This window comes from Durio zibethinus, chromosome 19, assembly GCF_047325235.1.
Source record: "Durio zibethinus cultivar Kanyao isolate XHJ-2024 chromosome 19, ASM4732523v1, whole genome shotgun sequence".
In the NCBI taxonomy this organism is placed as follows: Eukaryota; Viridiplantae; Streptophyta; class Magnoliopsida; order Malvales; family Malvaceae; genus Durio; species Durio zibethinus.
This window is the reverse complement of record NC_143180.1, coordinates 9,314,567-9,386,655: the sequence shown is the minus strand read 5'-3', so window position 1 is coordinate 9,386,655 and position 72,089 is coordinate 9,314,567. Positions and strand designations below refer to the sequence as shown.

Below are 72,089 nucleotides of genomic sequence, written 5' to 3'. Positions count from 1 at the left end.
GTTTTATGCTATTTTGAGTAGATCTTGATTTGCTAGTTTGTTGAGTTATTCTTCCTTTATTTTGTTGTGAATTTTTTATTGAATTTTGTAGTAAAACTTGTTGAGATATGATATATTAGCTCAATTCAAGTTCATTTTAATTATAAACATCTAGAATTAATTTTTTCCTCTCATCAACTCAATGAGTTTATGTTGGATTTTGAAATTTTGTTATGGTTTTTTTCAGCTAGTTACATTTTATTTCACTCTTTTCTTGTTAATTCAGTTTTCTTTTCAGTTGCTTAAATGATCCTTCTAATTCCAAGTCATGATCATTTTTTTTAGTAGTGCTTAGATCTAGAATAACTAATGCAATTTAAGGTTACTAGTTAGTCACTACTTTCAATTTTGTTGTTCTTTTATTAGTTTGTGCAATTTTTCTTCATCCTTTCAAATTCATTTCTCATGATGTTCTTAGATTGATATTTGAACTTCCAACCTGTTTCCATTTGGTCATATAGTTCATTTTTTATTTAAAAATAGTAACTTAAATTCATAGTTCCAAGTTTACAAGGTCATTTTTGTTTTAGCTTCTTACTTAAGTTTTTACAGTTTTTTATTTTCATTTGAATTTCAAACGTGTTTTTAATCAAGTTCCTTGTGAGATTTTGTATCTTTGAGCTTTAGTTCATTATCTTGTTGCTATTTAGATTCCATATTGTGTTGCAAATTACAATTTAGTCTAGGTTAGTTGAGAATTTTTGGTTTTGCAATGTTATTTGTATCTTGCATTTTTATCACTTCAATTTTATTTCAAATTTGTTTTTACATTGATTTACCTACAACATTTTACATTTTATAGTATACATTTACTTTTTTTTCTTATACCTACAACATTTCTCATTTTATAGCTTTATATTTTTTATGCTTTATTGTCTTTTATTTTTGTAGTTAGTTTGTAAGTTCCATTTGTGATAAAGCCAACTATAGAAGGGTAGGATAATAATAGATACTTAGTTTAGGAGTTTCTTTACCTAATCTTTGTGGGATCAATATTCTAACCGAAAGGTTACTATTATTACTTGTACGGCATATGCACTTGCAGATTTGTCTAATCATGTTTTTGACACCATTATCGATTATTAGGATTTAAAAATCCTAGGTAATATCAATCTTCACCACACTATTCTATAGATTGGTTCCCTCTAGTATTATACCATAGGCTAGATCTTAGGTTTGCTTTGGTTTTAGGTATCATATTCTAGGTTCCCTTGTTGTTCATTTTCTTCTTTAGCTATATATACTTAGGTTTCCATTTATAGGTTGTTCTTTTGCTCTAGTGTTCTTGTATGCGCAATATTAGGAATTGTAAGTTGATCCTTTTAGATTTTGAACTTAAGGCTACCTGTAGAAAGATTAAGATGGAAAGACAAATCAATCCAACTAATAGCATGGCTGAGTAGGACATTAAAGCCCTTACAAATTATGTTATGCCTAGTTTTCATGGTTTTTAACCTAGTATTAGGAGGCCAGCTTACAAGCCAATAATTTTGAGATTAAACCTACAATAATCCAGATGATATAATAGTCAGTGCAATTTAATGGTCATTCGAGTGAGGATCCTAATGCTTATTTTTGATATTTCTTAGAGATATGTGATACATTTAAACATAATGGTGTTTTTAATGATGCCATTAAGTTTAGGTTATTTTCATTTTCCCTTAGAGGTAGAGCCAAGAGTTGGTTACCCTCGATGCCACTAGATTCCATCACCATTTGGGATGATTTAGTACAGAAGTTCATGGCTAAGTTTTTTCCTCCGGCCAATATGGCCAAGCTTAGGAATGAGATCACTACGTTTTTTAAGCATGACTCAAAAATCTTGTATGAGGCATGGGAGAGATACAAAGAACTCCTAAGGCAATGTCCATATCATAGACTACCAAAATGGTTGGAGATCTAGATTTTTTATAATTGGTTGGTGTCTAACATTAGGACTATCTTAGATGCTGCATTGAGAGGTGTTTTGATGAGTAAGACTTCTGACATAGCTTATGAGCTTATTAATGATATGACGACTAATAATTGTCAGTGGTCTAATGAGAGACAGCATCTTAAAAAGACTTTGAGGGTGTATGAGCTTAATGAACTGACAGTGTTTAATACTAAAGTAGATTCCCTAGCCAAATCTATAGAATCTTTACATTGTAAGGTCACATCTTTTGAGCCTAGTTCTAGTCACTCTAGGTTTATTCATACCCATAGTTATGTGAGTCTAGTTCTAGTCACTCTAGGTTTAGCTATGCATGAGATATGAGAGGTAGGTCACTTAGGAAAGTCATATTCTACTCACCACCCAAAGAGTGTCCATTATTTAAGATAGAACCCTAAGCAACCCAATAACCCTTGTGCTTTCACATAAAGCCCAGGTTGGAGGAATAACCTTGTTTCAATCTAGTTTAGTTAGGCACCATAATAGCTATTTCAGTCTAGTTTAGTCAGGCACCATAATAGCCTTAATACACTAGACCACATTTCCCTTTAGTTTCTAACAGCCATCAAATTAGCAGCACTTACAGTAATTCACTCCTTAATATCCATTTAGGTTACCCTCTAAGAAAAAACCCTCAATAAAAGATCTTGTAAGTTTCATGATTAAAACCCAAGCTTCTTTCATTCAAACCTAGAATGCTATGTTTTAGATTCAGACTACATCCATTAGGGACTTAGAGACATGATAGGGTAATCTACTTAGTAACATAAAAGTTAACCTTAGGAATGAGGGGAAAAAGTAGTGCAAATCCATTATCCTTAGGGGTGTAAGATAGTTAACTATTGATATGGTCCATATAGGTTTTTAGGATACAACAGTGAAAGAGTTTGATGAGGATAAACCAGAACGAAATCTAGTTTAAAAAGGGAGATAAGGGTAAAAAGGTGGATGAAAATATCAAACTTACCCAATTATCCTAGACACTTATACATAGTGCTATACCAAGTTCATTTAAGCCTACTCCTCCTATAGTCGAGCCACTTAGACCTTATATTTCTTTTTCTCAAAGGTTTGAAAAGTAGAGGGAGAAGAAGCAATTCTTCAAATTTTTAGAAGTGTTTAAGAAGCTGCTCATCAACATCCATTTTGTAGATGCATTAGAGTAAATGCCTACTTGTACGAAATTCATGAAAGACATTATCTCTTAGAATATGAGACTTGAAGATTATAAGACAATTGCACTTACTAGTGAGTACACATCTTCGATTCAGAGAGGACTACCTATAAAGTTGAAGAATCCAAGTAGTTTTGCTACCTCATGCACTATAAGTAGTATGTCCTTCAATAGAGCTTTCTATGATTTAGACGCTAGTATCAATTTGATGCCTTGGATCGTTTTTAAGAAATTAGGCCTAGAAGAGGCCAAGCCCACCTCAGTTACTTTACATTTAGCTAACAGGTCACTAAAATACCGTCAAGAAATTATGGAAGATGTCTTGGTAAAAGTAGAAATTTTCATTTTATTTGCTGATTTTGAGGTTCTAACTATAGAAGTAGATAATGAGATCCTCATTATTCTACAAAGATCTTTTTTAATGATTGTTAAGACTTTGATTGATGTGCAAAAAAGGGAATTGACTATGTGAGTTCAGGATCAGGGTTTCAATTTAATGTTTTCAAAGTTTTGCCATTCCCTAATGATTCTAATAAATGCATAAAGATAGAGGTAGCTAACGGATTGGTTGATGACATTTTTAACCTAGAGCACCCTATCTTGTATTTTAAAGAGCTCCTTTAGTCGATGATGTAAATGACATGGATTTGAGTGAGGATGATGATGAGATAATAGTTTTTACTTGTTGATTTGTACCACCTTCCAATGCTAAGCCCTTAGTTGAATCTAATACTCTCCCTAGAGTGATTAGACCTTCAGTTCTAGATTCACCAAGCTTTGAGACATTTCAATTTGATCATACTGATCATAATTCTTTTATGATGAAGGATGATGGTTAAATTGATATTGATAGGATATCTTTTTTGATTAATTCATTGATCTTTGAAAAATTTCAATTAACCATGCTTATCATAATCCTTCTAGGAGAAATAGTGTGGATATAATGTAAGAAGGATATGATATAGTTAATGTTGAGGAAAGACCAATTGATTGGATTCCAAAATCGAAACCCACTTACCTTAGTCATTCTAAGTGTGAGGTTGAAGGTTTTGTTGAGAAATTCACTATCACTCATACTTGCCCACATAATCCACCATTAGACCTTATTTTAGATGAGGTAGTTAATAGAGAGGTCATTAAATGGTTGGATTTAAGAATTAAGTGTAGAGAGATTACTATGAACATATAGTTGTGAGCTTATTTTTATAATCTAGCTTTTGACTTTAAAATAAAATGCTTATTGAGATGCAACCCAAGCTTCACATTTCATGTTTTGTTCATTTGCTTGTTTAGATATTTTCATGTTTTGCTTATCTTTTTCTTTTTACATAGTGATGTAGTTTCTTTGTGTAGTTGTTTTCTATGTCTTGTAGGTTGAATAACAACTTAAAAAAGGATGCATTAGTTTCGACCAAAACATTGATGGAGATTTGGCCATCATGCCTCTATGATGATAGGGGAGTCTCCTTGTTTTTCTCTTTTTTATTTTATTTCTCTTTACTTGCATATTGAAGACAATGAGTTAATTAAGTTTGGGGTTATGAAAAAATTTTTAAATTTTCCTTGAGTTTTGCCTTGAAATTGAGCTCAACATGTGGTAGCTTGAATCATTAGTATGCCTTTTCTTTATTAGTTCTTCATGAAGCCAATGATACATAGAGATTAAGAATGACTATAACTTTAGGAAAAGATTGGATATTGTGTGAAAATATGAGATGATGGATAGGTTAGGTGAATTCTTGAAAATGGTTTTTATTTGTGAGTTGATACTTTGAACATTGAATTGTATTTTTTTATTTAGTGATTGATAATGTAAGCATGAGATAGTTTTTTTCATTGGTCTTTGAAGTTGTGTTTCATGTTCTAAAATTTGATTTGATTGTCTCTCAAGACGAAATCCTAGAGGACACATGATTAAGAAAACGATATAGGCCATCTTTGGATTGTTTGAGCCTTTTCATGCTAGCCTTGATACAATTCTTCCATAGTCACCCCATTTGAGCCTTATGATGCCTTTTCTTTGTTTTGAAACCACATTACAAGCCTAAGCCTTTGTTTTGATATTTTCTTTACCCTCTATGTATTGGAACATTCATGCACCATTTGTGAGCTATGCCTAATTAGGGTAGAAGGGTGGAGCTTGAAAAAAAAAAGAAAAAAATTACAAAAAATAAAGGAAAAGGAAAAGGAAAAACAAAAATATAAAGTGGTGAAAAAAAAAAAGAAAAGAAAGAAAAATGGGCATAATCAAAGTTTGGGGGGGTGATTCTTTAGTCAAACTTACCTTTCTTAACTTAAAGCTCAATTATGGATGATCTTAGCAAAGTAATGCATTGTTAGGGTATTTGAGCGTAAATGACTTTTCGTATACCTTAAACCGAGCCTTACATTATAAGCTTATGAAAGTACTAGATGATCTTTGGTCATGTGTTTATCGACATTAGTGGAAAGTGATGTGATAAGCAAACTTATGAAATTTGAGCACACTTTATTGATCTTTGTTAATGAAGTTTCATGTTTTGCACAACATTATCAGATTTCGTGCAAAGATATGTGAGAAGTATTTGTTGCTTGTGGAACCATAGTTACAAATAATCTTAACTCAAGTAGATTCTTTTATATTAGCATTTGTTTGTGATTTTATTTTAGTTATATTCATCGATCAATCCATGAAGCATTAAGAGTATATGATGATTCTTGCTCAATCTTGTTTTGCATGAGGACAAACAAAAGCTTAAGTTTGGAGGTTTAATTGCATTAAAATTTTAGCTTTTTCATACTCATTTTTAGTGCAATTTTACTTATATTTTAGCTTGTTCCTTAGGATTTTTGGCAAAATTACTCCTAAATGCACATTTGTGTAGATGCAAATAAAGAAAATGAGGAATTTTGGATAATTTTTTATACAATTTGGAGGATATTTGGGGCCATTTGTGCAAATGGACTAAACTAATGTCAATAAACTACATTTATTTTGAGGGAGTTTTTCTTGATCTTTCTTTCATGATTTTTTTAGCATTATTTCCATAGTGTTTCTAGTTAATTGTATGTTAAATTTGTTCATGTAATGACTTGCATTTTGTAGTAAAAATGAAGAACACAATTCATGCAAGAAATAGCAACAAGAAAAGGAAAGAAAGCTACTTGCCGCATGCATGGAATAAAGCTTCAAGTGAGTAAGAAATTGGAGCCACAAGATGGGATTCAAAGGAGAACCAAAAGAGAAGCTGAGCTGGCATTTTAGAGAGCTGTGATTGGCCATTAAGTTGACTTCTTGGATCAGCGCATACACGTGAAATGAAGCTTGCAAACCTGTTAAGAACTTAGGCACCAACCAACCATGCAACCAAAGGATGAAGAAGGCTCTAGAAACTCAATAATTTGTAGATATTTTTTCGAGATTTTTTAGGACTGGAGGCCTCTTCCATATGCCTATAAATAAGGGGAGAAGACAGGCCAAAAGGAGAACTTTTAGCTTAGTTTTTACATTTTTTTTAGGTTTTTTGCACTTTCATTTACTGTATTTTATATTTTCTCAGCATCCAAATGGTTTTATTTCCAATTCTTTTCATCGATTCTTATTTCAATTTTACATTTCCTAAAGTATTTTTCAGTTTTCTTTATGATTTTGGTAATGAAATTCACAATTTTTATTGATTTCCAACTTAAATCTTCAAGTTTTTTTACTGATCTCAAATCTCATTTTGCATTTTTTGCACTTGACCTAGCTGTAATGTTTTAATCAGAACTCAATCATTTCGTACTTGCTTTTGCTCCAATTTTTTTTTTTACAATTTGGTAACTCATTAGGCTTCAATATAGTAGAATTTCAGCTTCAAATTTGTTCCCAATCAATACAGTTAATTCTTGCAATTTGCAGCTGGAATCAGGTGGCAGTGCAATTCCAGACGTGATATCTACCAGTTTGAGCATGTCTATTCTCTCCTCTTAGTGAATTATTTAATTCCTTCAACCTTTGAACTCTTAGATTTACTTCTTATCTTGCTTATTTTCATTTTGTTGCAATTTATTTCATGATTTTGATAGCTGTTTGGATGATTTGTTCATTTACTGCTCTATTTTTCTTTATTTAGAGTAGATCTTGATTTACTAGTTTGTTGAGTTGCTCTTCCTTTATTTTGCTGCAAATTTTTTTGTTGAATTTTGTAGTAAACTTGTTGAGGAATGATTTATTAGCTCAGATCAAGTTCATTTTCATTATAAACTTCTAGATCTAATTTTTTTCTCATCAACTCAATGAGTTTATGTTGGATTTTGAAATTCTGTTGTGGTTTTCTTTAGCTAGTTCTTGTGTTTTTCTTGCACGTTTTTCTTGTTAATTCAGTTTTCCTCTCAGTTCCTTAAGTGATCCTTCTAATTCCAAGTCATAATCATTTGTTCTAGTAGTATTTAGATCTAGAATAGCTAGTGCAATTTTAGGTTACAAGTTAGTCACTACTTTCGGTTTTATTGTTCTCTTGTTAGTTTTTGCAATTTTTCTTCATCCTTTCATATTCATTTCTCATAATCTTTTAAGATAGATCTTTGAATTTCCAACTTGTTTCCATTGGATTGTAGTTCATTTTTTATTTAAAAATAGTAGCTTAAATTCATAGTTTCAAGTTTACAAGGTAGTTTCAGTTTTAGCTTCTTACTTAAGTTTTTGCAATTTTTTATTGTCATTTGAATTTCAAACATGTTTTTAATGAAGTTCTTTATGTGATTTTGTATCTTTGAGCTTTAGTTCATTACCTTGTGGCCATTTAGATTCCATATTACCTTGCAAGTTACAATTTAGTCTAGGTTTGTTGAGAATTTTGGTTTTGCAATATTATTTGTATCTTGCATTTTTATCACTCCAATTTTACTTCAAATTTGTTTTTACTTTGATTTAGCTATTGCATTTTACATTTTATAGCATTCATTTACTTTTGGTGTTCGTTCATTTTCTCATTTACTTAGCTTTATTTTTTTTATGCTTTGTTCACTTTTATTTTCGTAGTTAGTTCGTATGTTCCATTTGTGACCAAGCCAACTATATAAGGGTCAGATGATAATAGATAATTAGTCTAGGAATTTTTTTACCTAATCTCTTTGGGATCGACATTTTGATTGAAAAGTCACTATTATTACTTATACAATCTATACACTTGTTGATTTGTCCAATCAATAAACTTCATATTCATTTGATTGGTTTTATTAAAAAGATAAATTTTTAGGTGGCTAATCATACCTAACAAGAAAGATTGGTGACGACTCGCTGTATTTCTTGATTTTCAAAATTTTTACATCTTGCAGTCAAGTTCACGATCTACACATGATGACAATTATCAGATTTGTATGTCAACTTGACAAGTCCTTTCCCTTCATTTTCTGTCAATGTCTTAGTGTTAGCCTTGAAACTTGTTTTGGCAATACATTCTCAAATCCTTCCTTATCATCTTTCTTATTGCTTGCAGCTTTATAAACCTAATATACTTATTTTAGAAAAAGTAATGCGTGCTAGAAAGCTATTAAGGTGATCAAGCACAAAAATTTTTTCAGTTGAAGTAATTATTTTAGGGATGCTAGATGAATTTTAAAAAAGCAAAGAGTCATCACTAATATTTTTTAGTTAGGTTCAATTGGCACCTATTAAAACTTACTTAGTTAGGTTCAATTGGCACCTATTAAAACTTACTTTTTTAATAAAATTTTAAAATTAATTAAAATTTATTAAAAAACCTAATTTTTGGGTTTGCAAAAAACAAAACTGAGTTTGGGAGTATAGTTACATTGTAGAAGGATTAGTACCTCCACAGTGTCCATTCTTAAAATGATATCAATTAATCATGTATTATCAATTAATCTTGACAAAAGTGATTTTCATTTTGGTATTTAAAATTAATTTCCTTGACTTTCTTTATTTATCACAATTTTAGCTTTTTTTTTCTTTTTTCATACATTTCATTTTCTTCACAAAATTTTCTTTTCTTTTTTTATTTAAAAAATTTATTATTTAATTTTTATTTGAAATGTAAATTAAAGCTTTGTTATTAAAGAATTCTCAAAATATTCTAGTACGTTGATAACATTAGGTGATATTTTTTCACTTAAGAATTTTTTCAAAATCATTATTCAGATTTCTTTAGAATTTTATCTTCAGAGACTCATATTTTTAATTTATTAATGCTATTAATATTCATAAATTATTATATCTAACATTATTTTTAAAAATTTTTTATTTTATTATTTATTTTAAAAAAAGTAAATGAAAACTTTTTTATATTAAATATATTTTTAAACACTCTAGTACTTTAGTAGCACTTTTTAAAAAATTCTTACTTGGAGATTTTTAAAGAATTACTGCTTGAAATTCTATAATATCTCATCATTAGAAGGTTTCCATTTTAGACATTTAGTAGTAGAAATTTTCAAAACAAAAAATATATAATAATTATTATCTATGAATATTTATTTATGTAAGAATTAGCATTAAATTCAAATTGCATTTTATTTATAAAGATATTATTGACATGAATAATATAAAACATGTAATTAAAAGAAAAAAAAGCATGGAAATTATACCCAACAAAACCTTGTTGTTGAATCCCAAAGTCGCATATCCACTAAGCCTAAGTTTGGAGCCTAATTACCACTAAAAAATAGACTTATGCAGATTAGGCTGTTGGAACGAGTCATGGGCAATACGTTTAGGTTGGCCGGTTAGGTCAAGTCAATTTTTACCCGATTAACCTCTTTTTTTTTTCATTACACTATAAATATCAAAAAAAAATTTCTAACCTCATTTTATTTTTCTTCTTTAAAAAAAGAAAAAAAAAACTTCATATTTCTTCAAAGATAGATCATAACCCTTTCTTAAATCCCTGTTTCAATGACTAGCAGTAGGTCGAGTTGTTGCTCGCAGTTGTTGGCCGTTCCCGTCTGATATCTGTTTTCTCCCAAAAATATCATTGTATGCTTTCCTTAGCTTCCTCATCACCAATCCGAACTCAAATTTCTTAAAATAAGCTTATAAAATCTCAAATCTAAACCAAAAGCCTAAAACTTCAAACCACTGAAAATCTCTCCCCCATTGTTTAATCTCATTGCATTTTTAGTATGTTGTTGCCTTTTCCTTGTCTTCGTTTCCACCATTTTCGATCTCCAAAAACTCGCACTATTGTCGACCACTTTCATACTGCCATCGTTCGCACCACCAATAGAGGCTCTTTTTTGGTCTTTCCTTGTTCCTCTTTTCTTTCTTCTTTACAAATCCAAACCAAGTCCACCTAAAAACCTCTTTAAACCCATGAAACTACTTCTTTCTAAAACCATGGCTATTACTTTTTTTTATGAGTTGGCCCTACTTCTCCTCTTTTCATGGGATGTGTTTGATTTTTCTACTATATTTTTTTTTTGTTTTTTATTGTTTTTTGGGTAGGGGATGTTTGGCTAAGGTTTTTTTTTGGGTTGGTTTGGTGGTGTTGAGCGGTGTTTTTTATGGTGGTCTAGTGTTTTGGTTCGGTGGGAATAGTAGTGTAGTGATGAAGATAGTGGCTTATTTGATTTTGTGTTGAAGCTTTTAAAAGGGTTTTAGTTGTGGATGTTGGTGAAATGGGTCTCTTATTGCACTTAAATTTTAGCTTTTTCATACTTATTTTTAGTGCAATTTAATTCATATTTTCGTTTGTTCCCTAAATTTTTGGCAAAAATACTCTTAAATGTACATTTATCCCATGTGTAGGTACAAATATTGGAGTTGAAGAATTTTAGATAGTTTTATACAAATTTGAAGGATTTTTGGTGCAAATTATGCAAATGGCCTAAACTAATGTCAATAGGTCACATTAGCATTAAAGGAGTTTTTCTTGACTTTTCTTGCATTATTTTTTAGTATTAATTTCATATTTTTTTTAATGAATTGTCTAACAAAAATGTTCATGAAATGTTTGGAATTTCTTGCAACAAAAAGAAAAGAAAAAAAATATGAAGCAAGCAAAAAGGACATTGGTGCATGGTGCATGAGAGGAGCACCAAAGTTGTTCGCCATTTCAAGCTGGTTCAAATGCACCAAGAAGAGTTGATGATGTGGCACCTAAAAGGGCTGTGATTGGTCTTTATTTTAACTTTGTGACTCATTAAATATAAGTGAAATCAGTTTGCAATTTTGTGTAAAGAATAGGTGCCAAACAACCAATCAACCAGACCAAGCACCAGTGCACCAGTGCACCAAGGAAAGAGGAAGGCTCTACAAGCCCTCTGCTATGAGACTTTTTTGGATTCTTCTTATACCTTAAGCTCCTCCCCTTTTCCTATAAATAAAGGGGAAAGGGCTGGCAATTAGGAGAGTTAGTTTAGGATTTAGATTTTTAGTTCTTGACTTTCTAGCATTTATTTTTTGTACTTTTTATTTTCTTAGTTGCCAAATACTTTATTTTCAGTCTTTTTCATTTGAATTTCATTACAATCTTACTATTTCTTAAGTTTTTTTACGTTTTGTTTCATATTTTTTCAATAAAATTTGCATTTATATTCGTTTTCTAGTTCAAATCTATTGATTTCTTACTGATACTCAAATCTATTTTTAAATTTATCTACACTAACATACTTGTGGTTTTCAAATTATATCTCATTCAAATCTTATTTGTGTTTGCTCAAATTTTTTTCCCAGTTTCCTAATTCATTTAGTTACAACATAGTAAAACTTCAACCTCAACCTCTTACCACAGCATTCTAGATCAAGCTTTTGAAGATTCAGCTAGATGCAGTGATAGTGCACTCTAAGTTTTGATCTATCAAGTTTGGCATGGACTTTTCTCTATTTTGGCAATTTTTTTGCATTCTTTTCTTCTTTACATCTTTTTTTCTACTTGTTAACTTAGTTTAATTTTGTGCAATTTATTTCATGCTTTTCATTGATGTTTGGTTAATTTCTTTGATGAAATATTGTTTTTTCAAATTCTGCACTATTTTTGAATTGAGTTTGTTGAGCATAGTTCTTTGTTAATTCACACTATTTTCTTGTTGATTTAGGTAAATAACTCATAGATCTAGGTTGTTTTAGCTCATTTTTACTTCATTCCCTCTAGAGGATTGTTGATCTAATTTTGCTTCCATGAATTGTTAGTTTCCAGCTTTCAAATGCAGTTTCTGTTTTGCACTTGTTGATTCATGTAATTCCTTCAAATTTTTGTTTTCTAATCTAGTTTCTCATGTTGTTCCTTCAATGTACTGTCAATTTTCAGTTCATATTTATTTGATTTTACATGAATTAAATCCAAATTTTTGGTTTGAAATTCTACTTTTCAAATTTTGCTATACTTTCGGCTTTTGTGTTCTAACTTAACCTCCAATTGTTTCGCAGAAAATAACTTTCAAAAAATTATTATTGAAAAATGTTTATATTTTTTAATTGAAAAAGATTTTTTGTTGTTTGGATAAGTTAATGAAAAATATTTTCCATTGTTTGGTTAGTTTTTAGAAAATCTATTTTTTTCAAATAATATTAATATAACTATTAAACTATTAAAAGTTATTTATTATTAAAATATATTGAAATTATTTATTATTAAAAATATTAATATTAAAAAATAATTATATTTTAATAATAATATTCAATATTACAATATTATGTTAATATAAAAAATACTTAAAATAAAACTATTTATTATTCTTTATATAATTTATTAATATACTATAATATTATTTATTAATATATTATATTAATAGTATATTATTTATTAATTAAATTAATAATATTTTTTATTATATTTTTAATAATATATTATAATATTATTTCTTAATATTATTTATTAATATAATATTACTTATTAATATTAAAATATTAGTATAGTATTAGTATAATATTTATTAATATACTATTTATTAATATAATATTATTTATTAATTTATTAAAATATTATTTATTCATATAATATTATTTTTTATTAATATAATATTATTTATAAGTAAAATTATGTTCAAAAGTATTAATAAATAATTTTACTCATAAACAACTATTTTCCAAAAAATATCTTCTTTTTTTCAAATCTATAAGACAATTTCCAAAAAAATGATCTTATTTTTCATTGAATAGTAAGTCATTTTCCATTGACCCACTAGTTTTCTGTCAAACAAACACATGAAAATGTGAAAATAATTTTTCAAAAGTCATTTTTTGTGAAACAAATAGAGCATTAGATTTTGCAAATTATCTTTCATTGTTTGCATTTCAAATCTGTTTTTACTTTCGATCTTTACTTGGTTTTGCAATTAAAATTTTGATTGTATTTAATTGGATGCAATTCAGCTTTTGTTTTACTTGTTAAACTGATGGTTTTTATGATTTTCCTTCTAGTTTAGGTTTACGCTAGTTAATTGAATTTTGTGATTTTAGTTGTTAATGCTCATTTCAAATATAATTTCATTTAGAATAGGCAACTTTATTTTCTTTTTTGTATTTAGTTTTTTTTTTTTTGTATTTTACCTAGTTTCCATTTTGATGCTTTTTTAATTTTATTTTTGTTGTTAGTTTAACTTCATGTTCAATATTTGATTAAATCAACTTTAGAAGGGTACAGGAATAAAAGGTATTTAGTTTAGGAACCTCTTTAGCTAATCCTTATGGGATCGACATCTAGACTTTTATAGTCTCTATTTTTATTTGAACAGCCTATGCATTTACAGAGTTTTCCTAATCAATCTTGGCTAACAAGGAAGGTCATATGAGTTTTTGAAAGAGTTGAGGAGTGGGTTTTCAACTGGATGGGTTTTATTGCCTAAGGTTATTTGGGTGATTCAAAAGGAGTTTTGGTTGGGATGTAAGCTGTGGGTGGTTTTTTTTTTTTTTCTTGTGCTAAGGTGGTGATTTTGTGTTAATAGAGGTGGGTGTTGGCAGTGTTTTGACTGGTTGATAGGGTTTTAAGGCTATGATGGTGATTTGGGTTGCCTAGTAGAGAAGCTCATGGAGCTTTTTTTTTGCTATATTTCCCCATTTCTTGTTGCCATGTCCCCCCTCTTTTCTTCTTATTGTAGAATTTTTTGGAATCCCTCAGAGAACCCCTACCGCATTCTAGTAGGTTCAAAGATTAGGAATAGTTTTTTAACACCTTGTTATAGCCATGGTGCTACATCGTTAAAATGTCCAATACTACCTCTAGATAGACGATAAAGTGATGATTTTGGGTGAAAACCATGTTGACTTTTGGGATGGTGCAATGCTGAGTTTCTTGGGTGTCAATTCTTTCACCAATTGTGTTAATGTCAAATGGGTAAAACATGGGGAAAAATATAGAGCTGAAAATGGTGGTTATAAAGTGGAGAGAAGAGAAATTGATGCATAGCAGTCAAACTTTTTTTATTTCAATTAATTAAATTAATTAATCCTAACAAAATGAAATGGGCCCTTAAAATTAAATTTGGGCTCACAATTACATTTTGGACCTTTATTGGGCTTCCATGCAAAGTAGTTCGAAAATGAATAATTCAAAATGAAATCCACACGAACCCGATTAAGTAAATCCAATTAAAGTGATCAAATTGGCTCAAATCAAGATAACCAAATCAATTACAAAAATCAAACAAACTCGAATCAACCTAGATAAAAATAGATATTTATAATTGCCCCTCTTTACACATTACTAAGAATCAAGAATAGGGTAAAGATGTAGACAACAATTTTTTACAGAGTCAACGATCCAAGGGTTTTTCAAAAGTTTTTTTGAAAATTTCTGAAGTTTGGTTTTCTTAATTTTTTGGACTTTTTAAAATTTTTAAAAAAATTTTAATATTTTGGATTTTTTTTTAATTTTGATTTTTTTGAATTCTCGAAAAGCTCATCTCATTAGAGGTTGCATAACTTTTGAAAATATATCTAAAGCTCCTTTCATTAAATGCTCTATAACTTTTGAAAATAAATATAAAAGCTCATTTTATTAGAGGCTTCATAACTTTTGAAAATAAATCTAAAACCTTTACTCATTAGAGACTCCATAACTTTTGAAAATAAACCTAAAAGCTACTTTTGAAAATAAATCTAAAAGCTTCTCTCATTAGAAACTCCACAACTATTGAAAATAAATATAAAAGTTCCTTTCATTAGAGGGCCCATAACTTTTAAAGATAAATCTAAATGCTTATCTCTTTAAAGGCTTCACAACTTTTGAAAAAATAAAAAAATAACTTGGAAATTATGCCTAAAGGTCATTAAAATTTTTTTTTCTTGGAAATCTTAAAAATTCTTAACATTTTCTTTTTAAAAAAATGCTTCTAACTAATACCATATCTGTTTTCCATTTTCTTTGGTAAGTTTCTTAGGATTAAGCTCGGAGGAGTTACAATTCGCAATGGTTTTGCTTGACAGACTTACAAATCTTACCTAGAAAATTTAGAGATTACACCTAGACGTCTTATAAATCTTGACATTAAAATAAATTTAGCTCAAAAGACTTACAAATCTTACCCCGGGGACTTAGAGATCACGTCCGAAGGTTTTACAAATCTCGATATTTAAACAAATTCAACTTAAAAGACTTAGAAATCTTACCCAGATGACTTAGGGATTATGCTCGAAGGTATTACAAATCTCGACACCCATGAATGCTTCTCCAATTAGAGGCTCCATAACTTTAAAAATTTAAAACATTCTACCCATAGGACTTAGAGATTACATTCAAAGGTCTTATAAATCTCAACACTAAAATAAATTCAGCTCAAATGACTTACAAATCTTGCCCAGTAGACTTAGAGATTACTCTCGAAGGTTTTGCAAATCTTGACACCTGTGCATGCTCATTTCATTAAAGGTCCTATGAGTTTAAATATTTTAAAACATTCTACTTGGAAGACTTAAGGATTACACCTAGAGGTCTTACAAATCTTGACATTAAAATAGATTCAACTCAAAAGGCTTACAAATTTTACCTAGATGTCTTACAAATCTCGATACCCATGAATGCTTATCTCATTAGAGGTTTCATGACTTTAGAAATTTAAAAGATTTCACTTGGAGGACTATGAATCTTTCTCATCTTTGCCTAGAGGTCTTAGGGATAAATTTTTCATCTTGACACTTAGAGGTTGTTAAAATTTTCTCATCTTGAATATTTTAAAAATTCTCAACATTTTCTTTTCTTAAAAATGTTACTAATCTTACCAAGAGAACTTGGAGATTGTGCCCGAAATGCTTATAAATCTCAACATAAAATAAATATAGCTAGAAAGACTTAGGAATCTTGCCCAAAGGTCTTAGAGATTATACTCGAAAGACTTACAAAATCTCAACACTATGAATGTTTCTCTAAATAGAGGCTCAACAACTTTATAAAACTCATCATTTTCTATTTGCCAAACAATTTCATCATTAAGGTCAAAGTCATTTTTCAAAATAGTTCCCTTTTAAGTTTGAAACTCTTTCCACTTCAAAATTTCTAAACTTCTTATTTTAAAAGCTTATCACTTTTTATCCCAAGAAATTTTCTTTCAAATATTTTAATCATCTCAATATTCCATTCCTTAAATTTCATTTTCATTTTTCTTTTTAATCCCTTTTTTCAAAAATTTCTATTTCATGAACACTTTAAATTCTAAAAAGACATTTTTTTTTTCATTTTTTCACAAAGTTTGCAAATTGACGAATGTGGTGATTGATTGCAATGATATGCAAATTTGCAAATGCCTATTTCAATTATGTAAATGCAAATGAACTTACCAAGATACAAATGCAAATACACTATACAAAAATGTAAATCTAACCTTTAAATTTTATGCAAATGCTTAATAGATGATGCAAATACATGAACATAAGAAAATACAAATGCCTTCTTAATGATACAAGCACAAATATTCTTACTAATGATGAAATTGTTATGCCCCTTGTGAATGCAAATGCAAAATTCCTTACCTTGTATGCAAATGCTTTTAAAAAAATCTTTCTTTTTTGTTTGCAGTTTTTTTTTTCTTTTCAATTCCAAATCGTTTGATAATTCTTCATTTTAAATCAGTCTTCAATTTTTTTCCAAAACATTTTCCTTTCTATTCCATCCCATCTTTTTCTTTGTTCTCTTTTCACTTTTACTTTTTATTCATATTTTCAAATCCAATCATGCAACATGCATGTGATTAGTGCAACTTTATTCCCATGATGAATTTAAGGAAACAAACCACTATGTTCTTGCTAACGAATCAATCAAATACATTTTTCATACCACAAACAAATATGCCTCTTTAAATGTTTTCTTGGCCCTGTATCATATGCATTTATTCATCCTTCCATTGGAAAATTATCTCATTTATTCTCACCAAGATTAATTTCTCTTTTTTTAAGAAGAAAAAATACATATATTTTTTAAAAAATGGTTTTTCAGTAAAAATACATTTGATTTTATAAATCAAAACTCATTTTGCATTGATGAGATTCTCATTAAGAATAACTTTTCCCTTACACCAAAATTGATCTCCTTATTATTTACAAAAAAAGCCTAACAAATAACACAAAATTGACTAACAAAATTGCCTTACATAACTAAATTTCATGATGAAACATTCCAAAACATGACTTTCAAGTCCCTTGAGAATTGGTGTTCACAATTACGAATGAAAAAAGTGATCCTTTTCAAACAGATTGAGAAATCTATCATGTCAAGGTTTTGTCCATCCAGGAATGCCTTACAACTTGATAAGAAAAATGAATGATACTTCATCTTGACTCATTAATGAAATATGAGTTTTTCTAGAAAGCATGAATTTTTTGACAACCAAACATGTTTGATACTATCTTTAGTCTTCAAACATGACACTTTTATTGATGTTAAGACTAGTTGTGAGGGGCTTAAGATTTCAAAAGGACATTTAAGAATGGAAGAATAATGCTCAAATTTTTAAAATTAATCCCTTTAATGGATTTCAAACTTTTAGAGCATTGATATTCTTGGATTTTTTAAAAGTCTAGGTTGTTTCATCATGGCTTCTCTTACTTCCTATACTTAGGATTGGTTTCATAATTTTCAAATTTGCTCTAAATTGCCCCTTTTGGAGTTTTCACCTTAAAGCCACATGCTTCCTTTATTTTTTGCTTTTTTTTATTAATTATTTTATTATGCTCTTAATAATTCAAGTTTCATCCAACATGGGTTAATGGTTCAAACAGGTATTCAGATAGTGAAAGAAGATAAAAGTTTTATATGTTATATGATGATTGCATGAAAGAAGCTCTTTAATTAAGCATTCATATTTGATCAAAATAGACTTTTTAAAGCACGTAACTTAAGCCAAGGTTTAGGGTTCTGAAGGAAAGGATAAAAAGGCCTAAAATGTATTTAAGGTTAATCAGTCCAAGGATCTTTTAATATCATATGAACTTGGGACATTTATCTTTTCATTTTTCACATTTGCCATTCAATTATTCTTTTACTTTTTTGCTTACTTTTTTTCCTTTGTCTTCTCTTTTTCTTTTCTTTTTCTTGTATTCATTTGTCTTTGCACATATCCACTTCTAATTTAATAAGTTCAAAAATTTTTTGAAACTCATTTTATCAGACATTTATCTTTCAATATACAGGCTCTTTCTTTATACTTAGAGTAAGACTTCGTCGTGATTGATTATTGAATATGTCCATCTTTGCCCCTCAATGTGAATGGTGATCTTTAGTCAAGGTTTGTCTAAAAAGAATTCATTAGGCTTAAAAGGGTAGCAAGGGAATAATTTTCATGTTTATAAAGAGATAATAAAATATGGCCATTTGTCATTTTAAGGACAACCACTTAATATGAAAATAATTTCTTTTAAGAGAATGAATTTAAAGTAATTTTTTATTTTCTCATTTTCTTAACCTTCTCTTTTATTTTTTTCCCTTATTTTAGGCTTCCTAATTTCCTTCATAAAATTTTTGGTTTCTCTTTTCCTTTTTCAGGTTTTTCAAGTTTTTGTTTAGACTTATTCAAATTTCTCAAGTGCATGATGTCACAATCATTTTTTCTATCTTTTTTTCTTTTTCCCCTTTTATACATGCCTCAAATAGCTCATACATTAATCTGCATCACCAAAATCACAATGCATGGAGATGCCTAATTGCACCAAAATTTTAGTCTTTTTCTTACCTATTTTTAGTGCAATTTCTTTATAATTTTATCTTGATCCTTAGGAATTTTGGCAAAAATACTCTTAAATGTATTAATGTTCAATGTTACATTTTATTTTGAAAATATGAAAAATGAGGAATTTTAGAGATTTTGGATTCATTTTGGGAGATTTTTTGTGTAAAAGTTAGAAAATGCCAAAACTAGTGTGCTTATGCTGCATTGGCATCGATGGAAGTTTTTCTTGACTCTTTCTTTTATGATTTCTTTAGCTCAATTGAACTTTATGAAAATTTATTTCAAGTCTTAATTCCCATGTTTTTCATTTAGTAATGTTTTTCTTAGCTCATTAGTGCATTGTTACTTTTGTAGTATTTTCACAAATGCTAGAAAGGTAATATGTGCATTAGTGTAGATGGAAGTTAATTTTGAATTTGTAATTTCTAGAATTTTTCCAAGGCTTGTAATGCACAATTTGTACACTTAATGGCTTGAAATTTTGGTAGCAAAATGAAGAAACCAATTGCTATAATTGGCACCAAAAGTACAATACAAATTCTCAATCTTGGCCATTGGAAGCATTACCATATCATCAAGGCATTATGGCACAAATTGTAGAGATTCAAATAGGATCAATTGGAGCTATTGAGCTGACCATTTTAAATGATCTAATTGGTCATATTGTTGACTTCTTGGAGCTAATTGAACTATAGGAATAAGGCTGAAGTAAAAGGGTAGCTAAAGGAAGAAATCAAACAAGTAAATAAGTCAAAGAAGAGAGAAAGAAAGATCTAGAATGATGGAAATTTCTTGCAATTTTTCTCTGCATTTTTTAGGGCTAAAGCACCTTATATTTTCCTATAAATAGAGGAGAGTGGCCAGCCATAATGAGCTTTTAGATAGACTTTTAGATTTTTAGTTTTAAATTTTAGCGCTTTTATTTTCTTACCTTCCAAATAAGGCTATTTAGTAGCCAATTTGCTTAATTTTTCATGAAAAATTAACTTCTTGCTTTAGCTTTCAATTTTTTCAGATTTTCTCAATGAAATTTCAAGGATCTTATGTTTTTACCTTTAATTTGCATTGATTTCATGTGATCATCAATGGTATTTGGCAGTTTTAGTTTTTTACCTCATTGTAATGTTTTGATCAGATCTTGATGAATCTAGCTTATTTTAAGCCAAAATCTTTTTTCTTAGATTTCTAACTCATAGATATTTAAATCTAGAAAAAAATCTTATTTAAATTCCATCTATAAAATTCCAAAAAAATCTTCAAAATTTTAGCTAAACTTAATTCGCAGAGTTAGATCTTGAATGAATGATAGCATATCAAGGTACTTATGTCCATCTTGGCATTTGGTTTGCAACTCATGCACTTTACACTCATCAATTCATGTTTTACTTGTTAATTCTCGTTTGATTGTATTTAATTTCATGTTTTTACATGTTCTTTGGTTTAATTTCTTTGATATTACTCTGTTTTTCAGATTTGCTCTTAGTTTGAATTTGTAGTTCAATGAGTTGAAATTTTAGTTGTTTTATGCAATTTCTTTGTTGAATCATGTAGTAAACTTGTTTGTTTAGTGTGCCTTAGCTTAGTTCCAATCATTTTCTCTAGAAATTTTTTATCTAATTTTTTACTTTCCTTAAATCGGTAGTTTCCATTTTAAACTTAGTTTCAGTTTTGACTTTCCTTTGTTAGAACTTCCACTTTCTTTTTAGTTATTGTTCTTCATTTGAGTATCTTTTATAGATCCTTTCATGTTCTTGTAATTTTTAATTCATATTCATGCAATTTTACACAAGTTAGATCTAGATTTCCATTTGATCAATCGGTTTCTATAATTTCATACAACTTTTAGTTTTTACACTTTTGTTTAAATTTGGCAATTTTGATTCATCAATTGCACTTCAAATATGTTCTTATTTTAGATCATTAACCATTTTTGTGTTTTACAATTTAATTTCATACAATTAAATCTCATTAGATCTAGTTTTTTTTTTTTTTTTTGCTTTATTTTTGGTTTTCCTTGTTTTGCACATTATTTTCAGTTTTCCTTGATGTCACGTCTAATTTTATCTTTCTAGTTAGTTTAATTTCATGCTTACTTTTGATTGATTAAGCCAACTTTAGATATGGAGTGGGGATAATAGGTACTTAGGTTAGAAATTTCTTTAACTAATCCTCATGGGATCGATATTTAGGCTTTTTAGCCTCTATTATTACTTAAATGATCTGTGTGCTTGCAGAATATCCGAATCAATGTCCCATTTCAACATGCCACTTTAAATGAAACACCATATGATAATGATGATCGCATTGGTAGACTCATTTTGGGTCTTAAATTGCTTGTGTCATTCAATCAAAAGGAATGGTTATGGACAAATTAATCAAGTAAGGGCAATGAGCTAACTATCTTTTTAGATCAATGTACCTCAAGACAGGAAATAAGGTAGGGTAAGAATTAGGGCCTTCATGTATTTGAAGTTATTTGATAAAATTTGGGTGATCTTGGTTCTGGCAAATTTGAGACATAGGATAATCTTAACACATCAAATTACCAACACTTGAATTTTAAAAAAAAAAACGTCATGTTTGCATGATCTTTTAAAATCCAAAAAAGCTTTTTTTTTTTAAATTGACTATTTTTCTGCTTATTGCCTAAGAAAAGATTAGCACCATTTTATATCATAATATTATCAAGCAAAGACAAGATTTACAAATTCAAATTCATGCTTCTTAAAGGGTTATAGCTAATGAGAAAAATTATACGAGTGGTTCAAAATTGAAAAATGTTCAGAAAAAGGTGTGAAGGTATTGGATAAGTGTATTTCTAATAGTAATCACTAATTACTTCAAAACTCTTGTCATTTTTTATATAAAAACATATATTTCTCTTTTCTTTTTGAAAAGGTCCATTGTTACAAAAGTTTTGCTCTCTCTTTATCCTAGTTTTCCTTTATGACCTTAAAAATTGCTTATATGGGGCTTTATTCTCAAATAATTGCAAATCAATTTTTATTTTTTCTTTTTTGAATTTTTCTCAAACATGAGTAAGAAAATATATAAAAATATTATTTACAAATACAATCGAAACAAGTAACATGTTATCATTTACAAAGTCCAAAAATTAAAAACCATTCCCATTTTAAGAAACAACAATATGTTTTCAAGAATTTCCAACACAAAATTATGTACAAAGTTAGAAAACTAGAATTGTTTGTGATCAACTACACTTTTCATGTCCACAATGTTATTTTTCTTCATGCACTCATTCACCTCGAAGTGCTCAATCTTCTCCAATATTCAACTTTTTGAAACTCTTACCAAACTCAGATGCAAAGGAAGTAAGCTAAAAGACAATCGATTTCATCAAACTTTCCATGATCATAATCTTTTCTTGTAAGAATTTTTTTTCTTTGTTTTCACCAACGAGGAGCACTCTTTATTCATCAAATGATGGGATGTCACAAATGTATGAATGGCACGATATCCCATGATGAATTTATGAACATATGTGCAATAAAAATGTGCATATTTCCTTAAAATGCAATGCATGTACCATTCAAGATTAACAAAAATCATATTACTTATCCACGTATACCAAAATAACATGACATATGTACAAGAAATGAAGTGTATCTACAATGAGAGTGTGATGGAAATTGCATTATTTTTATGTTCAATAAAAACCACATGAATATATTTGCATGGAATGCAATGTCCTTTTACAGATGGTGGTGACATGTGTTCATATGAAATGAAACTCATACAATGCAAGTTTTATCATAATCATATTATTTATGAATCCATATTTATGAAACATAATGATATACTACATGAAATGTATGTATTTGACTGATGAAACATACTTATATAAAATGCAATGATATATTATATGCAAAGAGAGATATGTTTACAAGAAATATTATGCATGTACTATACAAATTTAATGAAATTGGCTAAAATTGGCACTACCATTCAAATATGCATAAAATAAAGTTTATGTACAACCTTATTATTTTTAAGTACGAAAAATGATAAAAATAAACGTAAAAAGAATCAAATAAAATGCGAAAAGTACAAAAAATTCCAAATCAAAATTTTTTCTTTCATTTTTCCTTTTCTGTTGTATATAGAAATAAAAATTCAAGAAAACATTTCTTAAAAAAAAAACACATAAATGACTAAAATTCAAAATTTTTTATATTTTATATTTTAGTTTTTAGCCAATAATAAAGAAATAAAAAATTTCCTTTCTTGAATTTTTTTTTTGTTTCTCTATTTTTTAGAAAATTCAAAAAATCCTTCTAAAAATATTTTTTAAAATGTGAATCTTGGACAAACAATAGATAAACCAAATGGTATGTTAAAAGAAAATTTTATTGGATGAATTTTTTTTCATATTTTCTTTCTTTTTCAAATCTTTAATTTTCTTTGCATTATTATTACTCCTTAAATGCAGATTGTATCAGAGTGTTCCTTATGTGTCCTAATGTGGGTACTTTTTACAAAAAAGATTGGCATGACCCTACCTAAAGCTGGTCTCCTAAGACTCCTTATATGCTGAGTTGGAATTTATATATAAAAAAACTCTCAAATTGCTCCTCACGTCATTGTCCATCATAGATTAGTAAGGTACCTCAATCCTTACCCATGATAGGCTATAAATGAAAAGGATTCCTTCTGAATGTGAGTATTTCGCTTGCCATTGCGAAAGTTATTACCTCATGAAAGCATAACTATTTTACTCTCTCCTTAAATGATAAAGCCCTAGTAGAGAGTTCATGTATAAGATTAACACATTGTGTGTGATAGGAAGCATAACATCGCAACCTTTATCCTTAATGCTTCATAATTTATTAAGAATAATAACACAAAAAATAATGAATGAATGAATGACAAAATTAAAATGAAATGCAAGTAATTGTTCTTTTTTTATTATTGTTAAAAAAAAAACAAAATCAAAGAAATTAAAGTTAAATATTGATTCAGACCATTAAATTAAAAGTAAGGATAACACATTATTAATTTTGGTATGATTCTAAAAAAAATTGCATCTCAGTGGAGTCACCAAACTGGCATAATAGTTTTGGGGACCAATAAACAAATTTTGAAAAAGCAAAGAGTTAGCACCGATATTTTCTAACTAGGTGCAATTGGCTATCTATTAAAACTTACATTTTTAATAAAATCTTAAAATTAATTAAAGTTCAATAAAAAAATCATTTTTGAGTTTGTGAAAAACAAAACTAGTTTTGAGAGTATGATTATGTGTAAGGAAGGATTAGCATCCTTATAGCGTTCGTTCTAAAAACGTTACCAATCAATCATTTTTTATCCTTTAATCTTGACAAAAGTGATTTTAATTTTGATATTTAAAATTTATTTCCTTAACTCTCTTTATTTGTTACAATTTTAGCTTTTTTTTTTTTTCATTTTTCTCACATTTCGTTTTCTTCACAAAATCTTCTTTTCTTTTTTTTTTTATTTAAAAAATTATTATTTCATTTTTATTTTAAAAGTAAATCAAAGCCTTTTAGATTTTTTTAGATTTTAAGAATCCTATCTTTAGAGGCTTGTATTTTTAATTAATTAATGCTATTAATAGTCATACTTTATTATATGTAACTTTATTTTTTTAAAATATTTTATTTTATTATTTTTTAAAAATAAGTAAATGAAAACTTTTTCGTATTAAATATAGTTCTAAACACTCAAGTACTTTGGTAATATTTAAAAAAAAAATTTCACTTAAATATTTTTAAAGAATCACTACTCGAAATTCTTTAACATCTCATTATCAAAAAGTTTCCATTTTTTTAAACATTTAATAGTAGAAAATTTCAAAAAGAAAAATATATATAATAATTATTATCTATGAATATTTATTTATATAAGCATTATTATTAATTTTAAATAGCTTTTTTATAAAAAAAAATATTATTGACATGAATAATATAAAACATGCAAATAAGAAAATTATACTCAAACAAAACCTTGATGTTGAAGCCCAAAGTCACGTATCCACTAAGCCCAAGTTTGAAGCCTAGCTACCACCAATAAATAGACCCCAGCTACCACCAAGAAATGGACCTAGGCATATTAGGCTATTTGAGCGAGTCATGGCTAGGGATGGCATCGAGTCGGATTCGGGGCGGATTTTGCTCACCCCGAACCTAACCAAATTTTATGCTTTATCAAACCCGACCCGATCCGACTCGAATTTTTTTAATACCCGAACTCGACCCGACCCGATAATATGTAAATCGTATCCGACCCGAAATTAATAAAATATTATTTTTTAAAATATAAAATATTATTTTTTAAATATAAATATTTAAAAATATCATTATATAAATATATATATATAATTAATTAATTAATTAAAAAATAATTTTTTAATAATGTCGGGTCGGGTTTTAGGCATACCCGACCCGACCCTGATTGTTACATAATTTTACCCGACCCAACCTCGACCTGAAACCCGAAATTAAAAAAAAAAACCAGACCCTATAGGGTCGAGTTGGGCCGAAATCCGTCGGGGACGGGCTTGATTACCGTCCCTAGTCATGGCCAGCAGGTTTGGTTTGGATGGTCGGTCGGGTTAGGTTGGTTCTAACTAGTGATGGCAACAAGTCAGGTCGGGACGGGTTTTTGCTCGCCTCGAACCCGACCTGATTTTAAATAAATAATACCCGAACTGATAAATTTTTTTATTTTTAATATCTGAATCCGACCCTAACTCGACTCGAAATTAATAAAATATTATTTTAAATATAAATATAAAATTATATAAAATTAAAAAAATAATTAAAAAATAATTTTTTATATATATCGGGTTAAGTAGAGTCGAGTTTGCCTAAAACCCGACCCGATTTGAACCTAAAAATTTTTTATCCTACTCGATTCGATACCCGATTTTTAAAAAAAAAAATCGACCTTAAAAGAACGAATCGAATCGAAATCCGACGATTTCGGATGTTTTTACCTTAATTCTAACCAGGCTCGCCTGCCTTTTTTTCTTCAGACTATAAATATCAAACTTCTTTTCTCCAACCTTATTTCATCCTTCTCCTTAAAAAAAGGCTTCACCTTTCTTCAGAGATAGACCAAAACCCTCTCCGAAATCCCAACTTCTGAAGACTGGCAGCCGATCAGGCTGTTGCTCGTCGCTACCAACCATCGTTGTTCGACGTCCTTTTCTCTTTCAAAATTTCATTGTATGCTTTCCTTAACGTCCTCGTCATGGATTCGAGCTCAGATTTCTCAAAATGAGCCTCTAAAACCCTAGATCTAAACCGAAAGCCTGAAAATTCCAACCATCAAAATCTCTTCCCCACTATCTGATCTCCCTGTATTTTTAGTATGTTGTTGCTCTCTTCCTTCTCTCTGTTTTCACTGTTTCCAATCTCCAAAAACTCATGCCGTTGTTGACCGCCCCTATATTGTCATCGCTTTCATCGTTAGCGATGGGCTCCTTTTTTGTCTTTCCTTGTTCTTCCTTCCTTCCTTCTCTACAAATCCAAAACAAGCCCACCTAAGAACACCTCTAAACCCATTAAACTACCTCTTTCTAAAACCACAGCTACTTCCTTTTTTATGAGTTGGAGCTGCTTCTCCCCTTTTTAGGAGATGTGTTATATTTTCCTACTGTATTCTTTTGTTTCAATTGTTGCTTGGGTAAGGAGTGTTCAACTAGGGTTCTTTTTGAATCGTTTTGGTGGTGTCGACCAGTGCTGGTCTGGGGTGTTTTGGTTCGGTGGGAATAGTAGTGTGGTGATGAAGATGGTGGCTTATTTAAATCTATGTTGAAGTTTTTTAGAAGGGTTCTGGTGGTGGAATTTGGTGAAATGGGTCTCAATTGGTAAGGGAGGCCAAATGAGTTTTTGAAGGAGTTGGGGAGTGGGTTTTCGGCCGAATAAGTGTTATGGGTTGAAGTTCTTTTATTGATTTAAAGGGAGTTTTCGATTGGAGGAGTTAGCTGCAAGTTGTTTTCTTTTTCTTTTATGGGCTACAATGGTGATTTTGTGTTGATGGAGGTGGGCGTTGATGGTGGTTTGACATGTTGATGGGGTTTTGAGGTTTTGATGGTGGTTTGGGTCGCTTGGGTAGAGAAGCTCATGGAGCTTTTTTTCTGGCTGTGTATCCTTCCTCTTGTTGCTGTGTCCCCTCTTTTCTCTCTTCCTTGTAGAATTTCTTGGAGTCTTTCATAGAAACTTCCCACGACGTTTTGGTAGAGTCAGAGCTTAGGAAATAGTTTTTTGGCATTTTGTTGTAGCCATGTGTTGCATCGTTGAGATGTCCAATGCTACCTCTAGGGAAACAATAAAGTGATGATTTTTGGGGAAGTGCATGCTGACATTTGGGATGGTGCAATGTTGAGTTTTTTGTGTGTAGGGTCTTTCATCAATTGTGTTAAAGTCAGAGAGGGTAAAACATGGGGAAAAATACGGAGCTGAAAGTAGTGGTTATGGAGTCGGGGGAAGAGAAAGCTGAACCATGGTAGTCAAACTTTTTTTTATATTTCAATTAATTAAATTAATTAATCCTAATAAAATGAAATGGGCCCTTAAAATTATATTTGGGCGCACAATTTCACTTTGGGTCTTGATTGGGCGTTCATACAAAATGATTCAAAACTGAATAATTCAAAACGAAATCCAAACGAATGTAAATTCAATTAAAGTGCTCAAATCAGATCAATTCGAGATGTCCAAATAAAATAAAAAATGTGAAACAAAAATAAGTGTCTATACCAATGACTTGTTCAACCACTTAAATTCTTCCGGTACTTGCAACATGAATAAGCATCAATTTGCTATTTGCATACCAGCTTCCATTAATATTTGAAAATTGGCATTAGCATTGATATGGCCAAGTTTATGCAATCTAACCTTTAGCTCATCAACATCAATATTGCCTTTATTGTCAATATTAATCAACTAAAATCCTTCTTTCATGCCTACAACTACCTCTGGGTCATAATTTCTTCTCAACATCTTAGGAGCCATGTAGTATGGACTATCTTAATGATTCTTTCATCTACTTTAAAAAACAATGTCAACCTAAAATAAAATCACCTTCAAAGCTGATTCTCCTTATCTGCAAACAAAAATTTTTCAATTTTGATATCTCTATGCACCACTATGTTTTTAGTACACTTGAGCAACTTCAACAATGGTCCTGGTGATAGCAACTGCAGCTCTTTTCAGTGTAATCACCTCTTGCAACAATCTTATCACACAACTCACCATTTTTACACAGCTTCATAATCAACTATACTGCTTTGTCATCCTCCTCGCATTTTCAATATCCACAGCTATCTTTAACCCTTTTTTTAATATTAATTTGTATGCAAATGTGTTACATGTTACTTTGTCAATACAAAAGTATATGATACCAAATTCACCACGGCTACACTCTTTTGAAACATTGAGTTTATGGCCTCCGTTGCTTTGGTGATGACAATTACATTATAACCACTCATAATGTGAAAAAGTCTTTGTTCTAACATCAAGAAACAACCATTACTTGTCCTTCCCCGTCTCCCTATTACCAACAGCTTAAACTCATAAGGAACAATGATAGCAAGCCTACCTTCAATAACAAACATCATTAAGTGACCCCTTTCAATTGTCCTATAAACATCAACAATCCTCCCAAAGAAAGGTTTAACACAATATCTGTTGTCTACGACCTCAACAAATTTGAACCTATTCTTTTCAATAAAAGGTTACTTATTCTTTAATATCAGAGAACTAGCAATTGAATAACTATCAAGCTCAACACCCTATTTGCTACTTACTTCTTCACCTTAGAGTCATTAAACATTTTAGGTCTAGCATGTCAAAACATGGTAATTTTGCAAAGACTTCCAAAGGTAAGATCATTAAAACAAAGAAAGATGGTCTCTAATGGTTAGTTTAGGAAGAATTAATGAAGAATACCAAGGAGAAGGATTGGCAGGAGTTACCATGGAAATGTTCTATTTAGCTTGTTGGCTTTCCTCTGAATCACTAGCCTCTTCATCATCGATTCCTTCATTGATTATTGTATTTTCTCAATTGATGGCTTCTGTAAATTAGTGTTAAAACCTTTCATGTTAGATCGAATCCCTTTCTAAAATCGCTCAAAGCCACGGTATAAGAACTTCATTAGATGTCGCAGTAGAGTCTTGTCCTCCTCCTAAAATCTGGTCTTCACCCCTTCATCCATGGCCAAATCGAAGCTCTAATACCAATGTTGTAGCCTAAATCAAAGTACAAATAGAAAATATAACAAAGGAAAACAAGGAGAAAAAAGAAGAAAGGAAACATAAAGAGATAGAGAGAAGAAGAAACTTAGAGAGGAAAGACCATTTTTAATTTCATAACTGAATGAATTACAATAACATTAGACCCCTTTTTATGCTGAACTAACAATTTAACCAGTTGCATTCTGAGATTCTCGATAGCAACAGCATGCATTCCAGCAATGGCAAACATCAGACAAAATAAAAATGAATTAAAAGTCCAATGCTTACAGAATACAAAGAAAATGAATTAAAAGTCCAATGTTTAAGCCCAAATTACAATCAATAGATTTAGCTTGTATCAATAACATTTTTAATTTCATAACTGAATGAATTACAATAACATTAGACCCCTTTTTATGCTGAACTAACAATTTAACCAGTTGCATTCTGAGATTCTCGATAGCAACAGCATGCATTCCAGCAATGGCAAACATCAGACAAAATAAAAATGAATTAAAAGTCCAATGCTTACAGAATACAAAGAAAATGAATTAAAAGTCCAATGCTTACAGAATACAAAGAAAATGAATTAAAAGTCCAATGTTTAAGCCCAAATTACAATCAATAGATTTAGCTTGTATCAATAACATTTTTAATTTCATAACTGAATGAATTACAATAACATTAGACCCCTTTTTATGCTGAACTAACAATTTAACCAGTTGCATTCTGAGATTCTCGATAGCAACAGCATGCATTCCAGCAATGGCAAACATCAGACAAAATAAAAATGAATTAAAAGTCCAATGCTTACAGAATACAAAGAAAATGAATTAAAAGTCCAATGTTTAAGCCCAAATTACAATCAATAGATTTAGCTTGTATCAATAACATTTTTAATTTCATAACTGAATGAATTACAATAACATTAGACCCCTTTTTATGCTGAACTAACAATTTAACCAGTTGCATTCTGAGATTCTCGATAGCAACAGCATGCATTCCAGCAATGGCAAACATCAGACAAAATAAAAATGAATTAAAAGTCCAATGCTTACAGAATACAAAGAAAATGAATTAAAAGTCCAATGTTTAAGCCCAAATTACAATCAATAGATTTAGCTTGTATCAATGTTCTCCCTAGAATCTCAAAAAATCTCATTGAGATAAGAGTTTTTAATTCTCCCATAGTTTCCTGTTTTGGCATTATTGAAAATGTAAGATTCTTGACGTGAAAAAAGTTTCCTAAACAAAATAAAAAATAGAATTATAAAATCTTATTTTTCTTCGAACCAAATATCCTCTTAAAGTCCAATCTTTCAAATATATAATAAAACTCAAAGAAAAGTTAAACATATCTGTGTCAGATAGCAATAGTAACATTGGTTACCTTCCTAATGAGTTTTGAGTTGGCCCCTTAAAATCCAAGATGATGATCTAACAATATCTTTCTCCATAAGGCTTTGCTTAGTAAAAATGAAGGAAATTATTAACATGAAATAATATTTAATTCAACTAGTTTTATGCACATGCATCATGTTGAATGTTGGGTGAAATACTAATAAATAATTTCCTATTAAGAAAAAAAGTTTAAAAGAAAAGAAAAAATTATAAAAAAATACTTATTCAAAGATAAAAGGAAAAACAAATAGTCACTTTACTTAGAAGTGGGACAGACAAGGACTGCAATAAATTTAAGAGTATCTGAACCAAATTTCTAATTTTTTAAGAGAATTAAAAGTCTAAAATGCTCTAAAAATATACTTTTATTTTATTATGTGATTTTTGAGTATGTTTTCAAACAGAGTTGATGTTTTAATTTTGTGATGCTAAACTCAGTCAGAAATTTTGTTATTAGTAGACTATTAAACTAGAAAAAAAAACAAACTTTATTATTATATTAAATTTATTTATTTATTTTATCTCTTTTATTTCTTACCAAACTAAAGTGGAAAGGCTTGCCTTTTGCTTTCTAAGGGGCGAGGTGATAGAGGAGACGCAGCCCCAACCTATATCTACCCAATAGATGCCTCGGTTTATACTTAATTACTTAAAAGAATAGAACATCTGCCTGCATGTTAAGTCACCCATTAATTTGATTAGCAATTCAGAAGGGTTTTTATTTTATTTTATTTTTATGCTTTTAAATGGTTTTAACATTTATTTTTTTATACAAATAAATTATAATTTACGAATAAGATAATAGATTAGAAATGTTAGAATTCGAATTTTAAATATTTTTAAATATTATTATTTTAAAAATTATTATATAAATTAATTAAAATAAATTTTAAATAATTTTTTTAACTGCAAGTTTTATCATGTCGGAAAATAGGAGGAAGGAGAAAATTTTTCTTTATCTTCTCATCTTTTGCTATTACAAGCCCTTCATTTTGCAAAACAGCTATGGTACATTGCAATAGTAACTTTAAAAAAAAAAATACATGTACCTATATTTTGGAATTTATTATTTATGTCCTTATTATGAGTTAATATTGAATTTAGTAATTGTATTTCAATTTCTTTAAAATTTTCATTAAAATTCTCATTGTACTTCAAATTTTATTGGTTTTAGACATAAAGAATGATCAATAATTATCATTTGCATTAATATAATATTTCCTGAAATATTTGAATTTTTTTAAAAAAAATAATAAAATTGAAAGTATAATAGGTAAAATTTACCATTTACATTAACAAAATATTTTGTAAAAAATTTTAATTTCGTTATATACTTTTTTCAAATTAATGAAATAAAAATACAATAATAAAATTCAATAAAATTAAAATATAATTTTAAAATTTAATATTGAGTCATAATATAGAGGTAAAACTTTCTCCTTAATTCTCGATCTTTATAATGGTAAATTTCTTCTTACTCATTTATTCAAACTACAATCTTCTTTTTTTTTTTTTTTAGAATTTTTTACTAGATATTTTTTAAATAAATAATATTTTGACTATATGTTTTATTCTATTTTAATATTTGGCTAAGATTGCTACACATTTTTAAGTCTAGTTCAAATTAGCTTTGAAAATCTAAAAGAGAGAGGTTGAAAAGATGAGAAACCTTTTAACTAAAAAGTAAAAATAACCCTTACGAAGAAAGAGACAACTTTTACAGTATCAACCTGAGATTTTGGAAAGTTTTAATTTGATATAGATAGACCCAAACTTATTTTTGAAAGACCAAGAGATCTACAACTCTCGGTTGTTGTTCTAGATTTGTTGTTTCAACTTTGAAGTGTTTTTTTTTCAAATTCGAGTAGGTTATCAGTTTGTTCAAACTTATACCTCCAGCTTTGTTCAAACTTCAAAAACAGAAAAAATGCAACAATCATTTTGCAGTATTGCTGTACGAGTTCTAAGATATTAACATGCTTATTTAACAGCAGTTTGCAGTTTTGGTCTATCACTGTATGGCATATTTATTCCTATATTCATATTACATACGCAAGAAAAATTGTCTTTCATTTGAGACGCAAATCTTTAATTTGATTTTGCTGCTATATTAGTTATCAACCATTCACGTGTATGCTGTTACACACATTTGTTGTCATATATGTGTTTTTTAAACAGAAGCAATGGCATTTAAAGCTGAAAATTCTTTATACATTATCCAAAAAATATATATATATAGCAGCATATAATTTATAAATATCACAAGAAATCATTATAACGTTATTTACTATAATTTTATGTACATGATATATAAAGAAAAAATAGGAAAAGTAAATTTGCAACTTGAATCTTAACTTTTCTAAATATGGATAACGACCTTGAATCATAAAAGAATACAACAAGAGGAAGAATGATATGTTTTGTTTCTTTTATGCTCACAAGAAATGAATATTAAAGATGACATTGGTAGACAAATTCACGGTTTATTTAAGTTAATTCATATAGTTATCTTTAAAGTGATATTCAACTTAGTTAGAGTTTCTTTATCATATTTTCAAACTATAATCCCTTATATATATATATATATATAAAAGACATGGCAGACAATAATAATAGAAAAGCTTTTCAATGAAATGCAAATCAAGGAATAACAAATTACAAATGTAGGATATGAGTACCCCAACTAATGTTCAAAGATATACAAATTTTTTTATTAAAATTAAAGGAGAGACAATTAATATTCTCCTCTTGACACAATTATTCATCCAGAATCACGTAAACAAAGAAAACGTTGGGGCATTTTCTCATCTCCTTTGGAAGTTAAGGAATTTGATTCCATAGGCAAAAACAAATAAGAAAAGAAGGACCCAACCAATATGGGCAGCAATAACAGCCGGAAGGAAATCATGCTTAAAGCCTAGGTGTTTCTCAAGGAAACCTTTCACGGTCATTGGCAATTCTCCTGTTATTTTAACCATATCAAGTTTGTCACCCAATTGGGAAGTCACAAGTCCATAGATTGTCCATGACACTGGAGAAGCCCAATAGTACCATCTCCACCAAATTGGAATTTCCTGAAAATATTCAAATGATATAAGATAAGAAAATAGAAAATATGAAAAGCTTAGCATTAGAATTTAAATGATTGTTTTCATCTTTTCATACAAACCGTTCTAGGGATGAGGAAACCAGAAAAGAGGTTCCAAAAGCTTAGAAAGAAGGACATGACAATGGCAGCAAATTGATGGTTAGGAGTAAGAGCTACAAGCATCATGCCATACAGTGTGAAGTACATGAAGCACATGGATATGAAGTAGTAGAACAAGAAGAACTTTCCAACATCCTTGTGGAATCCAATCATTAAGAAAAGTAGTAGACTATATACGAATGTTTGGATTGAAACATATATTGCCTCTATTGCTACCTGCAAGGTATAAAACAATGTTGGTTATATCAGCTACATATGCCCTTATGTCTTGATTTTCTCTATATGTACATACATGCATACATACATCTATCTTATGCTAAGATTTCAGCTTTTTTACCTGAGCAAATGCATAAGGCAATGGTGAATACATTCCTGCTGCTCGCTCACGATAAAAGACTGTCCTTTCAACTGCCACAACAGATTGCACTGCTGTAGTGTTGGTTGCTCCAAGGAAAAGGACAGCAGAGTACATAGCTCCCAGCAGATTCAATAGATCTTGTTGCTTGTGTCTGTTAAAATAACAGCTTTCAAAATTATCCTAAATGAAATCCAATAAGCTAGACATAAAAATATACTCCTAATAAGAAATGCCGTTTATAATTCCATTTGCCAAAATATATGGTACTGGTCTCCCAATGAACAAGAAAACAGGACATTGTTAAGACAATATATGATTACATAAAACGACCATTTGATATCGAATTTGCTAATTTTTTAGAGCAGCTTTTTATAATTTCAAGCCTTTCTAGAAAACAAGTAGAAGTGTAGGAAAAAGCATGCCCACTTGTCCGGTATGTTTAACTACAATGCATCGTAGGACCTACAACCATTTAATCCGCATGTGTATGGAGTTTTAGCTTAAGGAATAGAAGAACAAATGTTTTGGAAAACAGTACTGCACATGAATGCTGGATCCTTTAATGGTGAAGTTCAAAGAAAGTCATTTTCAAAGTACTGGGCAAGGATTGAAGACCCTCAATATCTATAGTATTTTTAATGTTGCACTGTAGGTTGTTTATCACCACAATGATAACAAAGTAAGAATTTTTTTACTTACATCTTATCTCCTTTGCCCCAGAAAATCAATCCAAATATGATTCCAACAACAAATGTCATGAAGAATCGGACGGCATTGTATTGTGGATTCCTCCAATACGAGTGGTACTGCTTCCAGAAGCAGGCTTTGCATTGAGTAAAGAAGTCTTGAGAGTATGTAGTGGGGAAGTGAAGATCCTTAGTTCCAGGCACTGGGGTGCTTAGATCTTTGATAAGTTCCTCATTCTTCCTGATAAATTACAACCTTATTTCAGCCCCAGAAGAGGGGAAAATGGGGGTGAATAATGGCAGAAAAGGCAGGAGTCAATGAGATAGTAGTTTCGATTTCAGTTACCTATAAAGTTCAGATTTAGCATAAATTTCAGCAAAATCTATATCAAGTTGAGCCTCGACAGCAGTGGAACTAATTTCCAGCATCCATGTGGCAGGATTGTAACCTTCTTTGATTTTGGGAACCCCTGGGACGGCCTATAGAAAGTTGTTAGACATAAGTTGTGACCAAGATCTCAAAGAGTTCTAACACCAATGTTAACATGTATGCAATGTGATCAGAGAATTGATTCTCACTTCAAAGTATTCTATAAGTTTGTGAGAATGGCGACCAAGAGATCCAGCGTAAATGACTTGTCCTCCTCTCTTCATCAAGAATAGCTGCAGTCAAAAAGGAAATCTCTTAAGTAAATGCAATGGAACTTTAAAAAACAGATGAATGAAAGGTTTCCAACACTGAAAATTTCAGAATACCTCATCAAAAGCTTCAAAAATGTCTATGCTTGGCTGGTGAATTGTGCAGACCACAGTTCTTCCTGTATCCACTGTATTTCTCACCGTACGCATGACAATTGCAGCTGCTCTAGCATCCAGGCCTGATGTTGGTTCGTCCATGAAGATGATTGATGGATTAGCAACCAATTCTACAGCTATTGTCAGCCTCTTTCTCTGTTCAGTTGACAGTCCATCAACTCCAGGAAGGCCAACTAGAGAATTCTTGAGAGGATTTAGCTCAACCAGCTCCATTACTTCTTCAACAAACATCTGTTGCACAAATGAATAGAACATGAACTTTGTAAATTTCTTGAACTTCAAGCTGTAGCTTGACATAGTATGCATTTTCAATTGAAACACAAAAATCAAGAGGATTAAAGGATTCTATGCATTTCATGATGAGTAGACTGAGCTAGTTGTGAGAAGATACAATGCAGTACTTAAGATCTGGGTTAAAAGAAAAACGTGCCTTTCGTGTTTCTGCATTAACCTCCTTCGCTAGACGGAGCCAGGCAGAGTAAACAAGAGATTCATAGACAGTAACATGTGGCGAATGGATATCATTTTGTTCACAATAACCACTAACTCGAGCAAAAGTTTCTTGGTTCTTTGGGTAACCAGAAATGCTAATAGTTCCTTCAATATATCCTCCGGTTTTTCTTCCAGCTAGCACATCCATCAAGGTGGTCTTGCCCGCTCCACTAACACCAACTAATGCTGTTAGGACACCGGGCCTGAAAGCACCACTTACATGTCGTAGTAATTGAAGACGAGTCTCTTCAATTCCCTGGCTCTTCATTTCCTGAAGATCAATACTTTCCTTAGGTAGATATCAATGGAATATAGCAATTTCCTCTTTTCGAAATACAATTGCAAAAAAAAAAAAAAGAAAATCACTATGAAGGAACATGGAACTATTGAAAAAGATTACACTGCAGCCATAAGACATATGCGGGAGGTTGAACTTGTTTCATTGCCAATAGTTCTGATTTAACCAATATTTAGATCAAATTTATTAAATGATATTCATCTTTTTCATCTTAAGGTAAAATTGCTAGAAATATGGAGAAGGGACTCACAGCAGGCATGTCAACATAGTAATTCACATGGTCAAATGCAAGTGACAAGGGTTGGAAGGGTAACACCATTCCTCTCTTTGTAGATGCTTGGTCTGCAGCACTATCAATTGAGTTGTCTGGCGTATTCTTTACTACCATATCTGTTCCTGCAATCGTTCACTTAAGCCTTTAACCATAATCTCCAATGTTCTTTTCCGATATACAAATTTCAGGTTATGGACATCACAAAGCAATCAGACATCTTTAAATTATGATAAAAACAATAGCTCTAAGGTGTATGAGTATTCTGATAAAATTAAACAATCATTATTTTAACTTACCAAAGTGGAGCTCATACAAAAGGCTATATTACTCAAAAGGAAGAAAGAATTTTTCTTTCTTCAGAACCAATAGTGCCATTGGAAGATTGTTTCTAGTTAGGATAATTTAATGATTGTCTTTTTAATATTCATAATTTCCTTGAATAGAAGTGTCAAGTTAAAACGTGTCAAACCTTCAAACAATGAAGCAGTTGTTGTTGAAGTCATTTCTATGGATTTCAAATTATGCTGTCCATCAGATAACTGCTTCTTGATCTTACTTTCATCATCTTCATCCAGAATAACAGATTTGGAATCTCCCAGAGCTGTATTTTGTTTTCAAATTATTTTCAATACCAGAACTGTACTTTGCTAATTAAAATGGATATTAGCATGAGTTTAGTAGCTTACGATTCAAATATGTCAACGCCGCAATAAAACAGAGATTAAAAAGAAGAGAAAATCCAATTAGTGCTGCAACACAAATCCAATACCAGTATTCTTCTGTATACATGCCTCTGGATTTGAGAAGAATCTTCCCTATAGTGGTAGATTTATTAGATGGAAAAGGATAAGGCTGCAATAGAAAAATAGGTAAAATATCAATATAAACTAGTTACATTCTGTATGATAATAGAGATTTTATTTGCATATTGTTTGGAGATCTTACAGCACTCCATCTTTTGTCAAGAAATTCAGTGAGGACAATGGCATTTTGTCCATACGACATGGGAGAGGCATAATAGCCCCATATCAACCACGGCTTGATGTCATCTGCAAAAGGAGATTAGAAAAGTTGCTATAAAATCAATAATATCAATTATGATAAAGTAACCTAGGTATATGTATCTTTCATTACCATTCAAGGAACCATAGACAAATGTATTGAACCAAATATGTTCAAAATGCCTGATTTCTGCTGGACAGAAGTATAACCAAATTAAAGACAAAGGTACTAACCTTTGGCAACAACAAATCCACCGAGGACAAAAACCACCAACAGGGTAAAGGTACCGAGTGTGTTTGCTACAACCTGTGTTCTTCCAACAGCAGCGATGAAGCGGAAGAGAGAGAGGGCCATCTGGTGAATACCGAAGAATGCCAAGAATTGACGAAAAAACCTGAAACGTTGTTGACGTGTTATTGAATACAATTATAGATTGACATAGCTCACAGGAGGGAAAAATGGTAACTGGATATTTTTGCATTCTCATACCTACTAGCAGCTGGAGCAAAACCAATTGTGTAATATGTAAGGATGATCCATATCCCTGACTCTAGCAAAGAGAGGGGGATTCTAAGGACCCAAATGGGCAAGGCGAAAGCCCATGCTGGATAGAACAAGAAATCCCTTTGTTTGAAGAATACTGGAAGTCTAAAAATGGTCAGTGCAAGCTCTGCCATCCCATTAAACATAACGTTAATGAGACTGAAGAACAATGCACCATAAAATTTCTCTCCATTTGTTATATTCCCAGCCTTCATTTTTGTCCTAAAAAACACTGTGAAAGCGATGACAGACATAATGGTAATTTGGGTGGTTTTGAATATGTATACGAAAGAGTTGCGCCTCATCAATAGCCATTCTCTTGCAAAGCAAGCCTTGAAAAGTTCCCAGTTTGAGATTCCATACTTTTCTTTCACCAAAGCAGCTGGATGAGTTTTAGACTTATCATATGGAACTCTAAGTTCATCATCAAGCTTTTGACCAATGTGGAAAGCGTTGAAATGCTCCACGAACTCTGGTACAGATATATATCGATAAGGTTCATTCTTTCTGCACCAATACTGCTGCTGGTCCTTTCTGGAAGTTACTTCTTGTAAGAAATCTGCTGCTCCTTTCCTTTCAGGACATTTGAATCCCACACTTTTGAAGAATTCAAGAACATTCTCTCGAGGTCCTTGATAGACTATCTTTCCCTCAGAAAGTAAGATAATGTCATCGAAAAGATCATAGGTTTCTGGTGCTGGTTGCAGAAGAGAAATGATCATAGTCACATCCATGATATGAACCATCTGCTTCATAAACCTTACAATCTGAAAAGTTGTAGAACTATCCAAACCAGTTGAAATCTCATCCATGAAAAGAGCTTTGGCAGGTCCAACCAACATTTCTCCTGCATTTTGCATAACTAGCTCCTTTTAGTTTGTTTTTACGAAGTGTAATGCCAACAACAAGGACTTTGCAAATGATAAAAACTTTTCAAATAAAATACAATTAGTTTACCTGTAGTTACACGTTTCTTTTGTCCACCAGATATGCCCCTTCTCATCTCATCACCCACCATGATATCAGAACATATATCTAGTCCAAGAATCTATTACCACATCATTTGTAAGAAGTAAAGGTTGAGAATATTGTTGGGCAGGAAACTAAAGAAGACTAGGAAGCAGTAAGAAATGGAGGAAACAATAAACAAACCTTGAGCACATAATCAGTAACTAGACTGGTCTTTTGGCCAGCCATTGCTGTAGCTTTCATAAATGCATCAATCTCAGGGTCTGGTTTGATCCCTGCTTGCTTTTCTCGCCTTGACAACTCTGCCAAGAGTTCATATCGAGTTCCAACTCCCAAGCACCGGCCGGAGAAATCTAGGGTCTCCCTAACAGTCATCTCACCATGGTGAAGGTCATGTTGACTTATATAAGCACTTGTTCTTTGAGGGATAAACTCGTGAAATTCATGACCGCAATAAGTGATTTTTCCTGATACCTGTTCAAAGATTGAAGATTGTTCATTAGTAAACTAGAAACCAATATGCTAAAAGGAAAACATAAATTCAGAAGAAACTTCATGAATGGATTGAGAAAGGCAAAGGTCAAGGACAGAAAGAAACAAAAGAGTTGTGTTTTTAATTTAATCATGATATAACCGTAGGAAAAAAAAAAAAAAAAACTCAAGGATTCAAAAATCAAAACATTGTTGAGATTCATATTATCTACTGAATTTGATAACAGACCCTTAGATCATTGTCCTCCTTCCCAGCAAGTGCCTGCAGCAATGTAGTTTTTCCAGACCCGGGAGGTCCTAGAAGCAGTGTCATTCTGTGTAAGAGAAAGAAAATGAGTTAAATTTCCAAGAAAATTCGAATTAATTGAAGTTCATCTAAAGTCTCAACGTGTCAGATTAATCAGCCTGAGAAGCATGAAAACAATACCTTGATGGTTTCACTATTCCACTGACGTCACGGAGTATATTGACGACTCTTTTCTTAGAAGGGAAAAGCTTGATTAATCCAAGAACACCCTGTTTATCACAATATAAATATAAAATAAGAATGTTAAAGATAAATGCAATCCGATTTGGTGGAGCATTTGGGAGAGAAGAAATCACCTCAATTGTGTTTAAGGTTACATTCAGCAAAGTTGGAAGAGCCCTGGTTCCAAGATAAGCATCTCCTTCTATGGATAAATGCTCAAACCGAACTTCAATCTTTGGAACATCAATTCCCACCCTTTTCATTAATCAAAGATTAACATCTATTAATAGACAATTCATCAATTAATTCTAAGTTTAAGAAAAGAAAAGGAAAACTACTATACTATCAAAGCAATAATGTAATCCCAGAAAGAAAAAGGCTAGTATATGTAGAAAGTAGTCACCTGTCATTCCTCTCTCTAAGTCTAATAAGAAGCCTCTCATTATCCTCTTCAACAACCCTCAGTACACTTTCCATGAGATTTTTCTTGTCAAGCATGTCAAGATTGGCAATATCAACTTCCTCATATCCAACCTTTCCTTCATCCAAAACATGCTTCAGCATGCCCTTTCTCAGACGATCATAAGTTGGAAGCCTTTCAATGGCAGCCCATTTCAGCTCTTCCTCATCTTCTTCCCTCCCACTTCTCTGGAAAACATCTGTCTGACTATTCCATGCCTCCCGGATACTAGCTGAAGCCCAACCTCTTCTACTTCCTGATCCCAAACTCATTCTCCGGCTCATTGTCCGGCTGCTCATCGACCTGGCAAGGTCATCTCCAGCCAATGCTGATGCCATGATCGATGCTTTTTCTTTCTTCTTTTTACTGCTATTACAACTGATCTTAAAGATTATTACCAAAAACGATTTGCAACACAAATTTCAAAAGAACTAAACACATGAAAGAATTGAGGGTGGCGTTTGAGAGTTTATTATGGTCAAGAAGAAACTTAAAGCACCACTCCAAGAAGAGCCCTGGATAACACGAAAATGGTGCTTGGTGCTTGGTGGGATTCTGAGGAGGTTCAAGGCATGGTTTATGTAGCTGAAGATGATTACAAGGAGAAAGTTGTACTGACAGAAAAGGGTATTCCAGAGTTTAGAAGGAAGTTGAAAGATTTTCATGAAATTATCCTTAGTTTTGTCAAGTTTCTAGAGACTTAAGCCATGGTAAGATTCTCTATATTTTGAGGGTGCTTCTTTCGAGGAATCTTTCGACGGCTCAAACAAGAAAATAACAAAATTGATAGCCAGAAATGGATACGTTCTCTTATCTACAATTGGCGGAGACATAATAATAATAATAAGAATAATAATAATAAGAATAATAATAATAATAATAATAAAAATTATGGTTTTAAACCTCTTGTAGGATTCCAAACAACAGCTAGTATCCTAACCGATCATTCTAAACATTCCATATTTTGGCTACATTATCTAAATATTTCTTAGTTGCTTATATATTATTAAATACTCTGTTGCCACCCCTCTATCCTATCCTAATTACTCACATTTTTGGTTTTTGCATATCATTAATTGTTTTCTTGAAAAAAAAAAATCATTTAGAGATAATTCTAATTTTTAATTCAAATTGTTGAGTTTTGAAGTCAAATCAATTTAATTTTACATAATTTTGAGTTTGAATCATTTTAGATTTATATTAATTTAGACTTAGATTATACGAATTCAAATTATTGATTCTTTCATATAAATTTGAATTAAATCAAATATGAGTTCAAATAAACTTTTGTTTCTATTAATTTTGCAAACTACCACAAAAAGAAAAAATATATATAGGAAAAGAGGGTCCCTTCTCTAAGACCACTAGAAGGAAGGGATGTACATGAAGGGTTACCATTGGTTATTAGAGAGTAGGAAACAGATTTAATACATTCCATAGTCCAATCCGCTCAAAACTTAGCTTGAACAAAAATCTCATGAAAATTTTATTCCACTCTATCACAGGCTTTGTTCATGCCCACTTTAAGGGCCACCTCACATTTCCTTCCCCTTTTCTTCAATCTCAAGGGAAGAAAAACTTATTGGGCAACAACAATGTTGTCATGAATCTACCTACCACAAATGCACTTTGGTTTTTTTGTCACCAACATGCCAAGGGAAGGTTGCAATCTGTTGACCATTACTTCGGAAATTGATCTTATAAACAAAAGTGCATAGGCTGATAAGACAATACTAAGACACAATTGATACTATTAATTTTACATATATACTATAAGTAGTTGTTGCTATTTAGGTTGCAATATGACACTATTCACTTTTGCTTTTTTTTATTTTTCGCCAAATTATTTTTTGTATTTAATAAATATTTTTGAAAATTTTTATTTTTAAAAGTGGATCCCACTTTATATGAAGTTTTTTTTTTCAATGTTTTTATTTTAAAAATATTTTAATTTTTTTTATGGGATTCACTTCATGCTAAGAGTATGCAATGTGTTATATATATATATATATATATATATATATATATATATATATAAAATAAAATTTTTTTAGATTTTAAATTATTTTGTCTCACCAACTTAATACCAATGGCATGTCATGTGTCAAAATATTTTCTTCCTTTTTTTTCTTTTTTTTATAAGTTTTCTATTTACATTTTTCTTCCATTTCTCCCTTTTAAATATTTATAAATTTTTTAAATATTTTAACTTATTTAATGTTAGGCTCATTTGATATTACTGCTTAAAGATTTATTTTATTTTTTATTTAATAATTTTTTAAGAAAAAACAATTAGGGAGAGCTCATCATCGCTGATTTCTTATTCAACTCAACTTTCTTCTTTTTTTTTTTTGCTTTTTCATTTTTTTCATTTTAGTTTTTATTATTTTTTCTTCTTTTATTTTTTTATTTTTTAATTAGATGATTTTATTGAAAAAAATTACGGGTGTCTACACATGCCACCCTATTTGGCTTTTTTCGCCATTTCGATTTTTTTGTTTTTATTTTTTTATCGAATAATTTACAATAAATGAAATCGATGAATAAATTTTTTGAGAAAAATGTGCATTGGGGTATGGGTAACAAAATAACATGTATCTAATAGATTATGACTTGTCTGAATCGAAGAGGTGTGTTCTTTAATTGAGATTGAATTGAATTTTTTCAATCAAGGTCAAGTCATAAGCTGGTTTATAATAATTCGTCTTATTTTTACTATATATATTAAAATATATTTTTAATTATTTATTAAATAATATGTTTATATATTTATTATATTAATAAATATATTATTTAATATCTTAATTTAATAAAAATATTATATTTATCTATAATTAAGATATAATATAATATAAATTTGATACATTTTGACTTTTGTTTGCCTTCATTCAAAGTCTCGACGTAATACATTTTTTCTATTTTTTTTTTATTTTTATTTTAGATAAACTTTGTGAAAAACCTATATAGAGGTACCCTAACTTGCTTTTTATCCTTTTGTTTTTTACTTAAATTTTGTAATGAAAGGAACTGATAAATAAGAATGGTAAAACAATTCGTATCTAATAAATTTCTACTCAATTGAGATGTTTATGTAATACTCTAATAAGCTTTCTTTTTCCATTTTCTTTGTTTTTTTTCTCTTTCATTTTTGTGTTTCTTTTTTATTAAAATAATTTTATGAAACAACTCAATGAAAGTATTGATCTGGCATCCCAATTGGCTTTTTTTCCCTTTTATTTTTTATATTTTTAATTAGATAAATTTTACAATAAAACAAGTCAACTAATAAAGATGCAAAAATAATCCGTACATGATAGGTTTTGATTCATCTTAATTTGATAATAGACAATTTTTAAAATCAAGATTAATTTTTGGCAGGTCAAATTTTTTTTAAGAAAAACAAGTTTGATGCAAAAACATATTTAGAATGCTTTTTCCTGACCCGTATTGAGGTAAATATAAAAATATGTATTTTATTATTATTTAATTTTTTTACATATATATGTGCTATATTAATAAAGTTTTTACCTTAATTTAAGAAATTAATATTTTAAATTCATTATGAGGTGTCGACATCGCATCCTCTGCAAGCTTTTTTTTTCATTTTTTCATTTTCTCCTCTCTCTATTTTTTTCAATCTTTTTATTTTTGGTATTTATTTTTTATTGGATAAATTTTATGAAATAAAGAAGTCAATTAAGATATTTACATGTCATTTTTTGTTTTTTTTTTATTTTTTTATTTTTTCTCACTTTTTATATTTAATACATAATTTTTTTAAATATTTTGCCTTTTTTATGTGAACCCCACTTTATACCAAGTTTTTTATTTCTTTCCTATCTTTTTTTTGCAAATTATACTTTTGAAGATAAGGAGGTTTTCTTCAAATGACCATGGCGATCTATCAAGAACTCTTTTCTCATTATTCTTTAATCCAAACTTGAAAATGAATAAATTTGGTTTCAAAATAGTAACCATCATTTCTCTTGATAGCTTCATATCATTCTGAGGATGCTGATCATAGCCTCCAAACATAGTATTTAAATTAAAAAATCTGGAAAAAAATTTAAGTTTCTTCCCATACATTGATTTTTAAAAGGATAAAATAGAAAGAAAACATTTTGTATTAATGTCAAATGTGGGACAAAAGTAACTTATCTTTCAAAATCTTAAAAAACTACAAGAAGAGATAGGTTTTTGATTTCAAGACTTTTGGGTATTATTAGAAAACTAAGATTACCCTCAAGAATCAGATACCCATGAACCAAACTTAGGAATCACATTCCCACAAGTAAAATTCAAGGAGAAAATCTCAGATTCTCCTAAACCTAATGCCTTCTAAAAAATTTGTAACATCTAACAACCTTTATGTTTTAGTACTCTTTTTTTCTTCTTCAATAAATGTGAACTTTCTCTATATGTTTTCTAACTCTTCTACCATTACTAACCTAACAACAAAATACTACAAGACTATAGCATTGGTTACTTAAGAACTATTATTGTCATCCTTAAAACTAAGAGTGAGATTCTTGCATTCCACATGACTAGTTAAACTTCTCTTATAAAATTCATAGTTTTGAAGAGACTACGACTGCTCTTTATATAAATCTATTTAAAGTAAACCCTACTATAATTTATCAAAATTACTATAATATTTTTCATACCATAATTTTGAAAATGCCTTTCCTATTATAATTAGCTAAAATTACTAAATGCCCTTCTTACCATAATTACAAAAATGTCCTTGTGATGCTTTATAAGAAGTTAACATATGACATTTTGTTTGAAAATTACTATAACACCCCTATTAAATTACCTATTAAATTTTAACATAATATAAAATTAACCACATTAAATTTCCAAAATACTTTGCCATTACTTCTTAGAAATTTGACATGTGGTATTTTATATGAAAATTGTTATAATACATCTATTAAATTACATATTAAATTTTAACATAATAAAATAATCCCTACCAAAATTATGAAAATGCCATTTTTATTGCTTCATAAAAGTTTACTTATGGTCAAAATAACTATAATGTCCCTCTTACTATAATTCACCAAAATTATTATAATGTCTCTCCTACCATAATTACAAAATACTCTTTTAATTGCTTCATAGAAAGTTGACATATGTCATTTTGTTTGAAAATTATTTTAATACTCTTATTAAATTACATATTAAATTTTAACATAATATAAAATTAATTAAATATTAAATTACTAAAATATCTTTACCATTGCTTCATAAAAATTTGGCAGTGGCATTTTATAAAAACTACTATAATACCCTTATTAAATTACATATTAAATTAATTACATAAAACATAGCTACATATTAAATTATTATAATAAAATTAAAAATTAAAAAAAATAACATGATAAATATAAATGTCAAAAGACATAACAAAAATTTTTAATTATTTTTTATTTTCTTGTAAATATTTTACAAAAAAGACTATAAACTACAATAAATTGAAAAGCATGCATTTGATCAAATTATTAATAAAAATATAATGCTAAAAAATATAGTATAAAAAATTAACAAAAAAATTATAATCGCAATATATGAAATACTATATATATTAATTTAATACTTTTAAAATGTATTTATTTATTATTTTTATATTAAGATAATTATAAATATATTCAAAATAATAAAAATTTTTGACAAAAAAATTAGTTCACCCAAGGGTGGCTATTTCTAGTTACATACTATAACAAGAACTCATATTTTGATCGATCTCTTTTTCTTTTTCTTTTTTTCGGTTAAAATTTAGTTGTGCTTTTTACAAATTTAATAAGCACTCTCACGGAGCATAAGGACCACTTTTCTTTCGTGTCATCTTTTTTTCATCTCTTTTTTTTTCTTTTATTTTTTAGATTTTTTTATTATTTCTATTTTCATTGTTTTCTTTTTTACACTACTTTAATAGGATAATTTTTTAATTTATCAGTATTCTCTTTTTCATCAAATAATTTTTTATATGCATTTTTGCACTAAAATTAACTACTTATCTATTAAATTAAAATTCTATCATATTGATTTTTTCCTTTCATTGATAAGCTGAAAATTAAAAAATTTAAATTAAGACTGACAAAGTTTTTTTTTTTTTTAATGCTAGGATAACGGAGTTTGAACCTAACTCTTGCAAAGAGAAAGACATACACTAATTTTAATGTGGCTTTAGTTTAGTGACAGAGAAGATGTTTTAAAATCTTAAAATTTTAGGTTCAAATCTCATTATATATGGGTTTATTAGTTTATTAGTTGATTATTTAATAATTATAATTTAATGATAATATAACAATTAATTATTCAATTGATTATATGATATAATATTTTATTAGTAATATAAGTTAAAAAAAAAAATAAAAGAAATACATGCAGTATCCTTGAGTTAGTGCTTGGTTATAATGAGATTGACAAAGGTAATGTTTTAGTTAGACCAATACTTTAGCTAAAATTAATTTATGTATTATAAAAATCTTTTTTTTTCAGCTATAATTCTAAAAATCTATTAGAAATAAAAAATAAAACTTTTTTTGTAATTAAATTGCTAGAGATTGAATTCACTAGAATTTCTTGGCAAACAAAATTTCACTGGACTTAAAATTCTAATACTCTACTAACATGGTTTTTGGCAAAACAAGAAACATTATAAAACTCAACTGTTCATAAATGTTTCATATCTTTAATTTTATTTGATTAACTGAGAAAGTTAAAAGAATAAAAACAACATAACTTAAGGAAAATCGAACTACAACTTCAGAAATTCAAGTAATAATACTTTATTCACAAAAATTTCACCTCTCTAGTATATTTATATATGTATGTACACATATATAAATACATATATATACATGTATGTACCTATATATATTTGTAAATGTATTTGTATACATATGTATGTACATACATGTATATATGTACGTATATATATAGATATATACACATATTGTTAGTAGTTTAGAATGTGGTACATCCTACATTGGATAAAAAGATTTAATTATTGATAAATAAAATTAATATAAAATTAATTTTTGTATTAATTTTATTCATATTTTAAATAATTATATTTAAACAGAAACAATTATCATATGACAAATGATCATAATTATTTGAATATAAATAGATTATTATTTATAACAGTCATGATTATATAAAATGTCATAACTATTTGAGTAAAAATTTATGTCTATTCATTCATTATAAATAAATCTTTCAGTATAACCATTTCATTACTTCTGATTAGAGAGTTTGAGACTTTATTGTATCCTAAAGGCATAATTGACTTTAAGAAAATGTTCTTCACACCTCAAAGCCAAAATTCTTTTCTATTATTCCTCTTCTCTTATTTATTTTTTCTAACAATTTAAAGGCAATTATGAAAAATTTATATTTCGCACAAGGAAGATACAAGGAAAAGAAATTGGCATGATTTGGAGATTAATATTAGAAGAGGCTTAAGGTGTCAAAAGATTAATGTTTCTATGGATAAAAATGTTAATTTTTATAAAGATCTGCATTAGATGTTTGTGTTTTATTTTTTGCATAATTGCTAGTAAAAAGATTGACTAAATGTGATAAACATGCTAATAATTTATTTCATTAATGTGTAAAGTTAAAACACAATATGAAAAATATTAATTACATTGCATAAGTTTATGCATATATTGAAATTGACTCCACAATTGAATTTAATGAATTGTATTATATTTATTTGAAAAATCGATACTTATAAAGACTGAGATGGGAAACAACCTTAAAACATAAAAGAGAAAGACATGAATTGATCTATAACTAAAAGAATTATCAGTTATTATCAAGTAACGAATTAAATTGGGTTCTAATGGAATAGCCTATTATTTAATTGTTATGTCTTTGTTATATATAGAACAGGTAAATTGTCCCATATTTTCTATGAAAAGCAATTGGAAATGGGTAAAGGAATTTACCATGAAAAATTAGATGTAAGTGAAGAATATATGCAGAAAATAATATTTGGCTGCAAGATTAGTTTTATTTTTAAATCATGGCACCAAAATTAAGATAATAAATTGAGTCAAGCTATTTGTATAATTCTATCTTTATTAGTCATTTATAACTCAAAGGTTGATATATATATATATATATATATATTAAATTTATTATTGGTTCAAATTTTGACTAGTGTTCAATTTTCATGAAAACCAATTAAAATTAAATTAATGTATGTGAATAATTATTATTAAGATGTGGTGTTTCATGGATTAATTGGTGGATAATAAACCAAATAATTGTTATTATTAGAAACATCAACAATGTGACATGTATTTTGCCTACTTGGTGTATTACATTAGAAGTAATTTTACAAAATAAAATTTTATTGTGAACAATCACAAAGAAAAAGTTTAAGGTACAATTCAATTTGTGTTTGTTGGCCAAAACAAGTAAGACAAATAAACTCAAGAATTTGGAATATAAATCTTCCTGTTGTATTAGTATGATTGATGAAACTAGCTTACAAGTTGTAAGAGATTAAAGATATGCTTGTTTAAAAATAAAATATCAAACTATTATAACTATGAGGTTTACAAATGTCTGGGTTTTGAAATATTATTCTCGTTAATGATAGCATTTATAAACTGTTTGAATTTATAATATAAGAAGTTAATGCAAGTTTATTATATGTAGTGCATTTATAATTTCATGAAGAATTGTGGCTGGTGGTAATATAAAATACATTAAATATGTATATCTACGGCATTCCTATATTTTGTAAATTTTATGTTAGTATCATTAACTAAAATTTGACCAACAATTTGGGCTAATTAGATGATTAATTAAAAGAAAAGGCATGTCATTAAAAAACATATTGAAGCATTTGTCAATTACTAGTATTTTGAAGGATGCTCATTAATGTCTAAATTAGTCATGTTTATAAATTAGAAAAGAACATGCAAATTCAATGTTCCAAAGGCACCAACACATGCATGTGTTTAATTCCACTTTGTGATGGCATGGAGAACATTGGTACAATTTGCCATATATTATGAAAATGAAATGAATAGGATGGAATTTTCTTTCTTATATGTTAAGAAAGATATGGACTATGAAGATAGAATGCCATCAGCAAATTAATATATTATTGGTTAAAGACAATGAAGACATTTTTTTTCTTTTTGTACCATAAAAAATGACTTTTTACAGACTGTTAAAATAAAAAGTGAACAAATTTTTGAAGTTTTCAATAGTTTCATGACAATGGCAAAGATGTGGCTGGTTATACACCAAATTAACATATGGGCTTAGATAATAATAGTGGTTTGTGAAAGCCCTAAGCCTTGGAATTAGCCAATCAATGATTTAACTAATGCAAATTCATCATGAGTTTTTGCATGAAATATGAGCAAAACTCATATTATAATTATTGTTTATATTATTTTATGAAAATGATTATTTGGATTCATGTTTCATGACTTGCGTTGATATGATGATCCAAATATAAACATATTGATCACAAAATGATTATGAAAGTATTTGAAATTGGAGTTAAATATACTATGGACTCTTATTGTATATAGGCATATTAGTCCTATGAGTAAAGTTTGAATTTATTATATATCCAAAAATGTTATGACCAATTAAAAGTGGTAAATAATAGAGATATATAGCCTACAAAGTGATGGAGAAATAAAGTTCTCATAAAATTTTGAAATTAAGTTTAGAGGTTTCAATAATCATGAACTTGGAATTGACCATTAGGCAATTACTATATGTATTGAAAACCCATGATAACATTTGAGATCGTTGGTTTTCACTAAAAGCTATCATTATAAATGAGATAACTTAAATAGCCAAATCTACATGATTTGTAGGTATGATATGGATTATTATGGTTGGCTCATAATAGCCATAAGCCAAAATTGATACCACAATCTTGATCAAATTGTGGTAATTTTTGTTATGTATATAGTCTAATTCATGGATTGTACAAAATGATTTATCCTTTTATGGTTTTATATAGTGAAAATTTCAACGTATATTTACTTTGGAAGCCATGAGTGATTTAAAGATCTTGTGAATTTGAAAACTTTTATAATAGCAAAAAGAATGCTATTTGATCCATTTGGGTGATAGAAATGGTTTTGTTCATGTTAATAAAAAAAATTATTAATAGTATCCATGATGAAATAGATTCATATACATATTTATAAATTGATATAAAAATATTAAAATAGGATTATAAATTGATATAAAAGTCTTAAAATAGGACTATAGAATGATGATTATATTTGAAATCAACTTATTGATGTAAACTCTTATATTAAGTTAAAATATAAAAGTTTTAAAGCTTTTATTGAAATATTAAAATTTCAGCTAGTTATCTTTCACTAAGGGTAGATTTGGAAGTCTTTTACTTTAAAAAAAATATTACCAAATAGTGAAAAGATAAATAAAATTGAAACTTGATTAAGTATATATGATATCTTGATAATTGAATAAGATATTCTTTAATAAAAGAATGTATAATTACACATGGTGGGGGTGATAAGAATCAAAAGAAATAAAAATTGTCACCATAATGTTGTAAGATTTCAATATAATTTTATGAGCAAATTATACAAGCTAATAAGTTTAGACATTTATCGAAGTAAAATCATAAAAAGTCCTTAAAAATCTTAAAAGGACTAAAATGATTTGGTTTATTTATTAAATTTATTTAATTGTACTAGAATTATAATTGTATTAAAGATGTATAAAAGTATGGAAATAGAATGGTTAAAATTTATGAGTATAGAGTTGTGACCACAACCAAAATCAACTATTTCTTAAAATGATAAGAATGAGACAATAATGTCTAGAGCATATAAATGATATGCAAAATGAAAAGTTTAGACATATTAGCTTGAAGTGATTATATTATAGATTCAATATCAAGTAGGGGTAATTACCATAAAAGAAAATTGAATTTCAAAATATTTGGTTAATAATACTACAAGTAGAATGGATTTAAACCCTTGCTATTAGACACCAATAATGGGAACCTAACTTTGAATTAGTAACCTCTAATTACAAAATTTAATGGATAAAAACAAGTTATTGTTGTAAACACTAGTAAAATCTATTCAAATTTTAGAAACTAGAGTGATCCATTGCATGGAAAAAATGAGTTTTTATAATCTTAATAGAGTTTTAAATGTCTAAAGCAATGGAGACATAATGGAAACTTTACCTATATAAACATAAAAGTGGAGCCACTTCAACAAGAAGAATTAGGGTCTCTCTTATAAATGTTTATAAATAAAATAAGCACATGGTTATAATAGTACTAAAAGCGATTATAAACCTTTGATAAAAAAAATAAATAAGTAATATGTATGTTATATCTTTAATTCTAACACTAGGGGCTGAGGTTTAATTTGTAGATACCATCAACTTCGTTAGAATTCTAAGATATATACTCTAATTGAATGTTTAAATTGAGAGATATCTTCTTGTATTCATAATATTTATTTGTGTGAAAGATAAAAATTAAGCACCAACATTCCAAACTAGTAGGAGATTGTTGGTAGTTTAAAATGTGGTACATCCTACATTTGATAGAAAGATTTAATTATTGATGAATAAAATTAATTTATATTTTAAATAATTATGTTTGAACAAAAACAATTATCATATGAAAAATGGTCATAATTATTTGAATATAAATAGATTATTATTTATATAGAATATCATAACCATTTGAATAGAAGTTTATATCTATTCATTCATTATAAATAAATGTTTTAGTATAATCATTTTCACTATTTTTGATTGAAGATTTTGAGATTTTGTTATATCCTAAAGCCTCAAAGCCAAAATTCTTTTCTACTATTCCTCCTCTTATTTATTTTTTCTAACACACACATGTATATATAAGTATATATATAATCATGTTATAAGTTATAGTATTTTCTAATAAAATAATTTTTTTTAATTAAAAGAATACATGTTATATTAGATTACATAATTGAAGATAAATACGAACACTCGTTCCCATCATTAACCTCTTAGATCCCATTTCAAGTTTTGATCTTAAAATCTTTTAGTTAAAATTTCGAATTCTAATTATTGAGATATCTTTTCTGAAAACAATGTATTTAATTAACTAATACTTGCTTTTTATGTATTAAGAGAAATTAATACTTGCTTTACGTGTTTGTTATTTTATTGATAATTTCCTTCACTCAATTAAAATTTATTATATAATTTCTTATATTATTAATTGTTTAATAATTAAAATGGAGTAATGAATTTGAATTAGATTGTCACTTTAATAAATATGTTAATTAACTAATGGTTAAATAATGTGAAAAAAAAATTATGATTGCTAATATTAACATGATCAATACTAAGATTAACTTTTAATAACTTTTTTATGCAATTGATTAAATTACTATTAATATATTAATTAATTGTTAAATTTCAGTAGTACAAGAAAATTTTAAAATTTTCTTACTTATGCTTTAACCTTTTAAACTTTTAATATTTTATGTATTTTTATATATTATATATTTTTAATCTTTAAAAATTTTATTAAAAAAATAACACAAATACTACATTCCATGCCATTGTGATGTTTACCATGAGCTTGCTAAAGAGTATACCGAAAGTTGTCAATATAAAAATTTTTTTAAAATGTAAAACTTTGTACTTTGTAATTTTTTAAATGATTGCATTATTTTTTTTTAATGAAATTACAAGTATATGAAAAATTATAATTATTATTAAATATTGCATCTATATATAAAATATTATTAAATAATTAATTAATAAACTAAAATATAACTAAACAAATCTAATATATAGTTGAATAATTGGCAAAAAAAAAAAAAAACACATAAAATTGAATCAAAGCCATACAGTGAGATTTAAACATAAAACCTCATTATTTTAATTTGATACAACATATCGTGTACAAACTAATCTCGTCATTCTTATATATTTGATGCTAACATGGTAAAAATAAACTGTTTCCAAGCAATTTTACATTTAATTAAATAAATTTCTCAAAAAATTAATTAAATGAAAATGATACTTTAAATTTTTAATTGCGTATAATAAAAGAACTATAAAAAATTAAAAAAATAAAATGAATTTTAATATTTTGGGCTTTTTATTATGCATCTTTACTTTGTATATCAATGTATTTAAACAATATAATTAACACATATCCATTTGATGCTTATCTTAATTTATTAATTTCTTTAGTAATTAGTTTAATATTGTACATATACATTGAATGTTTAAACTCAGTAAACCTATAACTACATAAACTACAAAAGAGCTAACATAGCTAATAAAGAATTTGAAAAATCGGTTTAAAATGTTCGAATCCAAATCCTATTTAATTTGATTTGATAAAAATAAGTTAATGATTTGAACATGTTTAATCCAAAATTGAATTTATTTGAATCTAAATTAACCTAATTTAAAATTATCGAAATTCGATTAACTTAAAAGTCTAATTTTAAATTACTTAAAATTTTACTGATTTAATTTTAAAATTTAATAATTTAGATTTAAAATTATACGAACTCAATGAATTGAACTAAAATAATCTAAATGTCAAAACCTAAATACTTAAATCAGAATTATCTGAATTTGAAATAATTTGACTTCAAACTAACCCAAATACAAAACAGCTTCAATTTTTTTTTAACTGAAATAATTCAACCTAAGTGATCCGATTTACATTCAATTAATTACCGGCTATTCAAATGACACACTATATGATTTATTAGTAAAGTACAAAACTTTTAATTTTAATAATTACAGTTCAAATCTTAATCACCTAAAAATATATATATAACAAATCCATTTACATTAACGTAACTTTTATATTTTTTAACTTTTGAATCAAATTTATATATATATATATATATATATATATATAAACTCTTACAATCTAAAAATTTTCAGTATGTATATATATAATATTTTTTATATCTACATGAGTGTTGGTTCGCATAATCATAAATTTAAAGAAAATGTATGATTCTTGAGAAAAGGCGATATATAAGATTTTTTTTTTTTATTTTCAGAATATCTCATACTCAAATTCATTCGTTTGATTGAGAAAAATTCACATATATTAAATCCTAAATAATTATTATAATCTCCTTGACATATATGATGGTAATTTAAATAATCTAATTTTTAATTGAAATGGATTATTCAATACATTTTTTGAGAGAAAAAAGCTTTGATAATCCTTACAAAAAATTGAATAGAGTTATTTAAGGCGTTTGTGACTAAAAATACATTTAATAATCCGTTTTAATTTTTATGAAGGGATTATTGAAGACGTTTTTGACCAAAAATATCTTCAATAATTCTTTCTAGTTTTGAAGGGATTATTCAAGGTATTTTATGTCAAAAATACCTTAAATAATCACATTCAATTAAAAATTAAAATAGATTATTAAAAGCGTTTTAGGCCAAAAACATATTCAATAATCCCCTTCACTTTTCTTTTGAGATTATTTAAGGTGTTTTTGCTTAGAAAACTCCTTCAATAATCTCTTTAGAAAAAATTCAATAGAGTTAGTCAATGTTTTTTAGTTAAAAATACCTTGAATAATCCCTAAGAACATGATAGGGGATTATTCAAAGTTTTTCTTTTCAAAAACGTCTTCTATAATCCTTTCTAATTTTTATAACAAGATTATTTAAGGTGTTTTTGTCCAAAAAATACTTTAAATAATCTCTTAAAAAAATTGAAGGGGATTATTGAAGATATTTTTTGGCCAGAACGTATTGAATAACTCTATTCAATTTTTTTTAAGGGATTATTCAAAACGTTTTTAGTTAAAAACATCTTGAATAATCCAAAAAAAATTGTAACAAATTATTAAAAGCATTTTTATCTAAAAATAGTTTGAATAATCCCTTATAAAAATTAAATTAAAGTTATTCAATGTGTTTATGATCAAAAACACTTTCAATAATCCTCTCATAAAAATTTTTAAAATTATTCAAGGTATTTTTGACTAAAAATACCTTGAATAATCCCATTATTTTTTTTTTGTAAGAAATTATTAAAAACGTTTTTCATTCAAACATTATATATAAATTAATTTTTTTACCAACAAAAACTTATAACTGAATTGTATTTATTTTCAAATTTGTTTTTTAAAATGATAATAACTATTTCATAATTTTTTAGTTAAGTCAAATTTAAAAATAATGCTACTTTCTCTTCCTAGAATCCCATAATACATATAAAGAGATAAGTTTTTGATTCCAAAACTTTAAGCACCATTGAGAATCTATCAATTTTTTCAAAATCAAAATATTTTGAACCAATTATTAAAATTAAATATCTAACAGTAAAATTATGAAAAAAAAATTATGTAAATTCTTCTGAACCAAACGCCCCATAAATGTATTTACTCCATAAATGCTTTTTAGTTAAAACTTGGCAAAATCTTAATCACACGCAAGGATATAGGCAAAGAATGTACACAGAGTCACATTCACGTGATCAACAGCAAATAATCATTCATCTATTAAAATTTCTAGTTCTTCATATCTTTCTAGGTCTTTCTTTCTAAAGTCAACTAAACTTTCTAAATTTCTTATTAATAAGATAAAGCTTGTAATATAACGTACTAAAAGTTGATAAAAACCATATAAATGCATCAATGATGTCAAAATATGTAAAAGACCAGACCTTCAACTACAGGCTCAAAATTTCATGTAATTTTCTTCTTTTCAGATTTCTCTACCAAATATCTGGCAAAAAAATTTTGGTATGAAGTTATAATGATACAGAATGTACATTCAATTTAAAGCTATACAATATTACATTTCCAAAGTCGTCCTACGTGGGCTTAAAAACAGCAATGAGGCAGTGATTCCCCGGGAAATCAAATACCCAGATTCCGTCAAACATCCCAATTAGCTGAGACATCTCATCAATCAAAAAATTGAGCAACTGCACCCTCTGAAGATTCAGTCACTAGAGCAGCTTCAGCAATTCTGAGTGCCATCATGGCTTTGTATGTAGCCATATCAGCATTTTGCATTAATAACTGCGCCCGTTGGCGTTTGAGGATAGCCGATTCAACAGATATGTTTGCTGAAACTCTAGCCTCTTCAACTTTAACCATGGCATTCTGTTCTGCCATGGCATCATGTTCAGCTGCCAGTGCTGCACAATTACAAGTGATACAAATTTTAGCGACAAATCTGAATCCTATAACAAAACCAGTACCAAAGAAAAATAAATACCTACAAATACACAAAATACGAGATGTTGGAATTGGGGAAAAAATACCCAGAACAAGGTCATTGGACAAACATTGAGAAAGGGGGGAAAAATCCATCAAAATTATTTAGAACACTGCAATTCTCATGGATATGCATCAATGCTACTGCCTCATCCATTACCCAATGGAAACGTGAAGTTTATCACATATACATTGTCAAAGGCATGCTAAAAGATAATCGCAAATGAAAATCAGACTCAACCTGTCAATCGAACATGGCTACAGTAATCAGAAAATTTAACATACCTTGCAACAAGCTTGGTTTCTTGCCTCTTCCACTACTAGCCTGACGATTAAATGACCTCCTTTTACGTAGAAAAGGCTTAGGAACTAGTGGAGCTTTCTTGACCTGATGACCCTGTTAGAATAGAACATTCATTTTGGTCAGATATCTACAAGAGTCAAGTGTAAACAATGTTAGTAGTTGCTTACATGGGTCTACACGCACACCAACACACCAGAATGAAGAGCTAGGAGAATGAAATTCAACAACGGCAGTGATAAATATTTGGAATTTTTACATATCTCTTGGGATGACAAAGGTATATAAAATGATCAATTTATGACAATTGTTTTTCAATCTCATGAAACCTATGATACCAACATTTCCCCATGGCAGCAGATAAGGACGTTCCAAATTCTCTCAGAATTAGAGAACAGAACAAAAGAAAGTTCACAGCAAGAACACTTGGGTGTTTTGTATTATCCCATTTGCATGCAAGATGGTTGACCCAAAATTTTTGGCCTCAAATAAATTCAACTTAAATGGGGAAAATAATGAAAAAGGTCAAAAATTGGCTTGACACTGTTAATTTTGTTGTAATTTTTTCAAAAATATATGAACATAATCATGTGAAACTGACTGTGTCTTGTATATCTTGATTCTTGACTCAAATGTAGCATCCAATCACACTAGATGTAATATATAGAGAGCAATTGATGCAACTGATATAGCAAAGGTCATTTAACCTTGGAAATACAAATCTATGAAGTCATTGCGTGACAAAAAATGGAAGAATCATATAAAGAAAAAGGACGAAAAACCCTTTCAACAAGTGTATATCATTCCATGATTAAACTTCACTGAAATTACAAACAGGTACACTTGGAACACAAGCTAGAAATTTCTTTATTTATTGAGTTTAGTTTCCCGAATGAATCTACAATTAGATCTATGTCAATAAAGAAATTTTACAGCAATATCCATTTCCATGAATTGTGAAGTATTTCTACAAGGCAACCATACATCCAAAAAAAAAATTGAAAGGAAATATTGCAAAAATGAAATGATGCTAGCTAAAACATAATGCTGGATTTACCTGAAAAACTCTAAGCAGCGTTGATCGTCTCTGCTTCCTTTTTCTCAACCAGTAGGCATGAACAGCTTCAACCACTCCTCTACTACCCAGATCAAGACAGAGACGAGCAGCAGCATTCTCATTAGAGTAATCATATGGACTACAGAAATGGGCCTTTTCGAAAGCATCGACCATCAACTCAAAACAATCCTCTGAAAGAAGCTCACAATGCCCATTTCCAGAAAAAAACTCATTATTGAACTTCTTTAACCATTCCTCATCTTCCAAGTCCATGTCATAATTTGCAGTCCTCTTTTCCAAGGCTCTAGACACCTCATCACCATCTAAGGAGATATACAAATCTGGTCGGCGAAATGGTACACTGTATCTATCTTCAGACCCTGAAACTTCACGAACCCCAGGCACGGGGATTACCTTAACAGTTGAAGCAGGCACATTGCGCTCATAACATTCCTTGTAAAGATCCTTGAAAATGACCCAGTCGTGACGATTCGGAAACTCAAGCTTCCAATTATCATCCCCAGTCCAAATTATAGCATGAGTGAAACGGTTGCAAGAACTGGGCCTCATAAATTTATCCACCTTGAATGCATACTTAGTTGACTTATCTTTTTGTACAACAAGAAGCCATTCTTGTGATGCAGAGAGCTCTAAAGTGACAATGGCTCCTTCTTCCCTGTAACATCTGTTGGGTTCAATGACCAATATATTGGCAGAGCACAGAGATGAATCTACATTCTGCATTAAATCTGATATAGAAGAGCTCACATCACTTAAGTTAGCTGCAGAACTATCGAGGACTGAACTCCTAAGCTTGTTTTTAGAAACTACAGAAGAAAAAGGAATCCCATTTCTTCTACTAATGATCAAATCAGACATTAGAGCTCCATTAGCCTTGTGTGCGCAAACATGTGAAGGATTTCTAGCTCTCTTTCTCCTCAGTGAACTCCTACTCTTTTGAATACTGCGAGAACTCAGACCATTTCTATATTGAGCATTTCGCCCTGTTAGTTTGGAAGCTCTAACAGATGGATGCAAAACAACCTTGCTCCCGAGATTATCAATCTCAACCACAGTAGAACCAGTCACACTCTTGGAAACATCGATAACAGAGGTTACACATAGTTCGTCTTCTTCACTGTCACTCATTATTTCATCACTATTTACAGGAACTAATTGCATTCGCTTCATTCTAAGAATCATACTGCAATGCATACGCATAAAACAATAGGGAACTGCAGAAAAATCCACAGAAAACAACGGAGTAGACTCCCTAGCCCCAGAAAACTTGCAAATTCCAGTTCTATTTGCAAGGGGTCCCTGAAAATTTTGTACAAAGAAAACCAATATATGAAGTGCTCAAACCGGCAGTCAAAGTGGCATTTCTTTCACAAAACTAGGTAATTATTTTTGAAACTTTACATACTTTGATCTGATGAAGGAAAAAGGATAAAAAAACTTACCCAAACGAATTTAACACCATTTGAAGAGTAAACACCAGATATTGGCTGAGACATCAAAAAGGCAGTAAGCTCAGATAACCTTACTTCAGTCCTTTTCACATAACCCAAAACCAAACACAGAAAACTAGAAAACCAGCCATAACAATCTCCATTTCCCACAACAAAAGCTAGCATTCTTGACTCTTCCACATTCCTGGTGGTCTTCCTCCTCTTACTGACCTGCTTTCTGTTAAACTTTTTCCTGAACTTCCTCCGATTTGAATTCCCTGAAAATGGTCTCTTTTGAACCTCAGTTCTCTTCCTTTTCCTAGTATAAACAATCCCAAACATCCTATCTACACTACCACCATCATTTATAGCTTCAGCTTTCCTTTTCCTGGATTGTTTCTTTGGATTCTCTCCGTGGCCTAATCTTTTGGGCTTCCCGTTTACCTCAGCAGGAGCTTTATTTACTTCAGTCTTTGGGGTTTTTTTGGTCGAGTGGTAGTATTCATCACCTTCATTACTGGGCTTCTTGGGCTTTACTTCACCGGAATCGGGCCATAGTCGCCGCCCGGAACGAAGAACCAGGGCCTCCGAGCCCTTCGCCATCCTGAAAAACCTTGTCGTCCGCCTCATCCCCACCGTAGGCATTAACGTTCGGTTCTTCTGCCTATACCTAACTCCTCGCTCGATCCCAATTAACCCCAACTCCCCGAGTCAACTCAGTAATTTCGCTCCGAGTCGACTCGGTCGATACCAGAAGAATAGACGAGGTAACTCAATTGAAAACAAAAACCAACCCCTAAAAGCCCCGCTCAACTAAGCACCCCGTGAACGCAGCAGAAAGCTTTCAAACATATAACCAACGGATGACCCTCCACTTAAGAAGCGGATCTAGACACAAAAAACCAATTCTACAACTCGGTTGAACTCAGATCGTTCTGAGTCAGCTAAAAAAAGTTTAAAATTTTTTACAAAAAAAGGAAGTACAGATAACTACGCCATAGTAGCGAGTAAAGAAGAGAAGAGAGCGAGAGAGAGAGAAAAAAAAAAAAAAAAAAAAAGACAATCGCACAAAGATCGATCAACTCCAAATATTCAGAACCAAAAAAATTCCCACAAATCAAACCAACAGAAAAACAAAAGGAAATTTTTTTTTTTTTTTAAAGCTAGGTCTCTCTCTAGAAATTAAAGAGAGAGAAAGAAGGTAAAGCAAGGGTCAAAATAGAGTTATGGAGTTTTATGTAAATCTTGTTTTTGGAAAAAAAAAAATTGAAGAGAGAGAGAAAGGGGGAGAGAGATGGAGGCTAGGGTTTATGATGATGTGATAAAAAATAAAAACCACTTAAGAGAGAAAGACAGTGAGAAGAAAAGAAAATAATGGGAAATTGGTAACGAATCAGCCGAGTGATGGCAACCGTTGATTTTGAAAAATGGATGGTTCAGATTTTTCGATGGCTCCAATGGGCCATTTTTCTTTTTTTTCTTTTCATCTTTTCCTCTGTTTTTGTGTTTCTTCCTTTTGGGTTTTTAAGAAAAAAATTGGATTTCTTTTTTCGGGTTGAGGTTTTTGAAATGGCGAAAATGACGTTTCTGAGATGGAGATGGGGGAACAGATTTGGAAGGGTTATGGATGGGGCTTTTGGGGAATTCATTTGGAACGTATGATGATAAAAAGCGGCGATAATTGACTACTGTAAATTGGGAAGTTAATATGGCGAAGGTAAAGCAGTCAATATTGAAAAAAAATGAAAACAAAAGTGGATGACTAGATTTAATCGGTTATATTTAAAGGTCCACTTGGAAAGTGTTAGAATTTTGATTTTGACAATATTGAATTACAATAGATGCATGGTCGTGATGAGATTAAGTGAGGAGAATGTCTTATACTAATCTTACATCAAATAAAAAAATATTAAATATGTAAATGTTAATATTGTATATGATAATAAATCAATTTTATTTTATGTTTGGATAAATATTAATAAAAAAAAATTTTAAAGGAAAAGAAAATATACATGTAACATTTATTTGAATAATTAAAATTAATAAAAGAAATGAAAAAAAAAAATTCTAACAACTATTGTTTAGATAAAAAGTAAAAAAAAAAAAATGATTCATTAAAATATTTTTTTTTAATTATAACATTTTATTACTTGTGATTTTAGAGTACTCTTAGATCGTAATATATTTGATATCTTATTTAGCCTTACAATTATTGCTATATCAATGGTTTTTAATAAAGTGAAATAGGAAGATATTTTACAAATATGTATTGATAAATTTTGAGCTAATCTAACATCTCATAAACCTAAAAAATATATCTATTTATATTCAACCATTCATCAAAATTAAATCACCAAAAAATTATAAAAAATTTTTACATTGGAAGATATATATGAAACTTACTTGAAAAAAGAGATAGCTTTAAAAAAATTACAGGATGATTGTGATTTATTTATGTATTTTTAATTAGGTTTTTAGTATTAATAAAAAGATTGACATAATAGTTTTTTTATAAATTTTTTTTTTCAACTTTCTTTTCCCTAGTTTTTTCTCCAAATTGGGGTATTGAAAAAATTGGGTTTACAAGGGGAATCAAAAGTTATTTAGTTTCCACTTCTTTTCCTTTCTTTAAATTAAATATTTATTCAAACAAGAGAATGAGAGTTTTGTTTCTTTTACTTTTCTTTACTTTACTTTACTTTCCTTTCCTTCCTCTATTCTCAATCCAAATACACTGTTAGAGAGAAAGAGTACTGGTCACGTAATACATGCACCACACTCCTTATTTACTATAATTTGATATAATTGTAGCGTCATATTTTATTAACTTTTGATAAACCTTAAATTAGGAGAGGAAAAAAAGAAAAATTTTGATGGGAAATAAACAAAATTTATAAAAAAGCTTGTAATATACTTGTACATTGTTACAGGTTAAATTTTTTATTTTGTTATCTTTATTTAATCAATTTTTTATTAAAAATTTAACCTAATAAAAAAAAGCAAGAGGTAATAAAAAAAAAGAGATGAATGTGACTATTTCGCTTGGCCTTTTTTTAAGGAAAATTATGAAAATTATAAAAAAAAACCAAAAAAAGGCGAAAATGTAAAAATGAAAAAAATAAAATAAAACAAAAAATATAAAAAAAATAAAAAGCTTATAAAGGAGCATTTTCATTGAGCTAAAATATGAATTGCTTAAATTAAAGTATCAAATAATCACTCTATTAATATATATAACAAAATTAATAATAAAATATATACTTTTACATGTACATGTATACTTGAAGATAATCAGTTTTAACTAGACAACAATATACACCAATGACATGAGTCATGATTGGAAACTCTTTATCAACGAAATACCAATGTGATTAATTAAGTAACTACTTTAATGTTAAAAGTGAATTGAGCTTAGGAAACCTGAATTTAAGCTTTTTTAGAGGTTGTTCATTACTGATGTCTTGTGATTTAATATATGTTCCAATAGGAATAGTTTTTAATTGTTGCAATTTAAAGTAAGCAAAAATGAATCAATAAAGCATACAACATGTTAACAAAAAACTCAGACTATATTCCTAAAAGCAACAAAAAGAATTGTAATCAACAATCATCGATAAGTGAACATAACACCTCAAAATAGACCTTTTTGCAGCTATATAGTTCAATGTCTATTGTTTTGGAGTCACCATTTAATGCAACAAAGGTAAGGTTGGTTCCCTAATGCTACAAAATAGAAGCTCAGTTGTTTTATATTCAAAAATCATACTATATATATTACAATATGAATATATAAAACTCTAACAAATTAATCCATCAAGCATTAATTTTATTCAAAAAATTATAAATCAAAACCAAATGCTTATTGTTTTTGCAAGTGACTCTTCTACAAACAAATAAGTTTCAATAATGATAGGTGCCTATGTAACACTTTGTTGTTTTTCAGCCATCAACCCAAGATCAATAATCTATTCAGATGGAGCAACAGGCACAGAAGAAGATGTTCCATTGTTTTTAAAAAATGATCCTTGTTCATTAGAGAAGAAACTTTTGTTGGTAGCAAATGCAAAAACACTAATTTTAATTAGTTCTTTTGTAAGGTTAATCTTGAAAAATTTTTCTTAATCAATCAAGTTTTTGATAGCAACAAATATAATCATTTTATCAATAGGCTTTTAAGTAGCAATCTAACTAATAGTGTAGACATTCTATTTGGTCTTGAACCAAATCATTTGGGCCCAATTCGATCAAGTCCAAGCCAATCCTGACCGAATTATCCATTTTTTTTTATATATTTTGTTTCATTTTTAGGTTTTATGTTTAATTATTTTATGATTTTTATTTTTTTATCCACACGTATATTTATCTTGATTATTCTTTTTTATTTTTAATCTCTTGTTTATCTACTTTTTTATTTTATTTTTATTTATCTTTAATTTTAAATTCATTTATTTTTAAATATTTTATTTTACTTTATCTGATTAGTTTTTTTTTAAAAAAGATATAATTTAAAAATTAAATGGCTGAGAATTGTTGGCAAGTGATGATCGATTATGAAATTAAGGAATTAAGTTATTATCTTTAAGTGATAATTCATTTTTGAAATTGAAGAAGGATTTTTCTGAGAGATAAAGTCTATTCGGTGATAAGGTGGAATTTTCAATTTTAAAGAGTTTTATCTTCATCAGAACATTGATAAAGCTTTGATTTCCATCTATAAAAAGACTTATAAAGAACACACGGTAGACACAACAATAGAGAAAACAATTACGAAAGCAAACATAGTAACAAATAGTAGTTAGAGCAATAAAAAATTGAAAGAAGTAAAATAGGACGATTTCTGGCAGAGAGCTTTTCTTGAAATTTTGTGGAGTTTTGGTTTTGATTGGGCCATTTAAGTGTTCAAGGAGCTAGAAGGTTCAAATTGGTGCTTTTTTGGTGAAATCTCCATAATTTTCTAGAATTTTTTTCTAAAAATTCCAAAATTCAATGATGATTCTAGTGAGATTTGTAGTTTTTAATGAATTTTTTCACAAAATACCCAGATTCTGAGAAGTTTTTTTCTAAAAATTGATGAGAATTCAACCAGTGTTCATCCTTTTAAAGAGAGAAGCAAAAAATAGTTAAGGAAAAGAAAAGGGAAGAAAAGAAATCTAAAGGAAGAAAAGAAATCTAAAGGAAAAAATGATTTTTTTTTTTGGATTTTATATTGCATAGAAATGACGTCTTTTGAAGGATTTTTAATTTGGTTGACCCATATGTTTTTCACTTGCTTGACTTGACTCGTAGTGCAATATCCATTTTTCAGTAACCAGTATTTGAGTCGAGGCGAACCACTCTTTAAATCTATCCAGTCAGTTTTCATTCCTGTAGTCAAGCTGTGAAATGAGCTGAGCCAAGTCGTCCCCTTTTTGGTATTTTTTTTATTTGTTTTATTTCATTTTATCTATTCAAAGGTTGCTTATTTTAATTAATTTTAATTGGTATTTTTTATCTTTGTTATTTATTTTATTTGTGTAAATTTTATTTATCTTAATTGATATTTTCTACAAAAAAAATTCAAAATAAACTTATGATTCTTACCAAAAGATTGAAGGATTTTTATAGGTTTAAAAATTTTAAATTATGAATTCTACCAAACAATTGAAAATTTTCATAATGAATTTTTGAAAAAATAATTTTTTTAATCCTACCAAAAAATTGGAAGATTAAAATTTCTAAGTTAAATCTTACCAAACTATTAAAAAAATTAATGACCCTTTTTTGAAAATTTTTTAAAAATTTTCATAAAAAAAGTTTTCAAATGAAAATTCCACCAAACGATTAAGAGGTGTGCATCGATATAAAATCCTATCAAATGATTGGAGGATTTTATTGATTGCTTTCAAAAATAATTTCTTCGAAAAATACATTAATGAATTCGATGACGGAGTCTTTTTAGAGTGAGACATAGGATTCCATAAATACTTTTGAAGTGAGAAAATTGTCTTAACCAAATGATTAGAGTAACTTTAAGATCAATTTTCAATAATTAAATTATTTGGTAAGAATATAAACATATTATAAGGCTTGGATAATATGCAATTAAATTGGTACCATCCATCAATAGGCGTTATGTGGGTGTTATAACCTTCCTTACACGTAACCGTACTCTTGGACTTAATTCTAGTTTTGTAGACTAGAATTTGCCTTTTAAATATACCTAAGTCAAGCTTGAATCTTTTCTTTTAAAATGGGATAGATTCAGTTGGGTGGCTAATCGTATCTAAACAAAAGAGATTGGTGGTGCTCCTAAAGTCATATCTAGCTATAGGTCTACAGATTTATACATTATAATAGGTTGGCAACTCTACTAAGGATCCCGAGAGTCAGGCCAGTAAATGATTTTATGTTATCCTAGCTTAACTTAATAAATTTATGAATTTTTGTTGTCTTTTGTGTTTTTTTTTTTAAATCATGTTATATATTGTCATCCATTTGCATGTGCATAATATGAGCTTTACACTTAAACTCTATCATTTTCGTGAGATTTCATGTCTTCACAAAGGCTAGTGAAATACTTTCACTCGAATTAAACCATTTCTATTTGTAGCCTATAATGGATAAGGATTTGGGGTGCTTTACTAGTTTATGATGGACAATGATACAATAAACAATTTGAGAACCTCGAGAATAAACTTAAACCACATTAGTTAACCTTATGAGCCAACTTATAGGTAAAGCCATGTTTCCCTTACCTTTTTGAATTGACTTGAAGTTTAGGATTATATTATTATATTTATTTGTATTGTGCTAACATGTTTCTTTATATATATATATATATTGATTAACTAACCAATTTCTTTCCTTTTTTTTTTTTTTTTACTTTTGCATATTCATTAAACGAGTAGGCATATTGTATAACATATCTACCTTAAAGATATTTCCAATAAAAGCTTTATGAAACCCATAAAACATATAGTTTATGCTTTGTCCATGATCATCAAATATAAGTCACCTAATAAGCTAAAGATTGAATAAAAAAAGATGCAAAAAAAGGAAGGAGATTGTCTATCACTTGGCCATGTCTCTACATTGCCTAAAAAAGTCTAGTTGCTCATCAAACAAAATGATCTATAATATTTGATAGACATATGAAAGAACATGAGCCCATCAAGACAACAAGCCTTTTATTAGAAGTTTGGCCATATTGCACACCTCTTGTTAGTGAAGGTTGAGAATTCACTCATTAAAGCAATGGTGCAATTTTAGGACCTTTCTTATTGTTGTTTTATCTTTAATGAGTTGATATGGTGCCAACCATAAATGAGTATTTGATTTTGGTAGGTATGCATCTTTAACATCCAAACAAAGTTTATGTGAAGAAACAGAAGCATGGGTATTGCAAAAAGTTAGCTTATATTTTAGGAGTAAATATAGAGGACATAGATTTGCATGTCTAAGAAAAAAGAGTACATAAGGGCATTCCTTAGGAATTTCTCCATGACTTCATTATAAAATATCTAACAATGATCAAGGATTGAGCGTGTTTACCCTAGCCATATATGGTATGGTGATCTTTCCTAAAGTCTTAGGCTATTTTGAGATAACAGTGATAGATTTGTTTAAGTAAAAAAAAAAAAAAAGACAATCCTTCACTACTGACCTTGGTAGAAACCATTAAGTCATTGAGCTATTGTCGACAAAAAGATAAAAAGTGATTTTTGGGTTACACATCATTGCTGTACATATGGATAAAGAGTCATTTTCAATGTAAAAAGAGTGCTTTCTCCAAACTCTATTTTCATAATTGAAATATGATCAAGGAGTTCTGTGAAAACAAATGGCCAAAAATAAAGTCCAAAAAAGAATGGGAGTGTTTGCTATAGGGGCTCATAAGTAGTCAAGTGTAGTGCTTAGGATGAGTCGAGAACCCATTTTGTTGTATCAATGTAGAGAAGAAACTGGGGTTTCACTCTTAAGCTTGTAGGGATCAAGAAGCTATGCACCACTTTTGGTGTGAAGGCAATATGAAGCTAAGCAATTTATCCCCATAACATATAAGCTTATAGCATAATCAAGGCATGAAAAAAGTCCAAAAAGGTAACTTCTGGATCTTTTACTAACATGGTCACTCTAGAATATTTGGTATGAAGAGCAAGGAGAAGTAAAAAAGTATTGTTCAGAGATTCCTATCAATCCATGGAACAACATGTGGAAAAATTACCCTTAGAGTTAGAGCTTACACGAAAAGAATTTGAAACTAAGAGGAGTAAATTGACACAAAATATTTAAAAGCTTTAAAAAAAAAAGAAGATGGAAAAAGAAGTAAGGAAAAAAATATGACAAAGCCATTAATGACTTGACAAAGTTATACCAAAAATGTAAGAAAATCACTAATGAGGTAAAAAAACAAAGGGTTAGAGCCCAAAAAATGACTAGGGAACATGACATTGCCCTTAATGAGCTAATGGAATCACATCGAAAACATAAAAATTGCACATCTATGCAAAGGCCAAAGAGATAAATATCACCAAATTGGCTTGTAAGAATGATAGATTGAAGAGAGAATATTCTCAGATGAAAATTGATATGCTAAAGCCTAAAAAGAGAATGAAGCATTTAGAAAGTATGTTAAGGTTTTAATGCAAAGATTAAATGAGCAAGGGAATCACTTCGCTACTATCATAAAGGAGCATATGGAGTTATTATATCAAGTTTGGTTTGGCAAAAGGGAAAACTTAAGATGGCAAAGGTATATAAGGCATCTTATAACCTAGATAAGCAAGGCAATGATCAAGGTCGAAAAAATGGCTAAAGAGGCTAAAGCTCTAAAAATAGTGATCAATCCAACAGAAAACATGGACAACATTTGTTGAACTTCATTAAAGAGGCCAAAAACTAATATGAACAAGTCAAATGTTTTTACAAATTGAGAATAAAAGATTCTATGTAAATATACTTTTGCGGAATAAATAAAAGTTTATTTTTTGTTAAAAGTTTTTTTAAAGGTAAACATTATCTCTCATGCATTGCATTCATTCATAATTAGTTTTTTTTTATCATATTAGTACATAAATAAATTCACTAATTAAAAATTATGGTACATAAGGTTCAATGATAGCTAAACCATCCAAGAACCTTATTCAAATAATTCACCACCAATATAACACTCATGCTTGAGCCAAACAAATGAAGTAAGAGAATTCCAACCATTTTAAGAAGCTTGAAAAGGCACAAGAAGAGCTAAGAGGAGATATAAATAAGATGATGGAAATGTTAAAGAATTTAAGTAAAGAAAAAGAGATAGAAAAAGCTCCAAGTTAACTAGAACATCTTGTGCAAGATGTAATTGACCTTTTGTATCCTTTCAGATTCAGCCCTTATCAAGGCCAACCTTTTTAAGGGGCACAGGCAAACTTCTCTAGGCCATATCCATACATCCACCAATGGATGCAATCTACTGCTGCATAAGGGCATTTTCAAAGTTTTGTCAATTTTGTCATTAGAGAAAAAGCTTCAAAACCAATCTAGGTCCCTAATCTAGATGATCCTAAAGAGAAAGAAAGGTTGAAGACAAAAGTGGTCAAGTCTTTAGAGGATTCAAAAGTCAATTAGAAGATGAATATGCTCGAAAAGAGTTGCAAGCTATAGAGGGAATCGATTTCTATGGTTCTATGGATGCTGCTAGGGTTTGCTTAGTTCTAGGTGTTGTTATTCTTCCAAAATTCAAAGTTTTAGAATTTGAAAAGTATAATGGTACAAAGTGTCCTATCACGTATGTCACTATGTACTATTGAAAAATGCCAGCCTAAACTAGCAATGAGAAGTTGCTAATTCATGTGTTCCAAGATGACTAGACTGGTTCTATTGTAAGATGGTATTTTTAACTTGATCGAACTTGCATTCACTTTTGGAAGGAGCTAGTCCATGCCTTCATCAATTAATACCACCATATCATAGACTTAGTTTTTGATCGTCTTTTCTTATAAAGTATGGAGAAAAAATGATTAAATCTTTTAAGAAGTAAATATAAAGCTAGAAGGAAGTAGCTATTTAAGTCCAGTCACTTTTGACTGAAAAAGAGAATATAATGCTATTTATGAGCACTTTGAAATCTCTCTATTATGAAAAAATGATAGGGAATGTAACAAAAAATTTTATTGGCATAGTAATCTCAAGTGAAATCATAAAAAATGCCATAAAAATGGCAAGCTAGAAAGAAGAGAGTCTTCCACTACTAAAAAGGTGCCTAAGAAGAAGGAGAGTAAAGCTCAAATTATGAATTTAAAAAAGCAACAGTTTATAAACTATTACTCTTATTCACCATTAGTTTATCCCACATACTATCCCACTATAAATAATGTCACATCTTACCCATATTAGTAAGTTTTACAACCATCTTACCCACTGACTTGCCAACCAACATATGCACCTACTACTATAAAACCCTTAGTCTGTCCAACCAACCCAACAAGTGATTGTCAAGAGCTACAAAATACTTAAGAAAAGCCTACCTTTGATACCATCCCCATGAACTATACCAAATTATTTCAAGAACTCATTAAGAACCATTTACTCAACCTTGTCCATTTAGAACCACTTAAGCTTCCCTATTCTAAGTAGTACAATCCTATTGCTCACTATGATTACTATTTTGGAAATGTTGGCTATTTCACTAAGAATTGTGCAACTTGAAGCACAAAGTGCAAAAATTGATTAAAGATGGGATGGTTAATTTTGATACAAGTAAAATAATAGCACCAAATGTCAATGGCAACCCATTGTCCAATCACAATGTCAATGCTTTGAGTGAAGATCGAGAGCACTGTCTAAAAAAGAGGGTGAAAAAAATCAAAACTCTTTTCAATCAGTTGTGTCATACCATGTATAAAGCTAATATGATACATTCGGTGGATCCACATACTTGTCATGGAAAATGTGTGCTAAACCAAATATGCATATACCATAAAAGGGCCCCTAGCCACTTTATTAAAGCATGTGAACAATTCCTCTAAGAGGTGTAGAAATGGATTCATATCATATTGAATTTTATGAAGAAGGAAAAACCTTGAAAAGTGTTAAGGTATCCATGATCGATAAACCATCAAAGTTAGTGCCAAAACTGATAAAATATACTATGGTGAAAAGTTGAAGTTATTCATAGACAAGATTATTCCAAACTAATGACTTTCAAAATTCTTAGCCTTTTTCCTGACAAATATGACAAAGCTGTGCCATTGAGATATAACTATGAGGTCATAGTCCAAGGGTAAAAAGAAACAACACCCAAGATAGATGCTACCACTATAATTGGTATGGGTGGCATAATTCAAAGTGAAAAATATTATACTCCAAAGATGTTGGAGAAGGCAAGAAAGAAGAAAGCAAAGGTTGTGAAAGACCAAAATGAACGTGTAGTAGTTTTCAAGAAAAAATGTCAAAAACTAGTGCTCGAGAAGGAAGCATGTGAATTTTTTAAGTCAATGAAACATAGAAAGTACTATATGGTGGAACAATTAAATATGATGCCAACATGAATCTCATTAATGTCACTATTATTGAATTTTAAACTTCATCATAACGCTTTACTAAAGGTGTTAAACTAAGTGTATTATAAACATGTAATTTTGTTTGGGATAATTCGAGTTTGTTTAGCTTTTACACTTGATTTAACTTGACCCATTAAGGTTTTGATTTGGTTAATTGATTTCAAACTATTTTGCATGGGTTTTAGTCCAATTCAATTATTAGGTCAATTTTGAATTTAGAATTGAAAGCCTAGAAGCCCAAAATTTTTTCTTTGGTTATAGGTCCCAAATTATTTATTTTTATGATTAATTTAATTATCTTAATTAATTACAATAATAAAAAATTAATAAAAAATCAAATACTAAAAAAAAAAAAGAGATCAGAGGGTTGACTACTATGATAAGAGCCTTTTCTCACTTTTTCTTCTCCCCAAAAATGCTTTTTCTCTCTCCAAATTGTCAAGCCCATTTTCAACTAATCTATTTTTACCCATAAAGTTTCACATATGGAACCATTGCAAGGATTTATCTAAACCCATCAACCAAAAATTGTAATAACTATTGCTGCAATATCAAGCCAAAAACCTCAATCCCTTTTTTA

The 72,089-nt window shown here is 29.2% G+C and overlaps 2 protein-coding genes and 1 non-coding gene across 3 annotated transcripts; all 3 read right to left on the bottom strand.

Annotated features, from left to right (window-relative positions):
• Window positions 1-1,813: 1,813 nt before the first annotated feature.
• On the bottom strand, window positions 1,814-1,920 carry LOC149513431 (small nucleolar RNA R71). The gene has a single exon (XR_016330541.1). It is a non-coding gene; the product is annotated as a small nucleolar RNA R71 (small nucleolar RNA).
• Window positions 1,921-33,591: 31,671 nt separating this feature from the next.
• Window positions 33,592-41,652, bottom strand: LOC111309898 (pleiotropic drug resistance protein 2-like). The gene is made up of 20 exons (XM_089748550.1): window positions 40,854-41,652; window positions 40,585-40,705; window positions 40,409-40,497; window positions 40,211-40,295; window positions 39,673-39,963; window positions 39,478-39,568; window positions 38,467-39,367; window positions 38,211-38,371; window positions 37,921-38,024; window positions 37,662-37,827; window positions 37,532-37,576; window positions 36,952-37,082; window positions 36,342-36,674; window positions 35,852-36,142; window positions 35,675-35,758; window positions 35,442-35,575; window positions 35,109-35,336; window positions 34,389-34,560; window positions 34,013-34,267; window positions 33,592-33,917 (listed from the first exon to the last, which is right to left on the bottom strand). The coding sequence occupies exons 1-20, from the start codon at window positions 41,246-41,248 to the stop codon at window positions 33,648-33,650; spliced, it is 4,347 nt and encodes a 1,448-aa protein (XP_089604676.1). The 5' UTR covers window positions 41,249-41,652; the 3' UTR covers window positions 33,592-33,647.
• Window positions 41,653-56,577: 14,925 nt separating this feature from the next.
• On the bottom strand, window positions 56,578-61,619 carry LOC111310397 (Enhancer of polycomb-like transcription factor protein). The gene is made up of 4 exons (XM_022909824.2): window positions 59,994-61,619; window positions 58,531-59,850; window positions 57,458-57,569; window positions 56,578-57,093 (listed from the first exon to the last, which is right to left on the bottom strand). The coding sequence occupies exons 1-4, from the start codon at window positions 60,624-60,626 to the stop codon at window positions 56,858-56,860; spliced, it is 2,301 nt and encodes a 766-aa protein (XP_022765559.1). The 5' UTR covers window positions 60,627-61,619; the 3' UTR covers window positions 56,578-56,857.
• Between the last annotated feature and the right edge of the window lie 10,470 nt (window positions 61,620-72,089).

Bases quoted from the DNA above. Each gene is read 5' to 3' on its own strand.
- LOC111309898 (XM_089748550.1), bottom strand. From the start codon at position 41,248: ATGGCATCAGCATTGGCTGGAGATGACCTTGCCAGGTCGATGAGCAGC. The intron at 35,576-35,674 runs GTGAGAATCAAT...AACTTTCTATAG, and splicing joins AACTTATAGAATACTTTGAA to GCCGTCCCAGGGGTTCCCAA. The intron at 33,918-34,012 runs GTTTGTATGAAA...GAATATTTTCAG, and splicing joins GTTTCCTCATCCCTAGAACG to GAAATTCCAATTTGGTGGAG.
- LOC111310397 (XM_022909824.2), bottom strand. From the start codon at position 60,626: ATGCCTACGGTGGGGATGAGGCGGACGACAAGGTTTTTCAGGATGGCG. The intron at 59,851-59,993 runs GTAAGTTTTTTT...CAAAATTTTCAG, and splicing joins ATGGTGTTAAATTCGTTTGG to GGACCCCTTGCAAATAGAAC. The intron at 57,094-57,457 runs GTATGTTAAATT...GTAATTGTGCAG, and splicing joins GAAACCAAGCTTGTTGCAAG to CACTGGCAGCTGAACATGAT.